Raw genomic sequence first — 56,615 nt, 5'->3', positions numbered from 1 at the left:
GTATGTAACTGTTAATGTAAAATATAAACTGTTAATGCTAAAGTGCTTGTACAGTAGTTAAAGAAGAGTGTCAATATTTTTTAAAATAAAAGGAAGGTTGGCGATTGGCCTATAATTACTTAACACAGCTGGGTGAGGGGATGGCTTTTTAAGTAATGGTTTAATTACTGCCACCTTAAAGGTCTGTGGTACATTGCCATTAATAGTAAAAGTTTGGTTGTATTTTAGATCAAAGCAATAATTAATGGAAGGATTTCCTTAAGCACTCTGTGGTCTAATAAACACAGAGGACCTGTTGAAGTTAACTCAGAAAGATTAGGAGGAGTTGCTGTACGTAATAATATATAACATACAGCAACATCTGTGACAGATGTGAATAATTTTTTTCTCTAACCATTTTATTTTAACCATTGGTTGTGCTGAAAAGAAACCTGATGAATATTAAGATAACCCAGCTTTACAGAGTCCATTAATATAGAGCAACAGACACTTTAAAACTCTTTAAAGGCTTAATGAAGCCCTTCAAAATGAGTAAGATGCTATTTCCTCACCAACCTATGAATTATGTGTTTTAAGGTCTGTGTTTGTGAGTTATACCAGGCAGCCAAGCACAGCAGCCACAGTATCCAGGGTCAAACCGATTGAAGAGATGACACTATTCAACCCAATCACAACAAAGTGTGTAACATGATGGGATATTACGCTTTGCCTCTCCATTGGGTGAAATGGACACACATTGATATATTTTTACATTATATATATTTAAAGTTAACTCGTTAGTGACCAAGGAAGGTATGAAGTCTCTCATTCAGGCTCCTTCTACCCCAGTGTTAGTAATGTCTCTTTAAACATCTTTAAACATGATGATTTTCATGTTTGCTTGAAATAAAATATCTCCCTCTGCTGGTACTGCAGCTTACGACAACTTGCTGCAACTCCAGCATGTGTGTCCATTTATTGTCAACCTCTGAGGGAGCAGAGTTGAGGTAGTTGTGCTGTACTGTACAAGCTCATGGCATTGAAGATGGAGAAGAGGAGGAAATATATCCTTAAACTTGGAGCACTTTTAGAAAGACATCTACTGTAATGAAATGTATTGAATGTATGAAATGTAAGCATAGAAAAAAGTTTGAGTTTTAGGATAGACACAAACAAAAAAACTAAACAGAATAAAACAGACAAAAACCCCAGAACAGTATAAAATGTTTTATTTGTTGAAATGCAGAAGCAAAGTAGAAGCTTGCTGTTTTTGTACTTACACAGTAATAAAAATAATTTAAATATATTATAAATCTTTCCCATAATTTTTGAGACCTACTGCAGACACGGAAAGAGTGATGGGACGCTGCGATTAAAATTCTGTTTAAACTAAAACTAATAAAAAAATATCAAAACGATCCATGAGTGGTTTGTCTATCAGTTTTTTGCCTTTGAAGATGAATTTTCCGGCGAGGCTCTGATGTCTTAGCGGCAGTAATGAAGCGCTCGTGTTACCTCTCAGCTGAGTGGCTCGTTCTTCCATGTAATTGTCTTGATTACCTCGTATGGCATCCAGTGTCATTAGCGCTGAGCACAGCTAATAATTCACCCTCTTTAACATTTAATTACTCAAATCACAGAACATTTCTACAGTCAGTTTGAAGTTTATCCAGAGAGGCGCTCTAATGCAGCAGAAATGTGTGTGTGTGTGTGTGTGTGTGTGTGTGTGCATTAGCTTATGTTTTTGTCTCTTTGGGGATCTTCTTGCATGCATTTCCACCCCTGCATTCGTCCACATGCTTGAGAGTGATAAGACTGTCACCATAGTGAGTCAAATACGTTGTGCTTGTAAAGCCACGATGATGAGCCCAGTCCGTGTTGTTGTGTTTCAGAGGGAGATGTCTGAGGATACCTGCAGCTGTTGCCCTGGTTTCCACTTGGCGCTGCGTCGGCCGCCGTCACCCCGTCTGTACGGCTGATTTCTCAGATCTGAGGACAGAGAACAAACACGAATAATCCACGTGAGACAAGAGGCTTCAGAACAGCCCGCTGAAATATGTCGAAGGCAAACTATGGGCCTGTGGGGTTTCATTTACTGAGCCATAAAATACATATTTTTACTCATCAAATTGGCCATAAAAAACCCCCCACAAAAACAAACAAACAGGAAAATGCGAAGACGTCTGGTATGAAAGAGTCACTGCCAAGCCATCCTGGCTCCTATAAAATCTTAATTAGAATCTGTGTCAGACATGGATAGAGTGTGGGACAATGAGCCCCTCAGCATAAGCTTTTAAAAGACCCACAGAAGGCACCAGCGTGTTCTTTTGCATTTCACTTTTTGTCTCTCAGTTGTTTTTCATGTCTTTGTGGTACTTTTACACATCTTTATGGGTGTGTGAGGCTGCTTTGTGGTAATCTTTGTTGTGTTTCACTGCTTTAACCCCCCCCCCCCCCCCCCCCCCAAACCTTTAGACCTTTTTGTGTGTCTTTCTCACCTTCGTCTCTTCACAGGTGTGATGTGGTGTACGGTTAATCTTAAAAGGAATCTATTATGCTGATTTCCAACTTCGTGTTTTTGTTCTTGGACATTACAGGAGTAACTTTACAGCATTTACAGCTCATAATAATCATTGTAAAGAATTATATGAATGTACTGTGATTTTTAGGCTTTGGGAAACTTTCTTGCTGTATTTTATGTTTTTTGTAAGGTTGTTTTCTTATGTCCTTCCATCGTCCTGTTCTCACAGACCTATTACGCTCATTTCTAGATCCATATTTTTATTCATCCTATCAGAAAGATAACACAATCATCCCAAAACTGAGTGAGTATCATGTACCTACTCGGACATTAAAGGGGATCCATTCTGCTTTTTCAGTGCCATACTCAGGATTTAGCCTTACATAATCTGAGTATCATCTTTTATTGTACTCGTCCTTGGTGCAACCCATCAGCTCATCTAAAGATATACTGCAGCCCCTCCATCATTTAAGCTTTCTCTTTTCTGATTGGCTACACAGAATGTTTTTGTGGGTACTGCATAGAAAAAACTGTAATTGTAATTTAAGTGTTCAGAGCAGGCTGTGCTTGTGATGACTGATACATACACTGACCAACATGAACCTTCCTACACTTTTTAAACGACTAATAGAAGTATACTTTTGGACAGCATAGCGTAGTACAGAGATGTCGTACGTCCTGCACCACAGATTGAAATAAAAAGGGAAGAGCTTTGACAGTTTTTGGGTGAGTAAATTAGTTTAAAAATCCCTGTTATCAGTCTAAGAATTAGCGTATATCTCCATTACCGTTGTTTGTGCAATTTAAATTCAGCCTCTAAGACATTAAATGATGTTATTTAACAAGCCTGTGAAATTCTTGAGATTAAGTCTTTTGTGCTGCGGGCATTTATCAGCAGGATTAACTACAACTCAACAAACTCCACACAGCTGGACATTGTGTGGCTCTGAAACCAGGACCCTCTAACAAATGAGGCAACAGTGCTAAATGTCCTTTCCTTTAGTGCCCTTTAATATATTGAATATATCTTTATTATCCAAGCACTCTAACAGTACTTTTATGACTGGAAACAAGGAAAACATAATAGTTCTCCTTTAACCTTTAAATTCAAGACAAGCTATCTACAGCATATTCTTGTGTTTTAGTTTGAGCTGCTCTCCTTCTCTTTGAAAGCCATTTAAAGTGTGTCAGAAAACCTCTGGAGAGAACTCAGTCACGAGGCATAAATCCAATAAACAGCACCCAAAATATTCCTTCAAGGGCAGACTGTCTGGGATACAGTTACATGGGGAAGGCAGAGCAGGACAATTTCTATGCAGTTTTAGTGCAATGTAATGTGTTTCTAATATTTTTGTGTTTATTATTGTTATTCACTGTTGAGTTTGTCTCATGTCCATGACTGGAGCAGAAATAGAAGCTGGGCTCAAAGGATTATAAGTGACCTCTACACTCTGTATCCACCATCTCTTCCTGGTTATAAATACAATGACAGTGTCATGATCAGCAGGAGCGGATTTGAAAACATCACCTCTTCACTGAAGACAGAGTCGCAGAAGAGACGAGAGGAGCGTTTGGCAGAGCGAGCCGTGAAGGGCACGGATTTAAGAGCTGAAGACAGAAGAGAAAAAACAAACAAACAACAGGGACAGGAAGAGAGGAGGGACAAACAAGGGCACAGGAGATGGTCGTAAGCCTTAGTGAAAGTTTGTTGTACTAAGGAAATTTAAAAAAAGAGCACTGCTGGAGAGGAAATAGGATAAAATGTTAATGAGATTAACAGCTGCTTAGATAAGAAAGTAAAAACACTGAGGAAGATTAGTGTGAAAAAAGTGTGTGACAGCAGAAGGTACAGAAAAAAAAATTAATGGACTAGAGTGTCCATCAAAAGTAGAGCTGGAAATCAGGAGATAGTTAGCTTAGCTTAGCATAAGAACTGGAGTCAGCGCTCAGTGACGAGTTCTTGCTGTTGAGAAAAATCTGTACTCCCCAATCGGTTGGGGAGTGGTTGTTGGAACACAACATAAACAAGTGCAGAGAAACAGTTTGTGGCTTATGTTGATTTAGCTGCTGCCTTTAAAGTTTGTAGACAAAACAAACAAAAAACAAAACAAATTAAAAAATCGAGTTCTAATTTATGAAAAAGTGATCAGTTTAGTTGTTATCTAGTTAATTAGCAAGCATTAGTGTCAAAGTGTTGCTATGTTAGCAGCTAGACTTTACGGAGCCCCGCAAGTGACATGGGAGAAAAAAAAAATTAAGATGAACTTTTGCGAGATCCCGAGTTTGTTTTGCGAGATCTCGCAAAACTTTTGCGAGATCCCGAGTTACCTTTGCGTGATCTCGCAAAAGTTTTGCGAGATCCCGAGTTTGTTTTGCGAGATCTCGCAAAAGTTCATCTTAATTTTTTTTTCTCCCATGTCCCTTGCGGGGCTCCGTAAGACTTCACTTGATACAATGTTTGAACTTTAATTACGTAGCTGTCACTGTGTAGCTTTAGCACCACACTAACCTGTAACTGCATAGCTGCCTCTTTCTGTTGCCTTGGCAGCGTGAGCTCTTTCTCTAACTGTGTAATTAACCCCTCCTGATAATTGCTGATAACGGTTCACAACACAGATACAAAAAACAGACAGGTTGTTGTGTACCTGTGATAATGTCCTCAATGGCTCCGTCTTTCCCCTCCCTCACCAGAGGAGACATCTGCCTCTTCTTCAGCTCTGCTATCAGGTCCATCTGGGGCGGTCTGGGCATCGTGGGACCCTGAAACAACAAATCAGATTTAGTTGAATGCAACTTTTTACAACACGCTTTGAGAGTTTTAGTTCTTTTTATGTCCAATAGTCTGGTCATTTTATGCATAAAAGTTATAATCTCAAGGAATGTCCTTAAAGTGTTTTACATTTTGGAAGTTTGATAGGTGAAGAAATACAAGCAGTCAGTAGAACACAGAAAACTGATCAAATGTTTCAATTTGAAAATTAAAACTAACTAAAACAAAAAAAATTGACCATTTTAAGAAAGAAAAATATTGTCTTATTTTGAATTTGATGGCAGCACGGACCATGTTTACCACTTCCTTTAATAACAGTTCATATATGACTGGGAACTGAGGAGAGCTGTTTGGACATCAAACAGGGCAGTCCAGCTCCAGGTTTGTTCCAGATCCAATACCTTGTATACTTTATGGTAGTTTATCTGTCTTTGGACTAGTTGTGGGTACTTGACATGGCTGACCGGAGCATCGCACAAGTTTTTGTTGATACTTTGACCTTTTAATGGCATCAGTCTTTGTACCTACACATTTCTCTAAAAGCAAAGCAGTTTTCCTCTAAACTGAGATCATTAATGTCTCTACCAGAGGAAAAGGGCTTTCAGAAAAGAGTATTTCTCTCTGTCCTTCACTGAGAAGAAGTACTTTTTGAAGGGTGGTGTTTCCCTTGCTGAATACCACTTTTAAAAATTGAAAAAGAAAGGACCGACAGATAAAGTCTGAGGTCTACTGTCAGCTTTTAAGGTGTTGTTGCAAAATGACACAGTGAAATGGTCTAATTATTCAGGAGAAAATCATCTTTATGTGCTTGGAAAGTTTCTAGACACACTTGAAAGTACTTTTCCTGCACTGACTGTTTATCATTCCCACCTTGTTCCCCATGACTTCAGGTTTAGGAGGAGTTAAAGGAGCCTCGTGTTGCTTGTTTCTCTGCTCGATGTCCAGCTCTGCTTGCTGTCAAACACAAAAACAATGTTTCAGAGGTCAGAGTACAGGGTGGGCCATTTATATGGATACACCGTAATAACATGGGAATGGTTGGTGATATTAAAGTCCTGTTTGTGGCACATTAGTATATGTGAGGGGGCAAACTCCTCAAGATGGGTGGTGACCATGGTGGCCATTTAGAAGTCGGCCATCTTGGATACAACTTTTGTTTTTTCAATAGGAAGAGGGCCATGTGACACATCAAACTTATTGGTAATGTCACAAGAAAAACAATGGTGTGCTTGGTTTCAACGTAACTTTATTCTTTCATGAGTTATTACAAGTTTCTCTTTGTTCACAGCCATTGACATGTCGAAGAGGTTAACATGTGAGGAGCGGATCGAAATTGTGTTGATATCTGGTGAACGCAGTAACCGGGTCATTGCAGCAGATTTCAATGCAAGACACTGCAAGTGTATCCATATAAATGGCCCACCCTGTACAAACAGTCACTGATGGCTGCAGGTGTAATGTAAAAGCTCTTGGTGCATATCAGTGAAGCAGCTGTCTGTTATCTGACCTTGTACGCTTTGATGAACCTGACAAAAATAGGGAAGAACATAGAGGGCAGCGTTGTTTTGGGGTTTTCTCCGAAGTACTCCACAGCTGAGTCATAAGCATCCTACAAAAGAAGGTATAAAATATCAGGTCATGATCATGATCAGCCATGAACTGACAAGTACTTCCTGTTCCTAACATCGACAGAGACGAATCTGGATAATTTCCTCAGGGATTAGTAAAGTATTCTGATTTTGATAATTAAATCTGACCTGTGCGGTCTTTCCATCGGCTATGAGACAGTTGAGCAGCTCCACGTTGCTGTTGAGAAAACTCTGCAGCACTGGATTGTCTTTTTCTATGGAGAACTCCCTCTTCGTCCCCTCCATGCCTCTCTCCAGAGCCCGAAGGTCCTGCAGGATACTGTCCACAGAAACTAAAAGAGACAAAGACTTCAAGGTGAAGTTAGAGCTTCAAATTAACATTCTTATCATTGCTTATCAAACAGCAATTAGATTATGATGTACTTTAGAAGACTGAAGGGTTATGCAAGGTGTTGCATGAATAAAGTGATTCTACTGCTGTCATAACCCACTGTGAGCATTTGCCATTTCATCATCAGTGTATTTACAATCTGTGGTATTAGTTTTAACTAAAATGTACGCGATTAAAGTTTGACCACATTTAACAGTAATAATAAAAGTTTCGAAAGTATAGCCAATAACTCTGGCTTTGTGTAGGTTTTATCCTCTTGGTCATCTCAGACATCTCAGCATCTCCATAGAAACTTCTGGTTGTTCTCCAATTGTTGGTGAGTGGTTGCAGTAGTTTCATGTCAGTTACAAGGTGAAAACACGGTGCTACACTGAAAACGCCCCATGACTGCTTTGGTTTCTAGCAGGTTGCCTTGATCAAGTGTAGTTTACAAGGGAGATTCAGGCTACATCCACATGTACACGGATATTTTGGTAAACACAGATTTTTCTGTGAATTTTGTCCTTTTGTCCTGAGGGTCACTAAAAATAAAGCTTTTCATTTACAGAAACTCTGCTGCATTTAAACGTGGAAAAGAGAAACAGCGATTTTGTCTCGTAAGATCAAAGTTATGTGCCTTTACCTCCCTTTTGACTACGCCCCGTCTTTTGATTGGCCAGCATTTCTTCACACTTAGAGTTATATCACCACCTGTTTCTTTGGCATGCACTTGACAGACTTTGAGATCTTTTGGGGGGGATTTTCATGTTGATGGAGATATTTTTTTTACCTTTTTTTTTTAAACCATTTTTTAAAAAATGACCTCAGGCCTACACTCACAGCATCTTGGACACAAGATAAAAAAAAAAAGGGGTCAGGAAGTTAAAAAGGCAACACAGGTCAAAACATCCAATTACTACAGGGCTACAAACCACAAATACAGTTAATAAAAACAAGATTTAAGGCCAAATGTTGATCAGATCAAATGCTAGTTTTTCTTTTTATTTGCCCCCTTTTTCTTTTATAGCAGCAACTCTTGAGCTACTGTCAGGAATTATACTCCAGCACTCCAAAGGGCTGTGCTTTATTTCTTTATTTATTTGCAGCTTTGTTTCATAGTTTAGAGTTTAATCTATAATTACTTAATTTGGGAGGGAAGTAGTGGGTCCTCTTGGATCTTGGACCTTTGTAAACTGTGACAGGAGTTCAGCCATCATTAATTACTGTACACATGTGAGGATGTGCTTACCAAGTGCTGCCTTATCCAGGAAGTGCAGCTCTGTGTGGAAGGATTGCAGCTCTGGGTATTTCTCCTGGATGATGTTGACGATGAAGTGCATCAGCGTCTGTTTACGGTCTGTAGATTTGGTGTCCAACAGCTTGGGAGAGCCAGCAAAGAATGAAAAGTCTGACATTAGATTGATAAAAACAACAGGTTGCACTAAATATTCTTGGATTATCTACAGAAATAGCAACTGAAGCAAAAAGCCATCTGTAGCTGCAGGAAAAAACGACATTAATTTTCTCACCAAGTCTAAGCTTTGCAGACGGAAGCCATATGCTGCTCCTCGCTTGCTGCTGTTCATGTAGTTTCCAAATGCCAAGATGATCTTCACATCAGAAACAGACAGAAAAGTATGTTGTCAGATGTGACACAAAGTGACAACATGTGTGATATCCAGCCCACACTGACTCAAAAATAAACCTGCAGTGAAAAACAAAACTTGAAATCTGCCACAGAGGTAAAACACAAAACCTCTCCCTTTCCAGAAACAACTCATTGCTGTTTTTATGCCACTTTAAATTGAGAAAAAAAACAACAACCAAAGTTGAAGGAAAAAGCGAGACAAATTCCTCGGGGTTAAAGACACAGCATGTTTGGTCTCATATTACAGCAACTGTGCTCTTGCAAGCTTTGGAGGCTATTTTCCCAGAACTACTGAACTGGACCTGAAATTATTTCCATCAAAGCCTGAAAACACTCTGGCACAGAATAATGTGAATGGGTGAATGAGGCTCATAGCAGAAAGCAGCGTATAAGTACCCGTCTGTGAGACAAATTATAAGGCTCTGTTTTTCTAGGTTTCCAGGTTTCTATCATTAACTTATTAACTAATATCAGTGTCTGTGTATTGCATGTATACAGTGCACTGATACAGCTCACTAACCCAGTGCTGTCCAAACCCAGGCCTCGAGGGCACATGTCCTGCAGGTTTTAGATGTGTCCTTGATCCAACACAGCTGATTTAAATGGCTAAATAACCTCCTCAACATGTCTTGAAGTTCTCCAGAGGCCTGGGAATGAACTAATCATTTGTTTGACCCAGGGTGAGATCTAAAACCTGCAGGACACCGGCCCTCGAGGCCTGGAGTTGGCCAAGCCTGCACCTACCTAAACTAGTGTTACTTGACATCTTACTGTAACTTCATCTAAATATGGTCACCTCTGGGAACAAAAAACACCACAAAATGCTAATGTTGAGGCTCCATTACAAACAGATGGTCCATCGTTTATTTACAGTTTATGTGAGATCTTGGTTGAATAATTACAGTGAATGTGTTTCTGTTGTTTTGCTGTTTTGCAACCAGTATTTTAAAATGAAATTAGAAGAACAATAAACAAATTAAAAATGTTATATGCCAGGATTTGATTGTAATTTTTATTGCTAATTAGGAGGTCAGTGACTTTGATTCCATTTTGGCGTTGCTGAGGATTCACAGGAACTCACAGAAAAGCAGTCCTAACCAGTAAAGGTTATTATTCAGTCATGAACTGGAGCTCTTTGACACTTCAAATAAAAGTAAGAATCACCTCGAGAATTTTCTTCAGCTTAGTGGAAGACTTGATGGACATCGAGGCTGCGATGACGGCATTCAGTTGCTGTAAGAAATAATGCAAAGATCAGTGCGTGCACATCACAGTATACACTAACATTTTTATTTTAAAGGACTAGTTCTACTTTTTTGTAATTCTCGCAGAGTCAGACGACAAGAGTGATTCCACTGTAAATATAAAGCCAGAGTGCTGATAAGGAGAAATTTCCCCGTGTTAACCCTCAGTACCTGAATAAATGCCTTTTATTCCTAGAAGTGGGCTTTTATTCAGCCCACTTCTAGGAATAAACTCTAACAGAATAACTGCCTTTTCCTCGGCATGACTGTGAAATCCCCTGTTGTAAACTTTGCTTAATTCTCTTTCCTCAAATACAGTTCATCCGTGGACTCACAGGCTGTATCAGCTGGACGCTCTCAGGGAAATTGCCCATGAAGGTGAGAGTGCTGATGCGCTGGGAAAGCCGTGGGATCTTGCTGAAGCGCACCATGAAGCGGTCCTCCTCGCTGAGCTCGTCCAGGGGCCTGCCCTCGCACTCGTAGTTGTGGATGAGCTTCATTTCATACTCTGTGGGGATGAAACGCTCCAGCAGCTCGAGGAAGTCCAGGCTCAGAGCTTTCAGGTTGTACCTGCGGGGACGGTGCACGTTCTGAATATAAAGTGTCTTTGCAATATATTCAGATTTTCTTTTTATTGCCGTATTATTCGGCTGATGCACAAACAGGGTTTAACACATACGTCTCAATGACACAGCAGATATCAGAGGCAGCCATTCCTTCTTTACGCAGGGTGATGGCCAGGTTTTTGGCCCTGTTGGGCTCCATTAGATACACTTTACTGGGACTCTTGTGGGCCATTTTCTTCTTTAGGGTTCCCAGATCTACAGGGGTCGACTGGGCTTTGGTCTTAAACTGCTCCTCAAAGGCAGCCATGTTTAGCTCCTAATAACAGAGTTCAAATACAGAAACAGAGACCAGGAAGAGAAATTAAGATTTTTTTAATACTCAGATTAAACTTTCACTTTTGTTTACTGTAAGTCACATAGCAGCCTATTACAGACTAAACTACTTCATGATAAAGCATGTGACTGCTGGAAAGAAATAACTGGAAAAATTCCTGGAAAATTTGTTCTAAAGATTATTTTTAATTTAGTTTTGTTCTTTTTAAAATACTCACAAAGGGTTGCAAATGGAGAAAAGCATGGAAGAATATCCATGGATTCAAGTGATGTAGAATAAATGCACGTTCCCATGATAATACATTACTGCTATTCCAATGTAACATAAAAACACAGTACTGTCTTAATATGATTGATTGCACTAATATAGAAGAAAAGGAATGCATATATTGCATGTTGTTGTTTTCTGCTAAACAATTTGCACCACAATTGGATTAAAACCCAACCTGCAACCTCCACGTCTGAAAATGAAGCCAGTGCAGAAATACCAAAACAACTGTAGTTCCACTTATGGCCACTGGAGGCTGACTCCAAACCAGTGCTTATCCCCATAACTGTCATGTCAAAAATGTCCAACACGTTGCAAAGTGTGTTGACAGCCTGGCACAAAACACTGTTTGGGTCTCTACGGGTAGTTTCAACTGTTCAGGAGGTGAGGGTTTATTTGTTTGTTTGTTTGCTTGTTTTTTTAATAATTCATCTGCCCAGTGTTTGTGATGCCTTTTGTTGGATCTTTAATAAAATTATCTGACTTTCCAAGAACTTTTTCTTCCACTTTAGTGACTTTTCGAGCATAATTAGTCTGTTACTTACTAATTAGCTTTGTCTGTGTGCTGCTTTTCCTAACCAGACTAGCTAGACTTAGCTGAAAACTTAGCACAGTACCCTCTCACTCCAAATTAAGCCTCCAAAATGCAGCAACCAAAACCAGCAGGCGTGATCATGTTGGCTGCGTGCATCTTGTAAATACTGTCCATGAAGGAACCCAGGTCCAGATGTTTTTGGGACAGCAGAGGAAACATGAACAAACCTCTAAGATGCGCTCATCGTCCACCTCACTGAAGATTGTTCCTGCCACCTGGTTGGATTTGAGGGCCTGCCAGTTGAACAGCGGCATGCGGTATTTGGTTTGAATGGCCTTCTTCTTTTTACAGTCTGTAAGAGAAATGTTCGTATTGTAACAGAGATATCTTCCTAAATATTGCGTTGGGGAATCTGCCGTTTGTTACTTTCACAAGAAAAGACACTGAAATCTTTACTAAAAGTTCCCAAAGTGGATGTGGAAAATGATTGCCAAGGCAGGAATGGGGTAAAACTTTGGTCTCTCCAACATGTCTCCTCTCTCTGTGATATTTCTTGATTTTCTATTAAGTTTAACAATTTTTAAATCTCTACAATCAGTTCGATAAAAGCTGGAAACTTTTGCTTGTTGTAATCATTCTTCATTTTCAAGTTTGATGTATAAAAAGAAAAAAAAAATCATCTCTTCTTTAAGATATAAAGGACAAGAAAATAAAATATGAACCAAAATTGCTAAACCTTTAATAGTTTTTAAAGACTTACTAAAACCTGCATTTTGCTCTGATTGTGGACTCACTTGAGGTCCCTGCAGTCGCATCTGCTGACGCCTCCGTCCTACCGCCTCCAGAAGGCAGGAGAGCTGATGGTGGTGGAGGAGGTGGAGGTGGAGCTGTGGTTGAGGACGGAGCTGGAAGTGGAGGAGGAGGAGGAGGAGGGGGAGGAGGAGCTTCTGTTGTAGGAACGGCCTGAAGGTTGTTTCCTGTATCGACCTGATCTGCAGCTGTCAGGAAATAGTCTACATATTAACTTGCAGTTACAGTGTAGCTGTAATTAAGAAATAAATCTGATTACACGAATCAATATCCCATAATGATGCCCGTCAGGGAAATACAAAGAGCTTCTTATTATCCGCACACCAAGGTCTGAAGTATCATCTCGGACTGGCGATGCAGTTTTCAGACTCAATGGCGGTTTCAGATCTTTTGATCTCTTATCTTGAGTTATAAAAACAGAAATTGGAGGTAGGCCTTGTCTATGTGCAGGTAAGTTACCATGAAAATGTACCACCAGTGCATCACCTTTGTAATGCTGTAAACCCAGAGTTCACCCTGAAGTTACCTGGATAGGTGTAGCACAGCTATCTGGTCACTAAAAAAGGGAACTTCTGAATCCAGCTCATAAAACTCAAATTTGAATTGTTCACGCTGTGAGTGTATGTGTGGTTATTGAGGATTTAGGAAGGTGTGATAAAACATTGCCGACCTTTCTGCTTCTTGTTCTGCTGCACCACCTGAACACTTAGGTGTCCAGAGGAAGAGCGCCCCATTTGGACAAGACCCTGGTCCACCAGAGCCTGAACTTTGACCTCGAGCTCCTTCAGGGCCTGGGTGTCTTGTTCTCTCTCCTGCTTGAGCTCCCGTTCTTGCTCTTGCTGCTGCAGCAGAATCACCTGCGAGCGAGACTCCCGCAGACTCTCCTGTGACACAGAAGCAGATGTGTCATATACAGAACTTTAATCAGGCTGGACCTGTTCTGTCAGCTTAAAAAAAAGAAAAAAAGAAAAATAGGATCTGGTGTGATCTTCTTGGCAAAAGGACATGCGTGCTCACAGCACTTTGGCTCATTAATATGCAGATTTATGCAGCTGCAACACTAAACTAATCAAATCATCTTCACCAGGTGGAGTACCTGCGGTGAGAGTGCTGCTATGTGCTTTTTCTTGACTAACGTTCACAAGAACAATCAGTCTCTCCCTAATTAAGCCAATTAGTTCCTCTATTTTCAAAGCTGTACTTCAATGCCAACACATTTGTCTCTGCATGCTACATGTCTGGTACTAATTTGAACTCATCAGCCTGAAGTGAGAAAGAGAATTCAGCATCTCAGGAAGCATTTCTTTCCTCGTTAGCATTCAAATTTATGCAGAAAGGTGCTTAAAAATCAAATCACATCTCTTCCATGTGGAGGACATGTGGTGTAGGTGTGAGGTTTCAGTATACTGTAGTTATCATAGTGGGTCACAGCTTTGGGACAGCAAATCAGGGAAAATTAAATTTGAGCCTAATGGAAAAGAACAAACGGCTACAGGTTACTAGGATACTGGCAGAGCTGAGCGATTGATTTTTTCCTCTCTGTAAAACTCAAAAAACAAACAAAAAGACGAAGATCGCTGGCCGAGCGTTTATCCTTCCTCGTGTTAGAACCACAAACAAAAATATCAAGCAGCAAAAAACTCTATAAAGCAGAGCTGAGTGTTTTTTTAGTCTTTATCAGTAAATGGATTTGAACTGAGCCCTGATCTAAAAAACAGGTTCAAGCAACTCTGAGTTTAACTTTAAACTCTGAGTTATCAGTTCTAGAAAAGCTGATCAGTTATTTCAGACTATTATTAAATTTAGCAAAACTGCACTTTTTATTTGACTTTATCTTCCGCACAATTTAAAAACAAAGGAGTTCAATGTTTTTCTTTTTTTTAATGTTTGGAGACAGTAAAAACCATAAATGTACTGTACTCTTAAAAAAGTGATTACTTGTGAACTATTTCTCTGGTGGTGTTTAAGAGAAGACACACAAATAAAAACACTGCAACATGAAATGGATTATTATGTCTCCATATAAGGCCTTTTTTTCTGTTACTAAGCCTTTACATTACAAGCCACATTCACCCATTTACCTTATTCTAGGAACCTTTATCTGTCAGGTGAGACGATGTGGATTCATGTTTGATATGTTGGCTCTGATGTTTCTGTTACCATCTGACTGCTTGGCACTGTCTGTGTTTCTGTATGAAAAACATGTAAGCATGAACTTGCTGTTCTCTACCTTCAGGAGCTCCACTTCTTTGGTGGTCTGAATGAGCTTCTTCTCAAGCTCGGAGGCTTTCTCCATCGCCTCAGTCTCGGTCTCCTGAAGTCTGCTGGTGAGCTGTGACACCAGAGTGATCATGGGTAATGGCTAAGTGTATTTTTACACAGAGAGCAGCAAACATAGAAGAAAACTAACACTAAAGTGGACTTATAATGTATTACATTTTCTCTCATGTATGTACCGCTTGTGTAATTTTGACTTCCTACATGACTAATATCACAGTAATGTTTAAAGTTTTCATTTACCAGACTAATCAAAGTCATGAAATTTCACCCAAACATTTTTCTGTATAGATAATCTAAATAGCAACCACATGTTGCTGCTGGAGAGTTTAACACATAGTATGATTTTTTCTTCTTTGGTAGCTTAATTTAAAAAAATATGTATTTTACTATAGACGGAAGCTAACTTGAATAAGCTAGGCAAAGGTTTAGAGCCATGAGTCTATCAGCTTCCTGTTAACTGCATCATTCAACAGATTCAGCTGCTGCTTCATTTGTGTGATACAATGTGGCAGCCATGAAATTATTTAATTTCTTAAACACAAAAATGGAGGAAATGTCTCAATTAGACTTAGACTTGGATTAACTAATAAGCTAGCTGCATTTAATAAAAGAAACAATTACAGTTTTGCTTTAAAGCAATACAGTTGGAAAATATTCAGCTTGATGTATTTCCTGTTATTCTGTAGTGTTTTTTGAAAGGTGAAATATCGGCTCTGACAACGACACTGCATGCAGGAGGTCCATGTGACCATTGCACCTGTGAGCGTGTTCATCCACACTCACAGGTTTATTTGAAAACCTGTCCTGGCCAGATTGATGGAAATCATGCTGATAATACTATGATAAAGACTGTCTTTGAGGTTAGTTTGTATTTAATGCATTTACATCCAGACCTGTGCGTTGTGTTCCTGCAGTTCTTCCATGTGTTCTAGCAATGCGTTCTTGGTCTCAGCGTCCTCCAGCAAAGCGCCAACATCGAACACGTTGTCCAGGTAGGCCTGAATCTGCACCAGCAGTCTGTCGCTCTCTGTGAACTTCAATTTCTACAAAGACAAAACACCAGAGTAAAAAATAATCAACACATTTCAACTGAAAGCTGTGACTCTGAGTCTAAGATAAGTTTAAAGCTGTTAATTTGGCATACAAGTTTACACTTGCCTCCAGGTATTCATCCAGGCCATGCTGCGTGAACTCGTACTGGAGGTGGACTCTGAAGTTCATGTTTTCCACTGAGTGGACCACAATGTTGATGAACTGCATACAGGCAACCTGGTGGGCAAAAAGAATGAATTTATGCAACAGGAAGCAGCCTCGCCTAATCAGACCAGTGTCCGACACCATCACCAGGACAGGGTTGGAATTAGGATTAGGATTTTGAGTCACTGCAGTGACCAAAATGGCTTCAAAAAAGACTTGACAAACCAATGGGTGACATCACAGTGGCTACAAGTTTAAAAGTTTACACGCACGACGTAAAGAAAGTCTGCTTACAGAGAGCAGACCGTCAGTAGAGCTAATGAAAGCGAGGAGGCCAAACTGCTGACACGAGCAGCTGCTGCACAATATTAGACACGAGCTTCAGAACACGACATGTGAACAAGTACCGCTGACATAAAACGTTTCACACAGGCTCGGTAATGTTCACTTTGGTGGAAGGCATATTTTGTGACCTCAGACCATCTGCTTCTCAGTGAAGTTGTTGGTAATTGTCCAGAGTTTCCCACTTTGAGTTTGTTGAGTTTAAAGAGGCCAATTAAAAGTTCTGCAGATTTCAAGCCGACTGAAACGCAGCCCCAGACAGCTGGCAGCCGCTCCTACAGCTGACTGAAGAAACACTGAAAACCGTTAAAACTAAAATCGCTAATTGTTCTTTTTTTCTCCAATAAACAACTGCAGCAATAATCACTTCTCAGGGGTGAGATTGTGTTGTGTTTCCTTTTGTTACTACAAACTCATTAACTTTAGTTATTAGATTGTTATCTTGGGCTCCGGGAAGCTGCAGTTTGCATTTTTCTTTTTTGTTTCCTGATTGATTCATTGATTAGTCAAGGAGTTTTTTTCCTCCCGTCTCCTAAAGTAACCTTAAATAAACGCCTCTCCTGCAAATTTACGACATCATTAAATTAAATTCTGAATTCGCGGCAGATTTTGGATTACCGTCCTCAGCTGTTCTACTTACAGCTCTGATCTTGTTTAAAAGAAAGTGGAGAACAAACTTTTAGCAATACACAAGCCAGGCTTCTTCACAGCATATTATATATAATTGCACACAATCTGTCTAATTAAAAGAAAAGCTGTCATTTTACAAAAGGCTCAGCCTGAAAGCTTTCAATTATAAAAACTAATTACCCCTATTCTTTATTATTTTAGCTTGTTTTTGTAAATTCTCACACAAAGGAGGTTTTTTTTCAGACTTTTTGTGTGCGAGAGCAAATTGTGCACATAAATAATAGATTTATTCATTTTTTTTTCTGGCAGTTACCAGTATTAGAAAAACACCACCAGTCAACTCCAACACCACCAGTCAACTCTCAGGTCTACAGTTAATCAATCAACAAATGATTTACAGTAATCTGCTGCAGCTGTACAGACCCGAGGAGAGATTGTTAAATCACAGGTGTTACAAACACGAACATTTTCCAAGGGAATTTCACATCCCTGATGATTATGCATTTCTTTAAAAAATCATATTTGTACTGCAGAGTAAAAGCAGGTTTAATTTAGGGCCTTTTTTCATGAAAATTCAAATAAAATGTTAATTCTGAAATAATGCTGACAGAGCATCAACCTGGAGGGATTCAAAAATTAAACAACTGTAGTAATGTCAGTTTAGAGCTGGCCTTATTCAACCTGAGGATAACATCGACACTCATTAAGAGGCCAGAGACTGACCAGTTAGATCACAGAATAAACGTCATTCCTGCTGACAGGAATTGTCTGCCTCTGTCAGTTGCTTAAGGGGACTCCACATCTGGCAGCTCCACATGTTGGATTTGGCAGTTTTTATGCCAGATGCTCTTCCTGACACAGCCGCAAAGGGATCTGTGTCTCCTGCTGGGAATAAACCTGGGATCTTTTGCTTGTTAGACAAAAAACTGAACATTTGCCAAAAAGACAAATGTGACGTATTTTTATAGATCAGCTGAATCTCATTGCATTAAAACTTTATAAGGACAGCTTATAGAGCAGGTTCAGAATAACAAACGTATTACTTTGAAGCCTTGCACAGCCTTGCTCTCACATTATAGATTTACCTGATATTTAAATCCTGTCGTCTTCTAATTTAATCACACTGTTTTTCTGGTTCTATGTCATGTTTTTATTTCCTGTTCTTTTGTTATCCGTGCACTTTTCTTTTTTATGTTGATGTTTTCTACTCTACAAATAAATTTTCATATGTTGTCATTACATTGTGAACCTGAAGAGTGTTTTGCATGCATATATTTGAATGCAATTGCTGCTTTACCATGAAGTCGATGTTGCTTTCTTCATTGTGGAAATACTCAATGAGCTTCTCGAATCGGTTTTTCTCCCCACAAACCTGAAAATAATAATAATAATAATAAAGATCAGATCAAACAGCAGCTGAGTATTCAACCCTCTTATTCTTTTTATTGTGCTCATTGCAGGTTTATAAATCTAGGTGACGTCCTTGGAGATTTGGAGCTTGCTGCCTTCCCCGTGTGTGCACACATGGGGGCAGTGTGCTCACGCAGAAACAATGTTACAGCCATAACGATGCATCAGGATTTCAGCAAACATGCGGTCTAATTAAACAGCGCAGCGTTGAGAGAGGAGGCTCTGTCGGCTGCTGTTTGTGGAGAATTTCAGCTCATTTCAGGGACAAACAGAAATAATGGTTGTAATAAAACCAGCACAGGATGATTGCAGCTCGCTCTGCAGGTGTAAACAATCCCCGGTGTTTGTGTGCCGCATGATTTCCTGGCAGAGAAAACGTGGCTTCTTTATGACTGTGTTTTCCTAACTGCTGGCATGTCAGCAGGTTCCCTGTCTCATCCATTGCTGTGTGGTAATCTACCTGCCCCTTTCTTACCCACTCATGTCCGCTGAATAATGCAGCAGGCCAATCGAACAGCCAGCACAACCCTAAACAAAGCCCATGTTCTGCTGCTGAGGGACACATGAGCCAGCTCCTGGCCCCGTGCCCGCCCGCCTCTATCGCTCTCCCCATCTTCTTCCAGCTCTCGCCCACACACACATGCCGACACTGCTGCGGCACCGACGACAAGCGCCGCTCACGGTGACACTCGAGTCACAGCTCTGATAATCGATGCCACATTAATCAAACGGGTTAAAGCTGATGCAGCCAGAGGGTTTGCAAACGGACGGGTGTTTAATTCATCACTTCATTTTTTTTACATGTATATAGAAGTCTTTTTAAAGAAACTCCGCAAACACCAAAACATGAAAGAATGGCATTGACATGAACACACAGAGCTGCTTTAGAGATGACAGGGGTCTTATTTTCTGTCTTAACGACTTAACGACTGGCCAACCAACCAATTCCCAGGGATACTGCGTGGTAGGTGAGATTTCAGAGCACTCTAAAGATCTCCGAATGGCATCCATCCATGCATTCACAGGAGGACAGACCCATGTCTCCTCTTCAGGCTGTGCCCTACAGGCCCCATGGGCTGAGGCCTTGCCAGTAGGCACTCTCCCTCGCCCACTCCCCAGGCCTGGCTCCAGGGTGGTGCCCCGGTTACTCTATGCCAGGCAGGGTAAACTGGACCCTGGATTTTTTGTTTTTCATATCATCATCTGAATGACTCTTCATTTGCCCCTTCACCCAGGACTAATTTGCCTTGGGAGACGTAACCAAGTGCAAAAGCCCCGGACAACATGGCCTCTGTGATCACTGGTGAAGTGGCGTTTCGCAGAGGTGTGTTTGAAGAATGAAGTGAACTAAGACAGCTTTTTTAAAGCAGAAGATCAATCAAACTCAGTATAAGAGAAATAGGGATTATTTTAAACTGTGAATAATACAAAGCTACCGTAATCAGATCCTTTAAATGGCCTGTATTTGTATAGCGCATTACTAGTCCCTAAGGACCCCAAAGAACTTTACACAACCAGTCATCCACCCATTCACACACTGGTGATGGCAGCTACATTGTAGCCACAGCCACCCTGGGGCGCACTGACAGAGGCGAGGCTGCCGGACACTGGCGCCACCGGGCCCTCTGACCATTACCAGTAGGCAACGGGTGAAGTGTCTTGCCCAAGGACACAACGACCGATACTGTCCAAGCCGTGGCTCGAACTGGCAACCTTCCGATTACAAGGTGAACTCCCAACTCTTGAGCCACACGAAAATACAGAGCGAGAAATAGACAAAAGATCCTCTTTAAGTATAAATTGAAATAAAATTGTTCTGTGTTTTGTACTCCTCCAGGGTAAATCCATTATTTAAGATGAGCTCAAATGTGAGATGTGCTTAAATTTTAATATTTAAATTAACATAACAGTGACCAAAGAAGCAGTTTAATAAGAGGGGTCGGTTTAGCTCACTGGAAGCAACTGAAAGAAATACTGAATGGGTATCTGCTTGTTGCAGAGCAGCTTTTAACTTCCTGAATGTTTTCTCCTGGTTCAGGTTTATGCTTCTGTCTCCACAGCCACAGGAAGCAACAGGTGCTGCTTTCTCAATCAAAGACAGAAGAAGGTCAAGGAGAGGTGAGAGGCCACTCAGCAAGTGTTTCACATATTTATGCCTCTTCGGTCAGTGTTGTTTGGCAGAGGAACAGCTGGACGGAGCAGCTGACGGTGGGCAGCTCGACCTGGGGTTCCCCCATAACCTGCTGGTATGTGAGTGCTGTGCCATGGATCTATGTTAAGCTTCTGATCACTTAAGTGTGAATGTGAGATGAGTCATCACTGCTGAACACAGGAAGAAGGTCTAAAACCATGGTTGGCTTTGCACGATCTCCTTGTTCCTGTGTGGGGTTTCTCTGGGATTCTAATCAGTCCAAAGACCTGCTTTTAGGATAATCTGTGATTCTAAATTGGCTATAGGTATGTTAGACCTGTGATGGATAAGCAGTCCATCCAGGATGTATCCTAATAACAAGGTAAGCCTTAGACCTCTGAACTGGATATGTGGTTCAGAAAATTGGAAAACAAAGCAGATTTTTGCAGCTCAAACAGCACCAATTATTTACTAAATGACCTAAACTTTAAATTTCAGCCAGATCTCAGCGGATTAACTGATATTTTCCATTATATTTTAAGTTATATGTTCATATTATTTTGGTAAGAACTCATAAAAACTACATATAATGAATGTGAATAAAAAAATAGTAATTTTAAAATCACTAAATATCCATATGGGTCTTAATAATCCTAAACCTTTCGTGCTCTAAATGAGATACTTGTGGAGAAATTCCCTTTACAGCGAGCAGCCAGCTTAAATCTAATGTGCATGTTTTAGTATGGAGGGCCAAACCTGCAAAAATTAAATAACAAAATACATCATTACTACTAGAAGCTGTCTCAGAATATTTCTGGTCATCTTCTTGTTCACCAATGTTGATTAAATCAATCAGAAGCTCAAATTAATTCAGTTAATTAATGTTCACACAGAGAGCAGGAATCTCTTAAAGTGGCAGCTACCAATGACACACCTCAAAAATACATGTAATGACTGTCAGCCACTGCAATGACTCTACTGACCTCTTTGAAGTTGTCAAAGGCGGCAAGGATGATGTCATGACCTCCTCTCACCAAACACACGGCCGCCAGCAGCTCCAGCACCAGAGCTTTAGTCCTGAAAAGACGATTGACGTTTATGCACTGTGCAATGCCCAGCAACTACTTTAAAGTCCATCCTGAACACTAACACCTCGTAGATAGTCACATCCATAGTTCCTATACATTTTTCAGCTTATAGTTTAGTATAGTTTTATGGTGTTTACCTCGGGTTTCTGTCGTTGAGGCTGAGCGTGATCTCGTTCACGCAGGAGGGATGCTTCATCACTTGGTTAAACCCCGACTAAGTAAAAAAACACAAAAATCTGCCAACAGCTCGCCAAATAAGATTAAAGAATGAAATGAAACATGACCGGATTAAGTTTGCTCTTGTATGGACCAGAAAACAATATAACTGCTGAAATGAAATAATACTTTAAAATTGAACTGAACTCTGACCTTACATATGGCATTTGTTTCTTAATATGAATTTAAAACAGCAAAGGACAAGTGTATAATAAGTGAATAAGTTTGAATTTTGAATTTCAACATGAAAAAATTACATTACCTAAACTCGTTTTTTTTTTTTGCTACCTTTAGAGAATGACTGATGGGAAATACATAAAAGTTAAACTCCAAGGATCAATTAATAAATAACAATAATACATAGTGTGTAAGTGGTTTTAAGTACCTGGTAATTCATGATGGCACGCAGACACATGATGCAGAGATGAACATCATCTTTCTGGCTCACAACACGCGAGTTCCTCAAGGCTTTTCTGTTTTAGAGAGGTAAATCAGCCAGGTTTAACTGAGGCTTAACTGAAGAGCCGCATTGAAAATAAAGCCAATAATTATTACCCATTTATCCACTCTTTTAGAAGAATGTGCCAACTAATTCTTAATGAATTAATTTAGAAATTATTTATTTATTTAAAGTCCATCGTCAGAAACTGCAGACTCTGTTTTAAGAAGCTCAAAAACTTCTGCAGTAAATACTTCAAATAATACTCATGCCAGCCATCATTCACCAGATGAAAACAAAACCACTGAGAGCATGCTCTCATAATTGTATTTTGCGTCACTTAGCGACATGTCTCACATTCACACCTAAGCACACCCCGTCTGAACAAAAGGACCCCAAACACCTACGTATGGAGGCGTACTCGCTATGAGAGGAATGCAGCCACTTCCCATCAGAAAGATAAGAAGGACACGTCTGCAGCTGCTGTGGGACGTCCACGCACAAACCAGCGTGCCCTCAAAACTAGCAGGTGAAGGCTAGGAGGAGATCATGATTTGAGTTTAATAGCATGTAACCCTGCTCATTCCCAAATGACCTGTTAGGAGTGACCAATCACTCTCACTTATGCATTAAAACAGTGCATCACAGCACACACTCCAAAGGACACTTTACGTGTAAATTAGCCACATCGGCAGCTTTTTAAAGTGGTACTAATTGAGTCCCCAGGGTTGAGAATGAGCTCCTACGATTACATCAGCAGAATGGAAATAGGTCCCTGCAGCCAGCTTTAAGAAATCCTTAACAAATTTTGCAGTGAGATGTGGATCATGGGCGTGCTGTCGATATACCCTCGGCCATGTGTCTATTTTTAGTTAAAAAACTTGTTTTTGGATAAACACTTAAGTCAGTTTAACATTTTACTTTTCTCACTTTTCAGAGTATCAATAACATCAGTAAGTCATTTTAATGTAATATTAATCAAATAAATCAAAGTAGCCCATAACTTTATCACTGTGCTTTTGGTGTTTGTCATACTGTACCTGACTGTGAAGGCCTTGCCGCCCTTCAAGGCACTGTGTGTGGGTGAGTTGCTGGCACTTCTTTTCAGATCTTCCCCTGGTTTGTCAGTAGTTTTGCCTTTGTCTGTGGGCAGCGTGCCATTGTCCACAGTCTCCACCTCACACCTGTGAGTATCACCATTAAAAGTAATGTTAATTAAGTTTTGTGACCTTCTTGGACTAGTGAGTGATTGTGTGGCTGAGACAGTTCAGCAGTGACTGCTCTGAGATATCTTTTAAGCTGATACCTACGTGACAGCGCTGTGGGCGACAGACAGATAATCCACAAGAACGTCCAAACCCTGGTTCTCCTCATTTAAGAACTCCTGAGCCCAGCTACAGCAGGACAACACAAAACAAATGTAACTCAGAGGCAGAGTATGGCAGGAAAAGTTAGTAAAGAAGTGTTACATGAGTTAAAAGTTGTAATTTTGCTAATACACACTATATTTCATTAAATGTGTTACAAGTGGTTGAAGAATTCACATTTTTATTTCATGCTTCGGTGTAATTTGTGTGATATAATCAGCTTTCTATCTCTATCAATGGTACAATCATATTGTACCCACATGGGAGAGACTCACCCGATGTGATTGGTCCTCAGGGAAATCTCCAGCTCTCTCAGGACCTGTGTGGATTCCTGGACGCGTCTCCTAAACTGATAAAGCATATACAAGGTGAGAATGAGGTCAAAAAATACGTAAAGATATCTTATTATACTCATTATAATATATTAAGTAATTGATCATTATGTGCCTCTCTGCTCTTCATCCATTTAAAGTAATCCACCTAAAGAACCTGCTTCTTTAGGTTCGAGAAACTGATCATTCAAAACAAACAAAAAAAACAACAATTACTAAAGTTAAAGGTGGTTCTGCAAGTTACTGAGCTATCAGGTGGTCTTTTAGTTGCATGGAGAGCTGAATGCACAAAGCTCAGGACTGGATTTAGTTTGCACTTAGTTTGTTAGATAAAACAGCTGAAATACCAATATTTGAAATACTTTTAGATTACAGGTGATGAAATAAGACTGCATATTGCCAGAAGGCTTAGCTGAAGGTGTGTCACTGCATACCTACTGACTAGCCAGGGCAGTTTGGAGGTTTTCTTTTATTATTTTTATAGAATTAAATAGAAACATTTCAGTTATTCCAAACATATAGCCAAGGCTCTATAGTCTATGAACCTTGGCTTATCCAGGTTTTGGCTTTACATAACATGATGAAGGAATGCTGGATATACAGTGGGGTGCAAAAGTTTGGGCAACCTTGTTAATAGTCATTATTTTCCTGTATAAATCGTTGGTTGTTACAATAAAAAATGTCAGTTAAATATATCATACAGGAGACACACACTGTGATATTTGAGAAGTGAAATGAAGTTTATTGGATTTACAGAAAGTGTGCAATAATTATTTAAACAAAATCAGGCAGGTGCATAAATTTGGGCACTGTTGTCATTTATTGATTCCAAAACCTTTAGAACTAATTATTGGAACTCAAATTGGCTTGGTAAGCTCAGTGACCCCTGACCTACATACACAGGTGAATCCAATAATGAGACAGAGTATTTAAGGGGGTCAATTGTAAGTTTCCCTCCTCTTTTAATTTTCTCTGAAGAGTAGCAACATGGGCGTCTCAAAACAACTCTCAAATGACCTGAAGACAAAGATTGTTCAGCATCATGGTTTAGGGGAAGGATACAGAAAGCTGTCTGTTTCCACAGTTAGGAACATACTGAGAAAATGGAAGACCACAGGCTCAGTTCAAGTTAGCTCTGCCACTTCTGCTCGAAGTGGCAGAGCAAGAAAAATCTCGGATAGACAGAAGCGACGAATGGTGAGAACAGTCAGAGTCAACCCACAGACCAGCACCAAAGACCTACAACATCATCTTGCAGCAGATGGAGTCACTGTGCATCGTTCAACCATTCGGCGCACTTTACACAAGGAGATGCTGTATGCGAGAGTGATGCAGAGGAAGCATAAGAAGGGGCGTTATGCATGGAGGAAAAAGAACACAGCATTCCAAGAAAAACACCTGCTACCTACAGTGAAATATGGTGCTGGTTCCATCATGCTGTGGGGCTGTGTGACCAGTGCAGGGACTGGGAATCTTGTCAAAGTTGAGGGACACATGGATTCCACTCAGTATCAGCAGATTCTGGAGACCAATGTCCAGGAATCGGTGACAAAGCTGAAGCTGGATCTTTCAACAAGACAACGACCCGAAACACTGCTTTAAATCCACTAAGGCATTCATGCAGATCTGTGGTGTGAGTTAAAGAGAGCTGTCCATGCTCGGAAGCCATCAAACCTGAATGAACTAGAGATGTTTTGTAAAGAGGAATGGTCCAAAATACCTTCAACCACAATCCAGACTTTCATTGGAACCTACAGGAAGCGTTTAGAGGCTGTAATTTCTGCAAAAGGCGGATCTACTAAATATTGATTTCATTTCTTTCTTTGTGGTGCCCAAATTTATGCACCTGCCCGATTTTGTTTAAACAATTATTGCACACTTTCTGTAAATCCAATAAACTTCATTTCACTTCTCAAATATCACTGTGTGTGTCCTATATGATATATTTAACTGACATTTTTTATTGTAACAACCAACGATTTATACAGCAAAATAATGACTATTAACAAGGTTGCCCAAACTTTTGCATCCCACTGTATTTGCAGTCAGGAACAGGGGTGTCCTAAATATTTTTAATAATTACAGAACAGTTATGACAGCACACAAAGTAACTCTGCCTGAACAGACAGGGCCAACTTCAATCCACAAATATTTCTTACAGTAAAATATTTGTGGTGCCGTTCTATTTCCTGCCTCAAAAAGCTCAAGAATTTTATCAAAAGGTCAAAAGTCAATGAGGCCTTTTCAAAAAGTTCATGTTTATTTTTCGAAAACAAACAGAAGCTTGAAATTGAAATGTTTGATTTGAGTTTGCTCCGATGTACCTTTCGACTGACTCCTCCATGATCCACAAAGCTTTTCAGCTTCTCCAAGTAAGCAGATGGTGGATTCTTCACTTGAAAGCGCTCCTAAAGATGGAGGAAAGAAACATTCAGACCTCTAATTATGTTTGATTGCAGCGCTGCAGTGATGGGGAAGGCAGGGCAGAGCTCAGCCGGGGTCTCACAGGAACAGGCTGATTACACCGCCTCAGTTATGCAAATGGTTGAAATGATTCGACTGCCATGCAGCGGCTACATTCTCACACACACACTTTTCACTGTTCACGGCCTTTAATTAAACCAAAAAGCTGACACTTTCTGAAATGTGCCAAACTGTTTACTTGAGAAGCTGTATGACCGTGACGGGTTTCTCTATCGCTCTCGCATCAACACACAGGTTGTTATGGACTCTCTTGTAGTTGCTATGGTGGTGTACAATATTGATGAGCTTCCTTGTGTTAGTGTATACGTAAGTCTGTTTTGGTTTCTTAAGTTTGGTATTCAGCCATCTTACAAGATGTTGAATTCGATTAATTAATTAAAACAATCCTTTAATGTTTCTTCTTTTATCTACCTTTAACAGCTTCTCATATTTGTTTACACTCCAAGCCTGTTAACATGTACTTTACTACAAAGCAGAATTTCTTGCTTAGCGAGGTAACTTTACATTTACCTCATTGTCAGTGTTTACATTGCTGTGGTAATTTGTGCTGTATCACTGCCTGCTGAGCAGTGTGTTCACGTAAAAGCCCATAAACCCCGTGTACAGGTAGAGTAGCAGGAGGGTCTGTAAGATTTTAAAATCTTTGTCTTTCACTGTTATGACTATAAAATAATAAGAAATGCATGTTTTTAGGAACATCTTTATTTCTGCTTTTTTCTGTTGTCTCCAAAACATTTGTATTTTCTTAAGCCTTATAGACTTCTCCTTGTAGGCCTTTTTTGTTCTTTGCATCTAACCCACTGCAACAGAAAAACTCATTTACAGTTTATTATAATAAAAAATAAGTAAATAAGTCCCGAACAGAATATTAAAAGTCTACCTGGTCACAGATCAGGTCCCACTTCTTCTCACTGTCATACTGGCTGAGGATCTTGACCTTGTCTGGAGGAAGATTCATCGTGTTCTGGAAGCAGAAACACATGAAATAAATGTTAAAAAGTCAAATCTGTCGATTGGAAGCAATAACCTGCAGAGCTTTTTCACATTGTTCACTTTTTATGTAGAGGTAAGTCAAAGAAAGTTCCATCAGAGATACAAACGCTGTTGATGGTTCACTTATGTACGGGCACTTATGTTGAATTAGACATGTGAAACAAACACAAATGGAGGGTATAACATGATATCCACAGGGGAACGATGAAATGAAAATAAAACACGGGAAAATCAAAAGAACTGGGATTTACCCCGTTGCAGAGGAGACAGTACATATAGACATTTATATGCATACACTATGATCATTAGAGTCAGATAAATGTTCCACATTTACAGTTTAATTACACTCAGGTCCATTTGAAATCACCCATTTTGGTAGTCAAATGTTAATTTGTATTTTGAACAAAGGTGTGTCGGAGCTGCTGCACCACTGAAATCTACAATAAGACTGCAGAGTAAATAACTTCAGCATTCTTAGTGTACAATTACAAGTACAAACTAGGTAAATGTTGCTCAACACAAGCAAGTTACAGTTCATATACTTAGCCTATTATGATGCAACAGCAATTACCACAAAGTAAATAAATAAATAAATAAAATAAAATAAAATAGTTAGGTGCATGTTCTATTGAAGACAAAAGGACAATTTGACCTTTTTTAAGAAATACTATTTAAGATTAATATTGTCATATTGATCATTGTGCTAATGGCTCATATACATGCAAGGTGTGGTCAGACTGCTCTTCTGGTTGGATGTTGGAGTAACTGAGGCGTTTCTTGTGTGAGAATGTGGAGACTTTAAATGCACCTGTTTATCACAGGCCGTTGTAAGTGGTCAGTGTGTACTACACTTCACCGCTGCTAGCTGGAGTCACTAAACTGGACTTCTCCACTGTGTGTGGGCTTTTTAATGACATATTTAAAAAGAAGAACAGCACTATTGTGTAGTACAAACCATCCAAATTCTAGCATTTTATCGGTGTGTTACTCAGCACTAAACAGCAGATATCTGTATCCCTGCTTTGCTCTTCTATCTTGTTTTTTACACAGTCGATTACCCTCATCCCCTGGTCTGTAATTTATTTATTTTTTTATCTACAATGGCTGTAATACCCATAAATATAATTGTACCACGCTACCTTGTAGCTCTTTCTTAAAGAGGCATGCGAAAGAAGGCCTACTGTGCGTTATTTTTCATTTTTAAACAGCATCAGACCACGCTGCCACAGTAACCTATATTCTCATTGATCTCTCTGTGCTCTGAATTATTTACAGATACATTCTGTGCCAAAAAACACTCATGTGATGTGTGAATATGGAGATCTTTCAGGAACCAACATGGTCACAGGCATGGGGTCCTCTCAAGCCCCTTTGACGACATCTTCAATAATTAAAGACTCTGCTGCAGGCCGTTATAAGTCTGGCAGTGAGTCACTCTGAGAGTCACAGGTCTTTGTAATTATCAGCTGTATGCTGTCATGTTACACTGCAGTGTCGCAATCAGTTTACTCACATATAACCTACATCTCAGAGGGGGATTTTAGTTCACATTGTGTTTTGAAGAGTGTGTGCTGATCCTCCCCTCTGATAAAGTGCAAGTCAGGATGCTGCCAGTTCTATACTCCTGATGTCAGCTGTTTGACAGATGAGTCAGATACTGTCAACCACACGCTTGCTTTTATTTATGATAACTGATATCAGATTATAAAAGCTGCTGAGAAGTAAAGATAAAAGATTGTCACCACATTCCTCCCATTTTCACAACTGGGTGGTGTCCCAAACAACAAACACAGACACATGAGCGGCACCGACTATAACCCACAGAGTTGTGAAACTAGGCTAGTCGACAGGAGAATCCCGCTCAAGCATGACGCACAGCTCCTCGTATCTTATCTGGTATCCTGAGCAACTCGGGCATCACAACCTCAGCGTGGTGTCAGTGACACTGACTCAGTCTGCTCAGGAATGTCCCTGTCATGTCACCAACAAACAAATTCACACCACTGTCTGAATTTGAACTTTTTAAAAATGTAAGTCAGGCTTTTTATTCATCCAGAAGTAGAGGCCGAATCCCACTAAATGCTAAAAGATGCGGAGAGCTGCTGTCAGGCATGCCAATCTGGAAAATGGGTCAGTAGATCAATGCTGGATGTGCATCTGATAAATCAAGCCTGATGAATGAAGCTGGTGGGTCAATACGTGCTGGTTATGTGTGGCCGGATGGAAACTGAAAGAGAAAAACAGCACTGGTATTTTCCAGTGTTGGGTTTAAAATACAACATCAGCAGGACACGACATGGCTTTGGCTCCGATATAGTGACATAACACAGACCCGCGTGTGACCCAAAAACACAAAAACCTTGTAAGTTATCAGACTTTAAATCATATTATGTGTGTGTGTGTGTGGGGGGGGGGGTTGCCCTTTTGTCATCTCTTCCCAGTCTCTACTGAATAATCTACCACATCTGATGAACCAGTTGAAAATGCCTGACACGGTTCAAACTTATAGTCAGTCTGAGACAAAATCCCAGCCCTGTTCTGAAGGAAGTCCAGTCTATTTGATTATTATCCTGAACTGCATGCAGTACTTGTTTTCTAAAGCAATATGCAAGGGGTTTAATGTGTTTTATTCTCCACCATCATGCAGTGCAATCACCGGATGTTTTGCACGAGGGCTGCAAACTACGTGGATGAAATTCCATGCCAACTAGGAAGCATAAAAACTGCAGTTCACTGACAGGTGTGTCATCACAGCTCACTGTGCTTGTGTTTTTCTAGATTCTGTGGATTGTTGTGGTTAATTAATCAGACCAGTAAAACTAGTAAGATTCTATCCATCTCTTAAGTCTGATGTGATCAGCCATCTGGTCTAAACTCTGGCCCAAATACTTTCATCTTCAATAAATTGTGAGCATGGCTGCTCTCTCAGGTGTCACACTGAAGTTCAACAACATGGCAAAGATGAAAAAAAGGATTTAGAGGTTAAACTGACTTAGAAGTTAGCGGGAAGTTGGCTTGTTAGTTTCCATCTAAGGATGAAATCCCACATTATGACTGAGAGATTTATAAAAACTGAAACGTGCAGCTGTATTGCTTCATAAATGAAGACAGAAAGCTAAACAGCAGCCATGTTTATGGGGTTATTGAAGATGGGCTAGCTAGCATATAATGGTGTGCTACTAGGTGGCTGCCTACAGATGTATGGTTAGGATAATATAGGAAAGCAAAGATGGAGGATGAATTTTAGACTTTTATCTCTCAACAAAAATCAGTGTGAGGGTGTAAAAGAGATGAATGCAATCATATGTCAGAGAAAAGATGCTGAAAACGAAGCAAACTTCAGTCCAGAGAAGACCTGAGACAATCAGTCAACACGCTGCTGTGTGGTTTGGATTACTCGCTATGAAAAAGTCTCATGCCCACTCTTTTCTGAAGCATTTATATATTTGGTGTCCGGCAAACTATGAGCCCAAGAGTTGAAAAAGACAACAGTTAATGAAAGCAGCTTGGAGCACAGCTTAGAAGAGCTAGCTTAGACCTTCATTCGATCCTCTCATCTAAACACTAAGCACTAGCAGAGGCTACTACAGATGTGCACCTACACATACGTACATGCACAAAAAACACGAGCGAGGTTGTTATGTATTGATTTTGTTGCAGTAAAATAATAATAGTCCTACAAAATGCTAACCTCTGTATTCATACAGCTGCTTTTCCATAACACCTGGTTCAGCTATGAAATGCTTTTAAATCTTTAAAGCCATTTGCCCCCAACTAATAACATAAACTGAAAACTGGCAGCCTGCAGTGCTAAACGTGGAAGCAGGGAGAGGCTATAAAATACTTTACATAAATGAGCCATTATAACCTGTATGGAAATCGTCTGATAGTCTAGGAAGATTATGATAGGCATATAATGATGATATAAACAGACATGGTGTGTAATTGTAGACTTTTTCTTCTGCAGGAGGACACAGGCAGTCTTGTTGATGGTAGATTCAGGTGCCAGAGATAAAAATTCCCCTTTCAACAAACAGCAACACAGACAGGATGAACTTGTTTTACATGTAACATAAACCCCAAAATAAATTATAACAATTACTTTATTTTTAGGTTTCTTGTATATTTCCGTTTGATACTTTTTTAGAGCTTTTGCAACCTGTTACCTCTTTTTAATCGCTTAGATTAACAAAACAATTATTATTTTGGCAATTTTTGACATTTTTGACAGCAGGAGGTGCTGTTAAAGTTCAGTTATCTGATGAAATTAACTCTGTTATGGCTTACATATCTTTTATTTTTTATTTTTTTGCTTCTTGTATTTTATTTCTTGCTTTTTCTTTTTTTTCTTTTAAATCGGTTCAATTTTCTTTAAACCAGTTTTTAACTTGTTTCAGTTTTGAACACTTCCTTGTGATATTTTTTGCTAATGTATAATACATTTCTAAAAAAATTATTTAAATTTAAATGAATTAATGTATTTACTGTGTCACTCCTGGCACTCTTGGAGCCTTTTTCTTTGTTAATTCATGTCATTAACTCTCTGTTGTGACAATGCCAATTGTGTGCTTGTTGCTGTATATGTTCACTTTTTCTCTTAGTAGGACGAAATTATTTGTTTCCGTCTTTATATGTGATTTAGTTATAATACCAAGAATATTACTAGACGTGTGCTCCAATTTAGCCAGAAACAATGAAGCTGGCATGCTGCACAGCTTGTTTGCCAAAAGACTTTAAGGTTGTCAGCAAGCCCCATTTATGTCTAAATGCTCTCTAAATTAAGATAATCTTTTTTTTTCCACTGAGTATGTTCGCATGCACAAAGAAATATTCTGTGCTAGCATCTGATCACATAATCACTTCCCCTGTGTGTCGTTAAAGGCGCGATCTTCTCTAACATCATCAGGTCAGCAGGGAGTTGTGCACGTGACAGTAACATAAAACACAATCTGTGAGGCGCTGCAGTCATCAGGCTTCACATGTTAATGAGTTTAATTTTCATCTCGAGCTTGCTCTTGGCTGTGTGCCCTCTACGGCTCATTTTTATTTTTTAAGACCCGCTAAGTGTGAAGGCATGTGGCAATCTCCATGGCAACCTGCACCATAACTGCCTCAGTGCTTTGCAGGCTCACGAATCCCCTCGGCTATTTTTTAAAATTAAGTGGCGTTACACAATAAAATCAGTGACCTTTACACCTGCCACTACACCACCAGAGAAGTGGTGAGACTCTGAGGCTCAAAGTAGCAGCAGAGATGGAGGACAGGGTATCATTTCTACAAGCAGAGTAAAGCTAAATGATGCATGATGCTGACTTCCTGAATCCCTGATGGTTCTGATTGTCCCAAAAGGATGGATCAGTGAAATTATTATGTTCACAGAAAATGAATAATTACTTATGATTCTGTGCTTTTCCTGTCTTTTCCTACTGGATGTATATGCTTTCATCTTATGCTAAAGGCGATCTTCACTGCTCACTAATCTACCTTTTAGCTACCTCCCAAATAACCAAATAAGTAGAATATGGCAAAAATACCCCAAATAATTTTCCAAAGTTCAAGATCACATATTCTGATGATTTTTTGACCTACAACTTCCTGACATTCTGTTTTCATTCTGTTATCAACTACCTGCTGCAATATTGTCACTTTATGATTTGTTCACAGTTCCTAAATGTCAAGATGTTTGAGAAAAATTACAACATAGATTGATGCAATACGAGAATTATTGTGAGGGTGCTGGGAATTCCCCAATTTGGCACAAGTTTTATTATAAGGAGGGCCTGAATGGAGTTCCCCAATTATCCACTGTTAGTGGGGTAAACCATCAGAGAGTTGAGGGTGGGAGTGGGCTGAATCTTCAGTTTGATTTGATTTAGTTAGTTTGTATATTATTTAGCTGGGGTGTGTTTGTAGTCAGATATATGTGAGGCGTGTTAAAATAACTGCAGTATTTCACTGTATATGTTTATTTGTAGCTGGACTGCGTTGGGGGAATCTTTTAAATTATATTGGTTGTGGTATGACCGGCGCCTATTTAAGGAGGGTTTTTTGGGGGGCTGGGTTGTTCATCTCTAGATGTGTAGCTAGTGAGAGAGTTAAACCTCTGTACTTGTAAAAGAAATAATAATCAGTAATCAGAGCTCTGGAAATTCACATTACCTTGCGACTGCTACAATTATGTTGTTGAATTTTAAGGATGTAACTACGCTTTATGGATAAATGTAGACCTTAAAATATTTTTAACGTATCTCAGTGTAATAGCCCACATCCCTTTAAATGATATTTCTTTTTCATGTCTTTATTAACCTGTTCTCTCTATCTCATGCCTCCTTTGTCATGATTGTTTTGATGAAAAGTACAGTCTTTTCTCCATCATTCTTGTAGATTCGATTTATTAGTCATTAGTTTATATGGGAGTTACCAGTAGTCATGTTTCATTAGTTTATAAACCTGCCTAGTGCTTTTTTTAAACAACTGTTTTAAATTAATAAAAACTCAACAACTGTATGGCCTCTAATATGCTGTGTTTATCTGAGTCATGAATTTAGTGATTGTAACATATTTGGGGGCTTGTCTGGGATATAGATTCAGGGCCTGTTGCATCCAAAGCAGACAAAATGATTTAAAATAATTGTTTAGTTGATTGCTAGGATATAATAATCACACAATAACAGGATGATGGGAAAACTAGGCTAGTGTGGCATCATTCTATCACAATATACAAAGATAAAGGTAGAATTTCCACAAATACAGGCTCTTGCTCATTTTTATTCTGTTATTATTACATTATTGCTGTACTGAGTTGATGCATGATAATGTTCTGCAAAGTGCGTGACACCCCAAGCTGCAGTGAATTGCATCCACATCTGCTCTGCTTTTAATGTACTTCCACAAATATCTTTAAAATGTCTCATGGAAATACAGCCAGTGTTTTGTTTGAAACTGATCGTGGGATCATGGGATATTGATATCAGTGGGGTTACAGAGGAGACAGATGATGAAGAAACAGAAACAACAACAAAAAACCCACCAATATTAAAGAAAAGAAACTGGTTATTCTATAACGCTGCTCAGATAAGAAACAATAGATTGATACTGGCAAAATGTGATTATGAATTGTTGAGTTCACAACGCTACTGAATCCACCGTGATACTCTTCGTTATTCTGGGATTTCACACAGATTGCCAGACACAGCATCTTTGTATTTTGGTCGGTATAGAGATAATGATTCTAAAACACTTTTTTCAGATTCATTGGAGTTACAAAAAAGTTGTTGTTTTTTTAATAACTTTACTTGAGCTTTAATTATAATGATGAGGAAAAAAGAAAATGAACTAAAGGGAGGGACTGAATTCACACTTTTATAGAGGGGCAAAAATACAGCACATGGATGTGCTGAAAGGTGAAATGAGCAGTGCATCACAATAACTATTTTATCTTAACTATATTGTTTTGATAATGGTGTGCCCTGAGTTAAAATGTGATTAATTGCACGGAACTGAAACTTACTGCAAAAATTGAATAAGTGGAGTTAATGCCCCTCAATGCTTAAAAGAAACCAATACTTATAACTTATAATCCTGTAGAAAAGTACAGACTATCTAAAAAAGAAACTGAATGTTCTTTTCTCTGCTTCTTTCTGACTTTGTGCATCAGTTTGTAAGTACAGTACACAAATCCGCAGATGTACATTTACAAATCCACCCACCTGCCGCATTCCCTGTTGGGAAATATGCAAAGTGTTATGTAAAACACTGAAGGGAAAAGTACTAACTGTAAATTTGGACGTAACTGAAGCCTTTGTGCAGTCACTTTGTCAGAGTCATTCTGTGCTCTATGTTCTCTGCAGGTTTCTGCAGCTTTAGCATTGCTTCTTTTATTGCGGATTCACATCAAAGCATCAAAATGTGAGTAAAGTATCGATAAATGCTGCCTCACAAACAAACCTGCTGGCTCATTTTACAAACAAATACATGCAAATGCGCACGTGCTGAACACACAGAGCATTATCCACCTCCCAAGCCCTCTGACATACTCTCTCCGCTCGTCCTTCTAAGCCACTGCAGAAGGAAACCAGCAGCGCTTTGCACACGGACAGGCAGAAACTGGTTTGTATGCAGACAGAGTATCTTCAACACTGAGCACAGGAGATTTAATTCATTATGCACACTCAGCAGAAGACATAAGGGTGGGAGAGATAATCTATATTTGGTAGGACAGAGAGGTGATGTAGCAAAAAGACAGAGACATTGGGGGGAGAAGCTGTTGCAGGATTTAGGCTGTTATTATTATGGAGACACCTGAACATTCATACAAAGTGCTGCAGCTCTGCGATCAGTGACGCCTGCAGCAGTTGGCACAAGACGCTTGCTGCTGGCACATTAATTCATTGCTGTATCTTACACACAAATCCTTCCACTGCAACACTGGCTGAGTTTACTCTGATACTGTAAACACATTCAAATGAAAGCAAAGACTGCAGTTTAGGCTTAGAAAAAGATATTCAAATAATGAAAAAAAGGTTTGTGATTCAACATGACTTATTTGATAACTGGAGTGTTATTATGATGTTATTATTATGTTCTGCATGTAAAGTGACAAAAAGACTCACAGATTAAAGGAAATGTCAGTGCTCCAGGGTTAGTTTTACTAAGGTGATGAGTTATCAATATAGACTGTATATAAAAGATACAAGGATTGAAAAAAAACATACAATAAGTTATTAGCTAATGCTAACAGGTTTTATTTTAAAGCTGCATTCATCAGCTGGTACGGGTGCATCATACAGAAAAAGATGCTTGCTAATTAGTGCTAATAAAATACCAGCATTCATTCCAAAAGGTGCCAGCACTACAAACGCTGCTGAGAGGTGACGTTAAGTGACTCAAATTATCTATAGTGATAAATAGATGAGGTGATATTTTGTGTGCAGCAGGCCGGCGATGCTTTCAGGTGATACTGTGGAGATACTCGCTCAACAAATCAGAAAGTTATGTCATCCCACAGTCCATCTTAAACCCTCAAAACATCCATCAAAATGTTGCCATTTAGTCTAGAACCACAAACCTTTTAGAACTGGCAACACTTTAACCAAATCAACAGCAAACACACAAACTGTTTCAGTGCAGTCTGGATCCACATCTATCTGCGAGATAAACACACAGCTGTCAGTTTACCCAGATAATTTCAAAGGTGGGGACCCTGTAATAATTTTTTTGTGAAACACCTTAAAAAATAAACAGAATTATTATCACTTTGTGCCGAAAACTATCTGAAAATACAGGGTAGTATGCAAACTGGCAAAACTCGGTAGTTTGCAGCACTGTGGTGAAGTTTATGGTAATACGTTATGTTGGACTGGTAAAGGGTAAATTGTGTTATTCAGGTCAGTGTTAAGTTATATCAAGGGTACTGGACAACACTTTAAATTTAAACTGAAGATGCTGATTAGACTCAGAGTCATGAAAGCTTCTGAATGAACAGGTTAAATCCAGATAATCTCAGAGCAGCAGAGCAGGTCAGCTGATCACTGCCTATAAACAAATCTACTGGAGCTCACAAGGAAATGATTAGATGACGGCTTTCTTTTCTCCACATTACAATACTACATCAGATTTTAGGATTTTCCTGCTTGCCAAGCGCCCCTGGCTTCACCCATTAGTTTGTGAACTCACATTTTGAAGCTTAGGATTCAGGATGTTGGTCAAAACTTCTGAAAGCATTGCTTGAACCATGCTTACGGCTCTGCTCTGAGTTGTTAAACCCTGACATCACTTCAGAATTGAAGGTAAATTAATTGGACTCTCTCAGGGCCCATGTGATTCTGCTAAATGAATTTCATCCCGACTGTCCACTAAATATCAAAGAAATCAGCTGAAGTGGTTTGGAGATATCCCACTGAAGGAAAATAAAACATTATCTCCTCAGCAGAGGAAATTACAACTCTGCCTCTCACAGGCAGCATTTTCTGCTCACACACACACACTGACTGAAGTGCTTCACTTGGAAGGGAGCAGCATTTATCAGGGCGTTAACTGATTGCCTTTCACCTTTAGGAGCCGGTTTTGCTAAGTATGCTCACTGACAGCACGTCTGGGGCCTGTTAGCTGTGTTTCACACTATCAACTCTTCAGTGTGCAGCCCATCATTGTGATAGGACTCAGAAAAGAGGAATGCGGTTAATCATAGAAGAGGCTGTCTGACCACATATTGATCATAGCCGCCGTCTCTCTTTCACTTTAGCTGTCACTGTGTAGACACGAGTTCAGTCACTGTTGCTGCACATATAACAGCTCAGTGACGGCTGGAGTTACACTCAAGCAATGCTTTGAAGACTTAATGATTCTGTCATCCACCCCGCTGGGTGGTGTGGAAAACAGGCGGGCTTTTCAATGAAAACACAGTATGCTGCTGAAGTTGGAGAAACACTACAGCAACAGCCTCCTACCTTCTGGTTTCTGTCTTCCTACTAAAGTTTTGCTGCAGGAATTTGCTCCACCTCAAGCTCATGAGCAGTACTGAGGTCGGGGCACAAGCGTGACCTCCCCTGGAGCAAATGTCAAAGTAATGTTATCAGCAGAGGTGCTTTAATCGCTTTTACATCTTTGTGTTCAACATCTGGTCTTGGGTAAAAGAACTGTTCCAACATCTGTGCAGATGTTGAGGACGACTCCCAGTCCTAACCTGTAACCGCTTTCTTATTATCTGAACTAGCCGGGGGCTTATAATGCTGAAAACGCAAGGAGGATGTTTTCCAACAGTTAAGGCACGTTAAGTTCACTATGCAACAAATGAGGCACAATTTAAGTGTGGATAAACAAAAAAATGGTTGTTGTCCAAAGAAAGGCTGTAGCGTATATGGAGAGGACACTGCGTGACCATCTTTTTTGCAAATCAAAAGTTAAGAAACAAAGGCACACGTCTGCATGTCGGTATTTCATGCTTCGGCTGACTGTATCTGTGTTGTGCATGGAAAAAATCGGGGCGATAATGCTGCTGTTTCAGATGGATTTATCTGTTTTGCTCATTTCAGTTTACTTTCTGTTTCTAGATTCTAGATTTAATGATTTAAGCAGATATGTGGGCAGGTGACGAGCTTAGTGTTAGACTGTTGACTGGTAGGTAAAGTAATGAGGAAAGTAATGACCTGTTTTCAAAGGGAGTAACTTTTATGAGCCAAACACCAAAAACAAACGTTGTTGTCGGCGAGTTCTGTGATACCGAATAAATCACAAGAAAATCATTTAAGATATCCCGAAACACCTGAGTATCTAAAGAAGGACTAAAAAACACACAATGACAGAATATATTTATGGCCTCTGTAATGATATGGTCTACATCCATTTAATATCACAGTGTCGTTAGATTTTAGTGACGTCGCTTCTGAATTATTATCTATCTGATTTTCTTTCCCTCACAGCTATGCTCCTCTCCTTTGAGCTTCTTTTTCAGAGCTTAAAGTTTACTTCTGTTTACTTATTCTCTTGATTTGATAAGCGCCCCCTACAGGAATAATAAAGTAATGACTTTGAGAAGACTAATGAGGACCAACTTAAGGCACCTGTATTTCACTAAATATAAAATCAAGCAACGAAGGTGATGCAGCATATGACCTAATCAGCATTGTCTCTTTCCCAATACCCAGGGGTATTTTTGGCAACTTAATCTTCTCTCATTGGTAAAACCTTGATACATGAGTGATTTATAAGTACTAGTATAAGTACTGAGATAGAGCAGTAAAGAATAGAGGCACCTTTTACTAAGCTGTAAACAGACCTGACTTCCTCGTATCATTCTTTCTCTAACAGGGAGCAGTGAGCCTAAAGCTGCGGTAAGCCTGAGCATAAAGGAGCTCTTATGTATCTTTCCACAGCAGCTTTGTGTACCTGGCACAACGATAAGCTTGTCCCGAGGACGTGCACATTTTCAACATATTCCACATTCTTTGTTTCTTTCTATTGTGGCACTCTTGTTTTTTCCACATGCAGCACGAAGTCATGCATTCACGACTCACCAGCACAGCGTTGAAGCGCTCCTCCAGCTCTTCTTCAGGTGGCATCGGGAGTTTCGCCCCGGCTGTTTGTCTCTGGGGCCCCATGGACCCCGGGCCGGATGGCTTGCCATCCTTTCCCTGAGAAACCTCAAGGCTTCCTGCTGCATTCCCCATGACTGTCAATCCAGTAGATCCAAAAAACACACATATGCACAAAATTCAAAAAGCAGTCACTGCCAGAGTCTCAAAAGGGATAAAATGTGGGTCTGTCTGGTCATCCAAAGTTAGGTTCTGTGTAGCTTGTGGCCTTCCATTATCTCCACAACTCCTCTGTGTTGGTTTACATTTATTACTTGTCAGCTTTCAGTTTTCTGACAAACAGAAGAATGAAATCCACCCCAGCCTCTGAATGACAGCTCAGACCTGGCTCAGGTCCTAGTGTATTATGAAACCCTAGAAAGAGGGAAGGGGATATCCTGACAGGGACGGACGGACTGACAGCTGAGCGAGTGACAGAGGAAAGGGGGAGGAGGGAGACTTCAGAGCCTGAGGCAACTGCTGAACAGCAGGCTGAAATAACAACAGGAAAAAAATCAACAGAAGAAGATAAACAGCAAAATATAGGCAGCACTTTGGTGTGGAGGAAACTACTCCCAAAGCTGCTGCAGGTAAGCACACTCAGCTGGAGCTCCAGGTGATCTGTGGAGGTTCTTCATCTGCTGCTGGATGCTGGTAGTCGGTGGACCTCTGAACTCCATATCCAGAGTAAAAAAAAAAAAAGAGGGGAAAAAACAGGGAAGAGCAGAGAACCGGCAGGCAGCCACTCTGTCTATCCGGCAGGAGAGAAACTGAAGGCAGCAGTGGCATTACTTCTAATAGCACAGAGCACTCTGGGTCCTAATGCCTCCATATTCAGGCTGCACCTGACCATGGAAGCTTTCACAGCAGGTGTGTCAGACGCATTTTAGTTCATAGGCCACATGACACTTAGTCAAGTTCAAGTGGGCCGAACCAGCAAAAGCCAAACAATATACAAAAAATATCCCTCAAAATGTAACTTTTGTTCATAAATGCAAAGAAGTACATTCTGAAAACCACATTTTTTACTTTTAAAGAGGAACTCGTTTACAAAAAATTGATCAACAGCTACTAATCTCTAAGAAAAAATGAGATTGTTGTGCTACAATGAAAACATTAAACTCAACCAGAGCAACAGAATAGCTTAAACAAAGAATAATTAATAAATTAAAGGAGCATCTCAAGAAAAAATGAAAGAAGTTACAGTATCATATGATTGTTGGGTTTTTCTCTGCATGTATTATTGTAGGGTCTACCTTACAATATAAACTGCCTCGAGGCGACTGCTGTTGTGATTTGGTGCTGTATAAATAAAATTGAATTTAATTTACAATCTAAATAACATGCAGTTCTCTGACAACTCTGCAATAGTCGGCCTCATCGCTGATGGGGACGACAGGAAGTACAGAGAACTGACACAAGACTTTGTGGACTGGTGCCAGCTGAACTACCTCCAGATCAACACTAATAAAATCAAGGACCTGGTGGTCGACTTCCGCAGGCACAAACATCCTCCACTGCAACCAGTGGCGGTCCTAGCCTGTTTGGCGCCCTGGGCGAAGACTCCCTCATTTCTCCTCCTCTTCTTTTCTCTTTTTTCTAAACTGAGGACCTGATGGCTTTGAACCCAGGATTCAAATCATGAATACATAATGGGCTTGGATTTACAACATTATGAATGAAATGTGCTCTATTTGGAAACAGCAGGTCTCCCTCCCCTTTCCACTGGTTCTGTATGAGACATTAAATCATCAAAATATAAAATATAAATTTTAAATTGTTATTGATCCCTTTACCCCTGGTCCTAAAGTCTATATTTATTTTACTCTTCTTATATTTATTGTTTGTTTACTTGCACTGATGTAACTGGAACTTCGTCATCTCGTCTCTCTATATACTGGACTGTATGTAGCGGAGATGACAATAAAGTTTACTTTGACTTCAGCAGCGAGCAGGCGCACCGAGGAAAAACATTGGTGCAAATTATAAGTCTGTATCATAATGTCTGCTGTTTTCGTGTTTGTTGGTTTGTTTTTATTTTGTTTTATTTTGCGAGTTGGTTATTAGACGCTGCTCCAGCCAGCCAGAGAATCCCCCGCCGCCCCGCCCTCTCCTCCCTGTGCCGCAAGCAGCAGGCGCACCTCGCAAACGGAGGGCGCCCTTACTCCCAGCAAATGGGCGGTGCTGGGGATGGCATGCCTATGCCATCCCCAGTATGCGCTGGCATGACGTCGCGCAGCAGGAGTACGAGCAATTTTTTTTTTTTTTTTTTTCCAATGCCCGTGATGCCGCCCCCCACCACGATGCCGCCCCGGGCAACCGCCCGTGTCGCCCGTATCTAAAACCGCTACTGACTGCAACCACTGAGCATCCAAGGTATGGACATTGAGGCTGTGGACAGCTACAGGTACCTTGGTGTTCATCTGAACAATAAACTGGACTGGACTCATAACTCAGACGCCCTCTACAGGAAAGGGCAGAGCAGGCTGTACCTGCTGCGGAGACTCAGGTCGTTTGGAGTGAAGGGCCCACTCCTGAAGACCTTCTGTGACTCTGTGGTGGCCTCAGCCATCTTTTATGGTGTGGTCTGCTGGGATGGCAACATCTCTGCCGGGGACAGGAAGAGACTGAACAGGCTGATCCGAAGGGCCAGCTCTGTTCTAGGATGCCCTCTGGACCCAGTGGAGGTGGTGAGTGACAGGAGAATGGTGGCTAAGCTGTCATCCCTGCTGGACAACATCTCCCACCCCATGCATGAGACTGTGACAGCACTGAGCAGCTCCTTCAGTGGCAGGCTGCGGCACCCACGATGTGGGACGGAGAGATTTCGCAGGTCTTTCCTCCCCACTGCTGTCAGACTGTACAACAAAGACTTTAACTGATCAAACACACACATCCACACATGTGCAATAACACTAAGTGCAATACTCTTTTTCTGACAACGTTGTATTTTTACTTAGTTGTATATAGCATTTGTATTCTATTTTTATCCTATTGTATATATTATTTAATTTTATTCTATTCTATTCTGTACAGTTGTGTACAGTATCTTATTCTTATTGTATTCCAGTGTTCTCTAATTTTTGCTATATAACTTTGCACTGTCCACTTTCTGCTGTGACAAAACAAATTTCCAGTGCCTCTTCATGTGATATATTACTCGATGTGGTTTCTTGATTTCTTTAGACCAAGCACTGAAGGTCAAGATCAAACACTGAGCTCATCAGTCGCATACCTGTTGAAGTTCAGGGTCTGGCTGCTGGGCTGGGGTCAGCAAACACTCAGCTTCAACATCACTCTGGGTTCCTGGCTAGCTTAGCGTTAGCATGGTGTCTGTGCAGATGCTTGCAAAGAGCCAAAGCAGAATGATGCAGCTGTTTTGCTCCTGGATGCAGTGTACCATTTACCACACATGCTCTCGTCCTTTTGTGCAAAAGAATAAAAGTTATGTTCACATCCAGGCTGTAGACTGCATCGCTATTCTCCTCCTCAGACACTTGAAATGAAAAGTGCAGCTGTAACTGGTAAGCAGGATCGACAGACAAGCAGACTATCAAACATATTGCGAGAGCAGTAAACGCATAGAAAAACACAATGAAACACTATCAGTCATGGATTGGCCTCCTCAGAGCCCGGACTTTAATATTATTGAAATATTCTTATGACAGATAACTAGTATAAGATCCAAAGAGATATCAGGTCCAGTGCAGGAAAAACATCATCAGACCAAAGACCCAGAATAAAGCATAAACTTTAAGAGTAGCCAAATCAAGAATCTGGCATATTCTTAAATAAGATGAAGGCACTGGCCTCCTCAGCAACACCAAAGGCTGGACTACAGAAGACAACCATAAAGTATGATGACAGAGTTAATGCCACGGTCAAGAAAAACAAAAATATAACATGTAACCACGTCCAGAAGACTCTGATGGAGGCAAGCATATCATTATCTACAATGAACAGGAGGGAGCTGCTTTACTACAGCATTTGGTGACATTGATGGATTCAAGACTGCAAGCAATCACTGTCTTCATCCAAGTATTACAAACAATTCTGCATCTTAAATGTGCATAAAAATGAATCTAATTCTTGAGGAGTTCATGTTAATGTTTTGCAAAACAACAACAACAACAACAACAACAACAACAAAAAATAACCCTCAAATTAAAGCTCAAAGTCTGCACTTAAAAACATTTCTTTGTCTGTCAAATTATGACACTAAATCCATTCATGTCTTGTGTCTTGCATTGTTTGAACAAAGGAGAAATCAAAAATGGAAATAATGAGAAAATGCCTCTTTAGAGGTCACACTATTCTTAAACACCACATTTTTAAACATCTGTACTGACAGAGCTTCACCACCACCGCATCCTGAGGAGCAACAATAAAATAGCTTTTATTTTTATTTTTTAACTTTAATGGAAAACTCCAAAACAATACATAAACCTTAAAATCATAAACACTGACGTGATGTGTAATTTAAAGCCACAGACGTTGGAGGACTGGTACTTATATAAGTCAAAATAAAGCATTTCATGAGTTAATGAGTCTTTCTAAATTAACAAATAATCCATCAACCAACAGTACAAATGGAAAGGGAGTTTGCAGACAAAACATTAAACACTCATTAAAAAAAAAAAACCACATTGTTGAATTCAAAATAAAAACAGCATTTTTTACAGAATGCAGTAGGTAAACAGATTAAAAATTCGAATTAAGATGTGTTGGATGTGTTGCTCCTCAGCATCACAGAGCAGTTTTAGAACAACTGAGAGTCATAAATGCTTGTTTATTTATTGTGTGTTTATAGATACAAGCCCAGAAACAACTTTGGGGTTTTTCTTCAACCCAAATCTTAGAGACTTTTGGCACCACAAACACACCAAACAAGTGTTCCTTCAAAATCTGTGCATTTATTACTCATACCTGCTACAGACAGAAGTACTAAATGCTTAGTTTCTAGGATCTTTTTTAAACCAAGAACACCACAATGGGGCTCAGTGCTGCAGATTTATTAAAACAGAGATGGTCAGTGTGGAGGTGAGATCCGACTTACTCTTGTCTCACTGTGTTAAATCGAAAAGGGGACTTAGATTATATTAAATATGTTTAACTTTCCTCAGCTCTGTACCGGTATGCTTTACAGTGTCCTGTCATGTAAGACTTTGTATCAGGCTGACATCTAGTGGAAAAAACTGTATTACAGCAAGAAAGTTATACTTGCTCCTCTGTTTTCAAAGAGTGGGCTAAAGATGACACACAGCAGTGAAATGGACCCAATCAGAGCAGTTAGTCAAAATCTAAAGAGCTGCTTTATTTGTTTTTATACCACCTTTATTTAGACAGGTAAATCTCATTGAAACACAAGGTCTCATTTTCAAGAGCAGCCTGTTTTATCCATAGAATGTGTTAAAACACACTATAGTCATTACATTTCATAAAACCAACTAACTGGAAAAATACAACTAAAAATAAAATAAAAGACAGTAGAAATAAAACATTACAAACAGGAACAGCCATGCAATGATGTTTTGTCTGTTATCCTTACAATTTATTTAAAACCCTTCAGTTCATTTAAGCTGCACAACTTCAAGTATTGTTGTAATTCGTTCCAAGTATAAGGAGCATTGTAGGAAAATGCCTTTTCCCAAGTTCTGAGTTGATAGTTAGTTAATAAGATGGGATATTCACCTTTTTCTAAGGGTAGTATGAAAGCTGTTTTCCAAACACCATGAACAGTATTAGATTGAGTGGAAATATTACAAATATGTGACACTGGTTGGGCTATAAGACCTGCAGCGAGGTGTAAGAAATAGGGAGGAATGCTATCAGACCTACTGATGTTTTAGGATGGGGAGAAAGTTTACAGGAGGGGAGGAAGAGAAAAATAGAGAAGAAGAAGAGGGAGAGAGGAAAAAACACAGAGAATCTGCTGAAGAAAAAAAGACACACCAGAGAATCCACAACATGTGCCTAAAAAACAGTAAATAATAAATAATAATAAATAAGTAATGTTACTGAACAGCACACAGTACTAATAATACAAGCAACAGCCACAGTGCAGAGCCCACAGGGGGCTGTGACGTTGAGCCCACAGGCTCTGCCGTGGTCCACACCAGAGATTGGACACCCAAGGGCACCCCACCCCCAGCAGGGGCCCTGGGCAGGCAGCCACTAGTGAGCCAGTACACCGACCACCTGGCACTGGACACCGAGTACCACCAATGCCACTGGCAGGGAGTGTGGTTGGGGGAAATAGACCCCCACACCTGGGGGAGTCAAAAACCTGACCTGACACATAGACATACACAACAGACACATAAAGACACAATAGAGAGAGGGAGAGAGATGTTATAGATGTTGTAATGGTATATTTATGGTGTCTTTCCGTTTTGGTTTCTTCATAGTGGAAAACCGTTTGCGAGAGAACATTCATATGTTAATGTGTCTAGAAATACCAATTTTTTGGTATTACTACGATTAAAATTAGACAAAATATGTATGTTCCAAGTCAGATCAAATCTGTTGTTTGTTTATCATCTAAAAAATAAACATTAAAGTCTCAAGTACAAACAAGAAGTTAAGTCTAAGTAGGAAGTGAGAAAACGGCCCACAGACCAAGCATGACCTCGAGATTTTAATCTGTCCATGTTGTGTGTGCAGGAAGCTCGGGGTATTTTGGAGGGTTGTGTTTGATAATTGTGCTGAATAACAGCTCAGCACAAAAGAGGCTGAATAAACAGAAATCAGTAAGTAGAATTCTGATTATGTCAGCAACTTTGGTTTGGTTTTGTCCTCTGAGCTCAATGAAACTCTGAAAACTGGATCAACTTTTTGCTATTTACATCAAAACAAACAAGCTCTTATTTTTGTTATTATATTTTGAAATAGTAAAAAAAAGAAGTATGACTATGACACAGGAACTAAAGTCCACCAAAGTGTGAAAAAAATGTTGGCTTCTCAGTCGTTTTTGAATTGTACATTTCAGCCATTTTCATATTTACAGAACATGCTAAGGTGGAAATCACTAACCTGGCCTTCCAGGCTGTAAAGCTGAGTTTAGGGATAATTTTGGTTTTAATTCTACTACCATTGAAAGCCAGTTAGAAGTAACCCTTGAAGCTCCTCATATTTCAGGCCTCCTTTAAGAAAATTAATGACTGGGCGTGCATCAGAAGCTAGTGAGACTGGAAAAACATGGAAACTATTTTAATGGGCATTACACCACATATTTATTGACATATGCTACTGTGTCAAAATTCATCATTAAGAGTAAAGAGGAGGACGTCAGATATCACGTTTATAAGGGAAGAGAGTTAAAGTTAGACAGGTCGGACAGATGAATGGTCTCGTTTGGTTCTGAATTCCAAAGTTTTCAAATATGAGCAAATTAATTTGACAATGCAGACAAACACCTGGATTTTCTTGTGTCAAACTGTCTTGTTGTGGCTTTTTATTCATGATTAATGAGTTAGCCGTCCAATTAAAGTAGCAAACATCTCTATTAATTAATATGTGAATGATACGGCTAATACTGCATAAATAAGAAACAGCATGTGCCAATTTGTCCAAAAACATATTTGCAAACACTCGTAGGTTCCTCTCATTACCGGAACAGAGCGGCCTCACGGGCTGCAGCTCAGACGCGTTTACAGAAAGATGCCTCAGCGGATGGGTGCTAAAACCACCAAAGCTTTCTCCGAAAAACATGCAAGCACCGGAGGTTATAAAGAGCAACACATACTGGCACAAACAGACCCGAGACGTATTAATGCACTGAAAAGGTAAACCCATCTGACTGCAGCATAATGTGGAGTCTAATAAAGAGCTGGAAATGAGAAATAGGCTAACACTTGTCTGCAGTTTCTGTGACTAAAATGGAGCCTCAGCAAGCTTTGATGATAGCCACAGTAGCGTGTGTGTGTTTGCATGTGCGTGTAAATGTATTACTCGTGTTGTGGGCACATAAACTAGTTTTTTTTTTTTCAGTCCACTTCTGTGCACCTGTCACCCTTCTGGGAACAGAAACAAGGTCCCCAGAAGGTATATCATTCATTTATAGTATGGAAGCTGGGTCGGAGGTTAAAATGTAGCAAGCGGTGGTTCAAATCTCCACAACCATGAATGTGAGTCGTTACAGCACTCTGAAACCCAACTCTCTGTGTGTGTGTGTGTGTGTTTGTGAAGTAACTGGAAATGTATGAAATTAATCTTTAATTACACATACTGAGAATCTCAAAGATCAATCCTTCAGAGAGATAACAGATGCAAAAATAGCCTGAAGGAACAATTTAACTGTAACATTACAAATGTACTTTATATGTCTTAAAAATATATGATATATGACCAAAAACCAGATGCTCTTTTCTTCTTCTGCACGATGAAGGAGTAAAACAGGAAATCACAACTGCAGATGAGAAAAATCTGACAAATTACAGGAAACAAACAAACTAATTAAGGAGGAAACACATTGTTTCTGTTTTATGTTAGGCTAAAAATTCATCAAAAATAAAACAAGCTGAAAGCGTATTTTCATTACACAGACTAACTTGGACTGGATTGATTTTAAACAATCAATACTGGGCTAGAATTAGTTCATCTGTATTTTTCCTGATAGATGATATGATACATGATATATGTAACATCTGGCTCCCTGTCCCTACATTAGGGACAAAGACACAAGATACACTATATCAGTTATATACTACTAAATTACTGAGAGGCTCTGTGGGAGATCTGATGCTATGGTGAAAAGTTTTCCTTTTCAGGGCGATAACTGAGCCCATAAGCTCCACACTGCATATGAAGCAGATGCCCACAGATAGTTGACACTGCTTGCGGTTTACAGGCTGACATTTGAAAATGTTGTAAACAAACCTCCAGCAATTAATCTGTTTCCTAAACAAAAAAAAAAGAGTCATCAATGTCCAAGTTTTGTTTGGTGAAAGGCCAAAACCTGTCTGGTGGATACAAAACCCTATAGGCACTTTTCAATTTTACATGTTAAATAAAGGTGCAGATGGCAGGCACGGGTGCTTACATGGACAACACAAGTGGTGAACCAAGTAAAAGACAACGGGGACCACAGGACATCAGAGTGTTTGAGCAGAAATAAAAACAGTGGTGAAAACATTTCAGGCTCATGCACATGATCCTCATACAGATGTGGCACTACACAAAAAATGTAAACATTGTTTTTTCCAAATAGATTTTTTTGAAGTATTTAGCCTCCAAGTAAAAGTCCTAATCCTACCATAACAGCAATATAATATATATAACACCAACTATAACAAAATCCATGTTTTTGTGTGAGATTACAGAAACACATTGATAACCTGATTCGTAAGCATGTATCTGATAAGGCACCCACATCTGGAGAATGTCCGTGCGTTATGTACAAATTTGCACTTAAATAAAAAATGCACTTTAGAAATTGAAATTCACCTCTCAGCTCACTCACTCATAGTTCAGGCTTTTGTTTAACTGCGTGAAAACAATCAGCATGAACGCATTCTGCAGTTCAGTTGCTTGAAAAAAAAAAACAAACTAACTGAAAAACAGAAGATCTTTTATCACCTTCTGTTTCTTCTTTCCCATGTGTTGCAAATGAGTGTGTGGTTAGAAATTTCAAAACTGAAGTGACTCCAGCCATCTGCTGAAGGGTGATAAACAGCTCCGGTGACCACGCTGCTTTTTTCTTGCACTGTGACCACTGTGACTAATGATGACATGGGTTTCTTGTCAAACCACAGAAAACCGAGGACCGAAGGAAATTTTTCAACATTCCTTTTTGGTCACCGCTAAATGTGTTATTTGATCAGATACGACCTTATCTAACCCATAAATCTGACTTCGGGAAAGTTTCGCATTGGTAGCTGATACAAATCGACTTCTGTCACACAGCGCACTTTAGACTGACTTTAGCAGGATTATAGTGCAACAAATTATGAGAGGATTAATATGCTCCTGTTTTATTGAATTGTCACCTACATGTTGTATGTAGATGGAAATTCTTGTAATAGAAAATCTAAAAGGGCCTAATGTAAGCATGATACTTTAACATCCTGTAGTTTTCTGAAAATCTGCTTGTTTGGCATGTCGGTAAAATACAGTCTAAGCTTATTCAACTTATATTACTCAGTCATTTCTGAATCACAATGATTACCTCTAATGTGAAGACGTCTTCAGGTCTAACAGCTGATGGGGGGTTTAGGTATTTATTGCATGGGATCTTAAACCTATGTCATACAGCGTCAAACAGTATGATGCAAGTCTTGGGTTTTGCTTCCAAGCAGCTGGTAATTTTGTAATTTTTCAAAATGTGGCCTTGAGAAACATTGAATACTTTTTCATTCATTTTCAGTCCAGCCGTTTGCAGAGAAACAATTTTTGTTTGTTTGTTAAAAGTGACCAATTAATAATGCAAACTTGAAAAACAATGTCGAAAAGTGTTTTAATTTAGTTGAGCAATTGCTTTGACGACAGTGGGAAGGAAAAACTCCTTTTTAACAGGAAGAAACGTCTAGAAGCAGGCTCGTCTGCTGTGACCGGTTTTTGTCACTCGACAGGACAAAGACATGCTGTGTCTTTAATAATAATTAAGAATTACATGCAGAGAGGTGTATAAACACATAGTGAGTGAAGAAGGTGAATGAAAAAGAAACACTCCGGCAACATAGAAATTAAACTATAACTAAGGGAGGATTCAGGATCACCTGGTCCAGCCCTAACTATATGTTTTAGCAAAAAGGAAAGTTTTAAGCCTAATCTTGAAAGTAGAGATAGTGTCTGTCTCCTGAATCCAAACTGGAAGCTGGTTCCACAGAAGAGGGGCCTGAAAACTGAAGGCTCTGCCTCCCATTCTACTTTTAAATACTCTAGGAACAAGTAAGCCCACAGTCTGACAGTGAAGGTGTTCAGTGTATGAGGTCTTGAGCCTGATAATTCAAGACCTTGTTTGTGAGGAGCAGGATTTTGAATTCGAGCAAGTATCTGCTTAGATACTAAATTTCTAAGAAATTTAAGGCCAAGTACAATAATCTCAGTTTAATCCTCCTCAACAATTAAACTTACTTCTGCATTCTTTCATCTTGTCATCCAAAGCTGTGTGAAATTTCAGACCTATGTGGCTGTTCTTGCATCAGACTGTGACTTTCCTGTTTGGGATGTTCCTGTTTTTGTTATCACCAGAGCTGAGCAGCTTCACAAGTTGCAACTTTAACATGTTTGGGGAGCAGCGAAAACCACCAAACCTCTCTTTGAAAAACATGCTGGTACCGCAGGTTATAAAAGAAAAACGTGTGCTGGCACATATAGATGAGAGGAATGCATGAAAAAGGTAAACCCGTCTGACTGCAGCATGATGTGGAGAGATGAAAATGAGAGACAGTTTAAAATATGCCTGCAGTTTCTGTGACTAAAACAGAGCCTCAGCAAGCTTTGATGATAGCCACCGTAACATGTGTGTGTGTACTTATATTACTTGTGCTGTGGGTACAGAATCTGGTTTATTCAGATCAACGCTGTAAACTTGCCTCTCTTTGGTAGACAAAAAAAATCCCCATCGAAGGCTGACTTTGAGGTTAACGTTACTCAACCAGTGGCTATGCTTAAGTCTGTGAAGGCCTTGATAGAAATCAAGATAAAGCTGTTTAGAATTACAGAAACTGGACCCTGTGCGTGTGCCTGGTAAGGATCAACAAATGTAACCCCCCCCCCCCCACCCCCCCCCAAAAAAAACAAAACCCAATGACACGGTGATGTCAGTCACCAGAACAGGATAGTTTCGGCATATGAACGTTCTTCTGCAGACGCGAACTTCATAATGTTTTTTTCCTCTTTTGCTCAGTGGAGGTGTTACTTCTTGTTACAATTATAACCCTGTTTTTTACAGTTAGTTACCCTCAAGGTTATGTGTTGGTGACATCAGCCCATTTACTATGAGAGAGAAAGCAACAGCAAGGAGGAAACCACCTGCAAGAAATAATTTTTCTCATTGTATATTTAGCAATATTCTCCTTTCTTTTAACTGTGAAATGGTCGTGTTTGCATGACTGAAGATCTCTTTTGGTCTAAATCATACTGTTGCGAACGTGGTTTAGAATATTTTGCTTTATCTATCACGTTAGTCGTCACTTCAGTCAGTAGCAGGGGTGTGTCTGAGTGTGCTTGTGATTGACTTCTCATTATCCAGTGAGCTAACAGAAAACTAAGTGACTACAAAGCCTTGTTTGAAAAATGGTACGACCAAGGTTTGCAAAATAAATTTTTCAATCAGTCGGACTCAGCATGAGTGACAGCAACAATGTGGTTAGAGAAGTCAGAAAAGCCTTTCTTCCCAGAGGCTTCGATAAGAAGAGGTTTGAGAGGCGAGGCTGGGATGATTTGGACATGTGCAGGGAAGAGATAGTGGATATGCTGGGAAATGAATGGAATATGGAGCAGCCAGGCAAGAGGAAAAGTGGAAGGAAAAGTGAACCACTGCCAGATATTTTGCTCCAGTCTAATTACCACTTACAACAAGCATAGATCGCAAATTCAAAACGTTATTTATTCCAATAGATTGATGACGGTTACTTCAAACCCCAGAGGCTGTCTGCTCCCAGTCCACCTAAAACAAAAAGAAAATACTAGAAAAAATCCTTGAAGCACAGGCACAAGAGGAGTAATAGCAACAATTTTACGTTCCAGCTTATTAATTCACTGTAGACTCAGACAAAGTTTAGATTTATTTGACTGACTCTTCGTCTTAAAATGGAAAAATAGAACCCAGTTCTATTTGTTGTTGGCTATCGTCACAGCTGGCCCTTACACAGAGTTTCCAGTCTGATTTCTATCTGATCTTTATCTGTGCTCAGTTCAGAGAAAAGAAGTGACAGTAGCTGATTTTAACATTCATGTAGAGACTGAAAAAAACAAACTCAACACCAGGTTTTTATTTATGATTTAGACTCAGCTGGCGTGTAAATGAGCCCACTCGCAGCTTTAGTCACACTGTGGATTTTGTCCTGACATGTGACATGGAAAATAACGTTGAAAACCATTTCTCAATAAAATTTAATTTTAGCTCAAAGAATTGTAGTACGCTATATGTATTTCTGAAAGTGCTGTCCTCTTTATCATTTTCAGTGCCAACACATGCAGGTACCTAAATCCTACTCCCACTACGAGATTGCAGAGCAGTACGTACAACTTTAGATATTGTGGCTCCTCTGAAAAAAATAAAAAATAAATCAGAAGTGCCTGAAAATCACAAATGCACGTCTTAAAGCTGGAGTAGAAATGATATTGCACTAGTCTAACAGATGTTTTTTGGCCCAGAAAAATAGTTTGTTGCTCTACAAAAAAGCCTCCGTAAAGCCACTATTTGTCACTGGTGAAAGAAAACAGACCTCAGTCTATTTGAAGAGTTTCAGTCAGGTTTCACAATCCATCATAGCACAGAGACGGCACTACTGAAGGTTACAACTAATCTTATAGCGTCTCATGTCTGATTGTTCTGCTAGACCTCGGTGCAGCTTCCGACACTGCTGATCACAACAATGTCATACAGAGCTTGACTGTTGCAAGCTGCTATTAAAGGAAATGTGCTGCAGTGGTTTGAATCATCTGTGCAAGCACCAACTCTGTTTACATTATTAGAAAATACTTCATAGATATTCATTGCTTTGCAGATGATGAGTTATTTCTGTCCATGAAGTCACATGACACAGGCATGTCTCAGAGACAAAGACCTGAATGACTAAATAATGACAAAACTGAGAATATTATATTTGGTCCTAAAAGTCATATAAACATTCCGACCAACCAGATACCAGTCCTGGATAGTATTACCTTGGCCTCCAGTAACACTGTGAAGAATCTTGGTGTCATTTTTGATGCAGATATTAAACATATATATAGGACTGCTTTACTTCATCCATGCACTGTCTCTAAAATTGGAAGCATTCTGTTGCAGGGTGATACTCAAAAACATTACTTCTAACTTAACTATGGCAATTCATTATTATTTTCACTCCCCATGTGTATGTATACCACTTCAGCATGTTTGTCTTCTCTGTCTCTTCATCAGTCGCTGCCTATGCTCTCTTTTTCATGTCTCTTCCCTTTCCCTACCTCCCAACCAGTCATGGCAGACGAGCCGTACTAATGATCAGTCTGTAGAGCCGGATAATGAGAGGGGGGGTTGGTGTTCATTTCTGTGAATGGTTCAACTGACACTCAACCAATCTCTGAGTAATTTTATGACTGGAAACTTAACACTCCTCTAAGCTCTGAGGATTTATTGTGTCACCAAAGAGTGAAACAAGACTAAAGGTCAGCCAAATCCAGTCAGCTCTGAATTCTGCAGGAAGAGAAAAGCTGATAGAACCAGTGAGATCTTTTGCATTCCTTCTCACAAATGAGCTTTCTTAAGTTTTTTTTTAATTTCTCTTTTCTTTGCTCCCCAAAAACATGCATTTCTATATTTCTTATTGGCAAAATGCATTATCTCTTACTGTCCTAATTCTATTGAATTTATTCAATAAGACCTGCAAATATAAATATTCTGGTTTGAAGGCCAAAGTAAAAGGAAGGTCTGTGTAATTAAACCTAATCTAAAAGGTAAATATTCTCAAAAAGTTATTTTAAAATAGCTGACACTCATAAAACCCATAGAAATCTGTTGTGTCAACCCCTTATATCAAAAGCAACATGAAATTTTAATGAAAGAAAATATATGGTTAATGCCCAAAATGTAACATTTTAGACAACAGCTTCATTCATTTTGGACTATCTTGTGAGAACTCCCAGTGAAACCAGAAGTGTAGAGAATGTGAGTTAAATTAGAAACTCTGTTTATGCTGGGTAATGTAGTTCTGCTAAAAGTTAACCAACTTGTCTTCAACTAGTGCCTCTGCTAGTCTGTTAATGCAGATTATTTAATCCTGCTAGTTACATGCTTTTGTTGGGTAAATCAAACACACTAAAATAATTCAAGAGACAAAATGTGTTCAAAGGTTTCACTGGCTGTTTCAACCCCTTTCTGAAATTAAAGTTTGTTTTTTGTTTTTTTTTATAGATCTGCTATAGCTCTTAAAATATACCGTAAGGCGTTGATTCAAACAAAAAGCAAGTCTTAAGGCAAATATCTACAAAATTAAAATGAAACTTTATTGTAATTTATACAAAACAAACAAACAAAATAAAGCAAGAATAATTGGGCTACAGAGTCACAGTAAGAATGAAGTAAGAACATCACATGATATGATATTTACATACAAACATTTGACAGTCTTGTCAGTCACCCCGTTGTATACTGCGGTGAATAACAGCACATATAACTAAGGTGTGGTCTATCTTCAAATAAGCTGCATTTTTGTACAGTAACTTTTTTTCAAATATTGTCTTCATGCTATGAATGCTTTGGCGATGCTGGCCCTCCTAATGCTTACGGCTGGATCCTGATCTTCACTGACGACACATCAGGTCTGTAAGATCGTAGCTTTGAAGTCTCTTCAGGCTTTCACTGCCACTTTGTGTTGTCAGTTGTGTGTTCATACATAATGTGTGTCGTTATCAGGATAGGGATTTGGGTTGGTGGGTGGAGCTGTAGCTTAAAGTTTACTGGTAATTATGTGACAATGCATTCAGGTCATGTTACGGGGCAACACAAACGTAATGCAGAGTAGAATGAAATAATTAATTTTCCAATGAGTAATAAAATAACGTTCGGCGTTACTCAACAACATGGAAAAAAAGTCATGTGTAATATGTTACTTTTTTTTAAGGAACATTGCTATCACTGGTCATATCTGGGATAGGTGGTTGGATGTGACAAGGTGTTACATGAAAGATCTCCTTTTTACCTATATTTTGGTGCAGGGTTAATCTTCTAGAATTACATGAAGTTTGTTAGGTTTGAAATTACACTGAAAAAAAAAAAAAATATATATATATATATATATATATATATACATATATATATTAGGGGTGCAACGATACACAAAATTCACGGTTCGATATTTTTTCGATACAAAAAAAATGTTCATGACTTTTTAATTTGTCATTTATTAAAATTATAAATATATATTTTAACTCAAAAGTACAGTTTTTAAATTTAATGTTGCTGAAACAAAGTAATAAAAAAATAAATCTATCTGATCGAGAAATCACTCATCTTTGGAAAAGAGAGTTTATTACAGAGAAATGGCTCTTTCCAAAATAAAAGCTATACTATACGCTTCTTCTGGGCTATATTCTCAGCAGCATATTAAACATATCAGGTCCCCATAAGGAGAATCATGTGCTAACGGTTGTCTAAATGACTCGGGTAAAGTTTGTAGCATGCGTGCTTGTTGTTTTTGTCTGCTTCCACTTGTCTTTGCACTAGGATGATGTCGGAGTAAATGTGCAGTCATATTCGTTGTGTTCCCACTAGTGCTGTCAGCGTTAATCTCGTTGAAATGACGTTAACGCCACAACACGGCAAATCTCCGTTAACGAGCTACCGCGGATCGCCCCGTGCGTGGGGCTGGACGGCGTCAACACGAAAGCTAACTGCGCTAATGCACTAGCTCCCACCAATGTAATTGAGCATTGCGTGGCACATCCGACATACTGTTTTACTTTTGTCCATGACGCGCTTACCTTCAGGGTCATACTTTACAGAAGACCAAAATAGTTCCAAACGCCAGATCTGAATGAGAGTGGGGGAGGTTCAATTTGCCATGTTGCAACGAGCTTAGCTTCTGTCTTGCTAGCTTGTGCTGCGCTCAGTGGATCTGCGCTCGACAGTGCAGCCTAGGCAGATAAGTCGAACGCAGATCCACTGAGCTCTCAACACAGACAGCATCGTCAGAAGAAAAGTTGATGAAATAAATTAAAAATTTTGTATTGTTCGATACACATGCATACCGAACCGAAAGCACTGTATCGAACGGTTCAATATCGATACGAGTATCGTTGCACCCCTAATATATATATATATATATATGTATATATATATATATATATATATATA

At 39.5% G+C, this 56,615-nt stretch overlaps 1 protein-coding gene across 2 annotated transcripts; it reads right to left on the bottom strand.

Moving 5' to 3' along the window:
- Positions 1-1,214: 1,214 nt before the first annotated feature.
- fmnl1b (formin-like 1b) lies at positions 1,215-40,347 on the bottom strand. Of its 2 annotated transcripts, XM_063482499.1 has the most exons (27): positions 39,557-40,347; positions 27,430-27,513; positions 26,390-26,473; positions 24,009-24,082; positions 23,677-23,760; positions 23,407-23,550; positions 22,313-22,400; positions 21,849-21,925; positions 21,607-21,700; positions 18,380-18,454; positions 16,072-16,182; positions 15,807-15,956; positions 14,864-14,965; positions 13,304-13,517; positions 12,618-12,821; positions 12,051-12,175; positions 10,801-11,003; positions 10,457-10,691; positions 10,042-10,110; positions 8,759-8,839; positions 8,479-8,608; positions 7,028-7,191; positions 6,778-6,879; positions 6,141-6,224; positions 5,146-5,260; positions 4,029-4,108; positions 1,863-1,968 (listed from the first exon to the last, which is right to left on the bottom strand). In XM_063482499.1, exons 1-27 carry the CDS (start codon positions 39,707-39,709, stop codon positions 1,963-1,965), a joined length of 3,132 nt encoding a protein of 1,043 aa, XP_063338569.1. In that variant the 5' UTR covers positions 39,710-40,347; the 3' UTR covers positions 1,863-1,962. The 2 variants fall into 2 exon arrangements, with proteins under 2 accessions (XP_063338568.1, XP_063338569.1); XM_063482498.1 differs by lacking the exon at positions 4,029-4,108 and having other exon boundaries at positions 1,215-1,968; positions 39,557-40,346.
- Between the last annotated feature and the right edge of the window lie 16,268 nt (positions 40,348-56,615).

This window comes from Pelmatolapia mariae, linkage group LG8 (genome assembly GCF_036321145.2).
Source record: "Pelmatolapia mariae isolate MD_Pm_ZW linkage group LG8, Pm_UMD_F_2, whole genome shotgun sequence".
NCBI classification, from domain to species: domain Eukaryota; kingdom Metazoa; phylum Chordata; class Actinopteri; order Cichliformes; family Cichlidae; genus Pelmatolapia; species Pelmatolapia mariae.
Note: the sequence above shows the minus strand (reverse complement) of the source record. Positions and strands in the feature narration are given on the sequence as shown.

Coding starts and splice junctions, on each gene's coding strand:
- fmnl1b (XM_063482498.1), bottom strand. CDS start 39,709: ATGGGGAATGCAGCAGGAAGCCTTGAGGTTTCTCAGGGAAAGGATGGC. Junction 23,761..24,008: donor CTGAGGACCAATCACATCGG/GTGAGTCTCTCC, acceptor GTCCTGCTGTAG/CTGGGCTCAGGAGTTCTTAA. Junction 11,004..12,050: donor ACGATGAGCGCATCTTAGAG/GTTTGTTCATGT, acceptor CTCTGTTATTAG/GAGCTAAACATGGCTGCCTT.